Source organism: Melanotaenia boesemani, chromosome 4, assembly GCF_017639745.1.
Source record: "Melanotaenia boesemani isolate fMelBoe1 chromosome 4, fMelBoe1.pri, whole genome shotgun sequence".
NCBI lineage: Eukaryota > Metazoa > Chordata > Actinopteri > Atheriniformes > Melanotaeniidae > Melanotaenia > Melanotaenia boesemani.
This window is the reverse complement of record NC_055685.1, coordinates 13297139-13369227: the sequence shown is the minus strand read 5'-3', so window position 1 is coordinate 13369227 and position 72089 is coordinate 13297139. Positions and strand designations below refer to the sequence as shown.

Below are 72089 nucleotides of genomic sequence, written 5' to 3'. Positions count from 1 at the left end.
ATAAAACAAAGTGCAATGACACATGCATTGATAAAGAGTCACACTCAGTTTGTGTGTGTCTGTGTTGGTGTGGACGAGTAAATGGTGACTTTATGCCTAGACAGGGAATAGGCTGAGAGGTTGTTAATCTGCAAGTGAGACTATAAAAACCACCACATACCTCATTATTATTCTAAACACATCCTTACTGCAACATACATATTCCACCTTCTGCATACATAAACTTTAAAAACTAATTGAAAAGTTTTGGTATCACCTGATGTTCTGATTTTACTGGAATCGGGGGGGGGGGGGTTAGCTCCCTTAAAATGAGATCTGAACAGAGCTGCTGGGCACATGTCCAGGGGTCTGTTGTCCAGAGGAGTCTTGCTTCATTTCTTGCTTGCTTCATTTCTTTAGAAATTAAGCATACAATTCCCATTTTCATGTTTTTTTTTTTTTTTTTTTTTACTTTAAACTTAACCAAACAGTTAGTGAAACCAAAAGTAAGGACTCAGTAAAAGCATGAAATTTAAAACCTAAATTAGTAAGTTTGTCTCACATCTGGTCAAGCTTAGATTTTGAATGAAGTTGCAAAAGAGAAAAATCTTGATCACCATCAATGGGATTCTTTCTACCAATGATAATGAACTCCTCCATGTTTTGCAGTGCAGTGACTTGTTGCCGTTGGCGATGGTGATGCTGTTTGACTTCCAGGACAGAAAGTTTCTGCCTCTAAAACAGTCCCTGCAGGAAGGACAAGAGACTATCCAGGAAGTCAGAGACCTGGACAGGAGTCTCCAGAAGTGAGCGTGGTTGTCAAGTGTGAACATTCAAAGCTATAATTTTTGTGATGAAGGTGGGTGTGATGAGGTGTGTTTCTGTTACAGGTGGAAGATCAAGCTGGCAGCATCCCTGGCTCGGTACAGAGTAAAACAGAATCTGTGGAGCGTCTCCTGTTATCTGTCTGATTCTGTCAGGACCAAACAGCACAGGGCAAAATGCCTGCCACTTTATGCATGGATCAACACTCTCAAGACCAGGTTCCGGCTTCTGTTTCAGAAATTTTGCTGGCATAGATCAGGAGCCGCCCAAGGCTTGTTATTAAGGGCCTGTATTTAAACTTTTTTCCTCTTTGTGGTCAACCCAAAACTAGAAATATTTCATAGTTTCTGGGAGCATATCCTGTCATCATAAATAAAATTTTAAAGTTTACCCAGCACGTGGAACTGGACAATGCAGCATTTACATAACTTGAAGCTAAAATTTTAATTTAAAAATGCTGTAAAGCAGATAACAAGAAAACAGTGATGTACATGTACTACATCACACAAACAAAAACAAGCGACATATTTTCTTTTCTGTCTGTAGCGTTAAAGAAGTGTGTGAGGCATTAAAAAGTGATGGCTTGGGCGAGGCAGAGAATATGACCAACCTGAGGGACTCAACTTTCACCAGAGACCCTCTCTGTCCAGACACGCTCGTCTTCTCCCAGCATCTGCACACGGTGCTCCAGTTCAGTCAACTCACCAACACACATGTGCTGAACATACAGGTAGGAATCTGCTTGGGCACTGAAATGTGAATAAGATAAGCTAAGATGAGCATGAGACACCTGTGAGCCTTGGTGGAGAGAGTGCAGAAAGGAGGAGAAAACACTCTTAATTTTGTGATTTATTTGTTTGTTTGTTTGTTTGTTTGTTTTTTGTGCATAAATTTAAGTATTTTTCTTAATCTGACCATCTTTTCTTTTAATTTGATCAAAGTTAAAGATAGAATTCAATAGAAATATAAGAAAGGAATGATATCTGAGACAATTTAGTTCAGATTAAATTACACTAATAAAGCAAATCCACATTTCTCTTTTACAGAACTTGAGCAGAATCACAGCAGTCTATAACAATTTAACAATTCCCTCCATGCCCATGTGAAAAACTTGCTAAAATGTGTGTCTGTTTGTATGCACCTCTTTGTAGGACAGGAGTGTGTGTGTGGCAGTGAGCGTATTAAAGCCCCTGCTGTTTGATAAAGGAGACGTTTTGGTAGCGGGCTTCTTCTCGGCTGTGACCCTGGCTCATATAGCCGTCGTGGCTACTGCCCGCTCCGGCCGAGTGTTGGTGTGCGGCTCAGATCACACACCTTCACAAGTAGAGGACATGCAAGAGATGCTCAGACAAATGGAAATAAAAAGTGAGTGACTCAAAGACCTTGAAGAAATCTGATGATTTCATGAGAATATGTGCACTCTTTTATTAAAACACTTTTAACCGATCGTGTAGTTTATTCAGTTTTATCACTTGGGAAATGCACTTCAGTTTGTTTGGAATTTTTTGACCACCTTCCAAAACATTATCTTCAACAATGCAATATCTAGATATCTAAAGGCCCATTTTTCCACATCTGCTGCATCCCTGCTACATACCATGAGGTTGTCTGTGTGAAGCTATGTGTTATGTGTGAAGCTTTTTGTTGAGCTTCATTTCTGTTGCATCACAGTTGGTTGATTTCCTCCTGGTGTTTTTGAACCCTCACTCTGGTCAGGTGGTAAGCATGAAGATTTTATGTGCCTGCCGTTCAGAGAGCCCACTTTGTTTAAATCCTCTTAGAACTTTGCTGCTGTTATTGTGAAAATTTATAGATTTTTCTTTAGATGGAAGTTTCAGAAACTGGTCTGCACCTTTAAAGGTTAAGATGAGTTGCAATGATCACATGATAAACACAGAAGAGGAGGTGGGAATGATGGTGGGGAACTTGAGTTCATCTGACAGTTACCTTCCTCTGTGCGTACATCAGATACAAAGCTGGTGTAGCCTACAGCTTAATGTGTCGCAGGGATAATGAAGTCTGTAGCTTTACTTGCACTTGATACCTGCATATCACGTTGCCAAGTTCCCTTCTATTATTAGTCTGAAAGTTTCACAACACCCCACCCTCAAAAACTGAAAACACGATTCAGGTGTTCAGCATCATAAACACTCGAACTGCATAAAAGGTTCAATGCTGACAAAATTAAAATAGAATTGTATTATTATACACCTCTATTTTTTTATTTTTATTTTTTGTCTTTCTTTATAAGAGGAGGTAACATAGCCTGAATCACAGCAGCTAAAAACTGTACAGCTGAATGCCGTTGCATCAGATTTCTTTTTTTAATTTCTTCACATTTTATTGTAGATGTTCGAGTCCTGTCAGAGGCATTCTGCAGCCTGGATGAGTGGAACGCCGCTGTTCAAAGGTTAAAGGTCATCATAGTGTTGCCTCAGTGTTCCTCCTCTGCCCTCAATGATCCAGTGGCCACCATGCTCAGTGAACATGGAGGTATGGAGGAAAGATATGTGAGAAAAGGTTCATATTTGTTATACATGATGTGTGATATTGTGTCTGAAAATCTAAAGAATTTGTGGATTTTTGAAAAGCACAAAAATGGCAAAAAGTCAAGTGAGAACTGACTTTAACCAGAAGATAAATAGAAGTGAATGAAGGAAAAGAAGGGATGAAAGAGTTACCACAACAAAGTGAAAGCCCAAAAAAGATTTTTTTTTCTTTTTTTTTTTTTTTGGAAGAAATATGAGATGAACCATTTTCAATAAATAAACTGGAAGTGTAAAACTTTGTTGACAGACTGGGAGCTACTGCCAGACTTGTCTCATGGTTCTGTTTCCAAGAGCAAAATATATTCCCTCACAACCCAGCAGGCCCGACTGCTAGCACACGCTCTCGCCTGTGAGTACATATTGAAAACAAATACACACTAAGATTTTTTTTAGCTAAATGCACTACAGATTCTCAACATACAACTTGTCTTGATGTAATTTTGCTGTAACACCAGCACTAAAATGAGAACTATGAATTCTTCCCTCTGCTTTTTTCAGTCCCAAAAGTCCAGACAGTGGTCTACTGCACGCGCTCAGTGTATCCCGAAGAAAATGAACAGCTAGTGGGAAGAGTGCTAGAGAAAACACACACTCACACCAAACTGCTTCCTTTCAGGTGCAGCACACACACACACACACACACACACTTTCTCTGTCTATTAAGTATTCAGTTATTCATACATTCATGCATTTTGCTGTAACTCGATGATTAAAATAGTTTTGATTGGATCATTTGAGCTACTTCAGGACTGCATTTAGTCAACATATCTTTCTGTGTCAAACCCAAATAACAATGTAACCTCCTGCATACTGTTTGTATAAGTGTGTGTGTGTTTGAAAGGGGACAGTGGGAGGTTAGTGTCACCAGACCGATGACAGCCAAAGGATCAGCTGCTGTTGCCGTGGGGACAGGAGCTAATCCGACTGTCAGGGTCAATGTGCTGGAGAAGATTTCTGTTTCATGCCCACTGCTCCACAAAAATCATTTTCTACTATTTGTCCTCCCCAAGAAATCTAAACGTTTTTACTTCACATTCGTGTTAAAGACATTAGCAGTTTGATTTTTTGGGGGGGTTGAATTATTTTTTTATTTATGGTTATTATCATTATTATATTGTTTTAATGAAAGATTAGTCCATAAAACTAAACAACTATAACAAGTACCAACTCATATGTTTTGTCACCTGCTCTGCGATTGCAGGAAAAATACAGGTCGACTGTATACAGAGTATAGACTGCTCTCTCATACCCCAGGACAGAGCACTTGATCAGGAGGCTTAAAATCCAGCAACAAAGCATGAAATAGATCTATAAATGAAAAGATGAAAAGATCAATAGGGCAACACAAGTTGCTTGTTACCTTAAAAAATTAAACATTTTCCAAAAATAATTTGTGCATTAAGAATTTTATTGTAGGTTTAATCATCATCCTTTTACCTAATGCTGTCTTGTGATTCACCCATTCATCATAACTGATCCTCTTTAGCTCACTGCTTGATTTTCCTGTTTTTTTATTATAGTGATGTTTGTGTCAGACTTTTCTGTTTGTTAATACATTTTCCTTCAGCCGTGTTTTTCCTTGTTTGATCACAATCACGACTCCTCTTTCTGCCAATCTGTTTTTCATTTCTTCAGCTCAGCATTTTCTATTTCCACATGTATTACTTGACTTTTCTGTTCTGATGCTTTTATGTCTTCCTTAATCTACCTGTTTTGTTTTGGGTTTTTTTTTTTTTTGTTGTTTTTTTTTACAACCTTCCCATCTGGTCTTGAATTACCTACTTCAGGGATCTGCGACTTTAAATAATAAAAGAGCCATTTTTACCACCTGTTCCACCACATTTAGAGTAATGAAACCTATTTGACTCTTAAAAATTACTTACAATGCCCATTTTTCTCTAGAGCCATTGCAGAAGGGTTAAAGAGCCACATGTGGTTCAAGAGCCGCAGGTTGCAGACCTCTGGATGATAAAACTAAAACAAGTAAAACCTACTTCAATTAGTTTTATCAAAATTTCCACTGGTTCAGAAGACAGCTATCTTGTGGGAGTCAGTCACCCAGGTGCAACAGCTTTTCAAGCTCTGCAAGTAGGGGAGACAGGGGACAGTTGTAACAGTTTTGACATTTCTATCTCTAACTTTGAGCTCTTTTAACCCAATGTGTTCAAACGGCTATGCAAACTAGCAAAGTGTCTGTTAATAAATGGCATGGAAATTTCCTGTGCAGCACAAACAGAAAATGTATGGCTTGATCTCAAACACAAGGAATGAAATGTTACAACTGACCACATTGTCAGGCTCAGTTGTAACATGCCTTGGGGTGAAATGTAATATTATTTTTAAACAAAAATGCTCCAGCCGTCGTTGTCCAGCAGCGCCCCGAGGCTGAGAAATCACACTATACAACTTTTTCATCCGTGACATTGCATGTTTCGCTTCACACGCTAGCAAACTGATATAAACACACCGGCTGTTTTTAAACGTGCACAGTGGCTGATTCAGCAAAGAAACGCAAGAAGATGTTATTGGAGGAAGAGAGGAAAAGAAAGAGAGAAAGGGACAAACCAGGCATAACATATGGGTGTTTTCTGTTTCCATGTTTTAATACAGTAATAATAAATATAGAATACAATATGCAATAGGCTTTTGCTGGCTGAAGAGAGCTCACATATAGGATATAAGATGGATGCTGGATTAGCCACTGATGGGGAGGTGCGTCACTAGGAACATTGCAAAAGTTCTGTCGTAACTCTTTAAACTACACTAACATCTTAATCGCTAACATTAGTTTGTTCAGCTTGAGTAAAATGCAAAAAGCAAATTAAACCAAAATTGTGAAGATTTTCTGATTTCCCCACCCCACAAACAAAGTCCCCTGACTATCCTGGTGCAAATGCGTCCTAAAACAAAATGTTGTCATTCAAATCACATTTTCTAAATCGTTACAACCTACCCCATGAAAGTGTGTTACAACTGCCCCAAGTGCATTATCCATGAGCTAGCCAGCTCATTGTTAGCTTGTTAGCTAACAGCTAACAACTAAAACATTACCACCAATAACCTGCTTGAGGAACAGCTAAATACACACGTAATCAGCATGATATATGTTTGATGAATTCAACTACAAAGCAAGCTATATAGTCACAGAAATCATTTGGGCAAAAAATATTATTTTCTTACCTCAAAATCATATTTTCCCCATAAGTTTAGCTGTGTTTGCCTCAGTGTAAGACCTTTTCACATGCAGACTGAACTGAACATGTGCAGAGTGAATTAGATTATTCCTAACCTCTCTCTGATTGGAGCAATTGCAAGTATTACAACTGACCCCGGTTTCCCCTAACCTGTTTTAACGGCTGAATAATTTGCATGATGATATGTGTATGTGTCTAAATGGGTGGATGGATACTGCAATTTTTTTTACAAACTTAGAAGCAAAATGCCACAGAAGCTGAACTCAAAGAGGTGTGTAAAAAACTAATGGTATCTCTGTTTCATTTTCTGAAACTGCCATTTTTGTTGCATGTGGTAGGCCTACTCCCAGGCGATGACACCTCTCTGAACCAATGTCGCAGTGATGAATCAGTGTTTGCCAACATCTGCATGAGCTGTTTTGTGCTCCTCTCTCAGGGTGAACGGTCCAATTTTCCCAGCTGAAGCCCCGTCAGGGGACACAGCAGACTCCAAATTCTTCTGGCTCAAACCATCTCATCTCACCAACGGCTGCTTCATCGCCAGACTGTCGCGGCAGGTGAGAAAGGCTGAGAGAGAGAGACTTGTGAAATGTGGCGAGTGAAAGGGCGAAGAGAGAAAAATGTAGAGGACAAGGTTATGTTGGAGATTGAAGGGGAACAGAGATTTTGTGATGTGCTTGCGACTTTTTGGCGGTGAAAGTAAGTACGAGCGTTTGCGTCTGATTACTTTGCAACAAGGCCTTTCAGGAGTGCTGAGGCGGCACTCTTTTACTGTCTGTTGGGAGGTCAGTCAGCTTGTCAGCACACACATACACAAATGCAGCATATTGCGCCTCGAAAACACGGCAGTGTTATTCAAATACTCAATAAAAACATGACAAGTTAGAGATGAAATATGCCCGAACCACCGATACATTCCAGTGCTTCAGAACAAAGATGAAGGATAATTTCCTGTCATTCGTCTAGTCCCTCCTCCATTCTTATTGCATCATTTACTTTCTCTCTTTACTCATAAAAAAATTGATGCGCTTTTAAAAGCTTTAAAATATGCTGTAAAAAGCTGAAAGTGCAAACTGGGGGAAACAGTTTTGTTTCCAGTCAGGCTTTCTTGTTATCTGATAAAGTGGTCTTCAGCAACAGTTGTCCAGGGTTTCTAAAAGTATTTCTTTAGACATTTGTTGTTGTTTATTCTTGAAATTCCTCTGCTCGTCCAGTCTTTCAGCCTGACAATTTTCAGAGGAATGTTTTCTTTTAGTTGCATCCAAAAAATCGAGGCACAAGAAACCAAAGTTTGATGAAATGGAAATAGTAGTTTTTGTGATAAGACTGACATCTTGGCAGGGTGTGAAGTGTCTTTAAAATAAACCAAAATTAGAAAAGGGGATCATCTTTTATATCTTTTTTACTTAATAGACGGGGCTCATTATTATGAGGCGAGTCAGTTCCAGTGGTCAGGATTACTATACTCGTGTGGAAATGTACATGTATGTACATTTAAAATAACTTCAAGATCTTGAAAGTTACTCTGCTCATCATGTGAAATACTGGATTTTTCAGTTCCAGATATATGTGATTAAATGTTTTGTGATTAGATCAATTGTGATTTGTAAGTTATTGAATGTGTAAATATGTCAAATAAATAAAATACGTAAATAAAAAAATAAATAGAAGTAAAACAATATCTCTCATTTTATATTGTATGTGAAAAAGTCTTGATATATTTATTTGAAAAGCTTGACATTTTGCCCAGCCCTAATATGAAGTTAATAAAATTTATTTGAAAATATATATAAACCTGACTCCAAAAGAGAGGCAGTAAAAACTTATGAGGAAAGAGGAAAATTATATCAAGTCAAATATTATGTGTTTACAAATGCTTTTGTGTTTATATTTTCAGTAACTTCTGTCCACATCATTTGTGATTTGATTTGTTTTCATTGTAACTGTATCTTTTCAGCAGACATGGATACACAGCAACAGATCTTGCTCCACTACTCATCCACCAGAGTAGAGTCATTCAAAATCCAATAATCACTTCTAACTGCATCAACATTCACTTTGGTGCTGAGCTAAAATCACATCAGAGCTGCGGCTGCAGATTTTATTACACTGATACTTCTGTAGTGGTTCACCTGCTGCCCACACACACACAACTGGTTAAAAAATGACGCTGCAGGGCATATGCTGACAGCACAGTCTCTGAAAGAGAGGGTTTTTAAATCTGCTTTGTAAGAAATCAAAGAGTGGCAACAGAAAATATCCGCTGGATGATGCAGCACATTGAGCCATATACTAACAAGATAATATAATAAAAAATAAATAAATAAAGGGTAGAGGGGAAAGTTAGAAGATTTGCAAGTTTCATCCACAGTGCTGGAAAAACAAATACATCTGACCAATTTCAGGTAATGCTGTGTTGATCAAGATAGTCATTTCACTGAAACACCTCATGGTTATGCAACAAAGTGAGAGGAGACAGGAGGGCTTTCATCCTGAAACCATGATTAGTGGACAAATTTCATGGTAATCGACCAGTGAAATTTATCATTCTGCATTGGTCTGATTGACCTTATCAAGCTCAAGTTTTTAAGTAGATGTTTTCATTAGATTAATGATCCATCTGTCCACAAGACACAAAAGAACTTGAGCATCTAATCTATTAATTACATCTAACAGGCTGTCAAACTTTCATTATGACAGCATAATTAAAGTTAAAAATGACTTAAAGCATTTCAAACTATCCAAAGAAAAGTAAATGTGAAGACAACCTTAACCGAAAAAATTGCATTTTTAATATTTAGTGAAGTGCTGAACAGCTTTTGCTATACATGACGAAAATCAGTACTAATTAAATTAGGCATAGTGGGATGGACCAGGAAGGTCCAGTAAACTTAACTGGCTCCTGTACATCAACCTAGAATAGAATTTTAAATACTGTATCCAAAAGGTCCAAAACGTGGGTCCAAAAAGTGAGGAATGATCTGTTGTCTATGCTAGTCTGCCTCTTCTGAAACCAGTAGTTAACCTTCATAACCTTGTGTAGCTAACAGTAAATAGTTTCAGTGCTCATCCAGCAGACGTACACACCCCTTGCCTGCAGTTTGGCCATGAATAGTTGGTACTGATTCCTCTTTCTGGAAGTGGCTAAGGATAGTAAAACATGGCACCACTGATAGAATAATCTAACAGCCAGAAATGGTTAGAATTAATATGTCTCAAAATGTTCTTTCTTATTCAGGCGGATCCAACTAAGGTAGAAACCGTTCAGGATGTGCTTGCAAGAGCAGTAGCAAAGGGCCTCTTGGGTGACATTAATCCTGACCCATCAAAAACCAGTAAAAAGGGGAAAAGCAAGAAGAATCGAGCTGCTTCAGCTACCAGTCAGCCTTCATCCCCCTCCAGCCAAGAGAGGCTGGCAGAAGCAGAGCTTGAAAATGGACAACGTCCAGATGATTCTTCAACAAATGAAGAGGACAAAGAGGAGGAAGTCCTCCAGGATAAGGAGGAAAAGGTTGGGGAAATGGATGACGATAAGGGTGGTAAAAAGAAAAGGCGTAAACGGATGGCAAAAAGACACCCAAAACAAACCAAAAATGCTGCCACAGCCCAAAAGCATCAAAGTAAAAGTCACAAGATGAAACCAACAAAGAAAAAAGAGAATCAATCCCAAAACAAGAGGCAGCAGATGAGAAGTAAACCAAGAAGAATACCACGTCTTACGCTGGCATTAATCTCCTCAGCAAAACCCTCCAGCCAGTTGTCTCCTATCACAGCTCTCGCACACAAGATCAGTGGCAATCAAGTGATTAAGTCACAGCAGACAGACTTTATGTCACCTTCACTCGTTGGCAAACATCTCTCAACTGCTCGTCCTGTCCCACCTGCTTCCCTCGCAGCCTCCAAGAAACAAAACACTCAACCTAAAGGAGCAGAGAGGACACTGAAAGACATCACTAAACCTCTGAGACAGATGGCCAGACCAGGAAATGTAGTGGGAACACAGGAAGAGGTGAAGGCTGCAGATTTTGTCCTACCACCAATTCCCCCTCGGCCCACTAGCACTCCACACAGCAACAGTGGTGTTTCTGTCCCCCAGGCCCTGTCTCAGACCTCCAGTTGTCAATTAGCCAACATGTCAGCATCGTCATCCTCAATCTTCCTGCCTGGATAATAAAAAAAAAGAAAAAGAAGAAAGAAAACTAGGAAGCACAGCCACATTGTAATCATTTAATGATGCTGCAGTCAAGGTAATTATAAAAGACAGAAACGTTTTCTTCTTTTTTTTTTTTTTTACATTTAACATTAAGCAGATTGTTTTATCTAACTTACAAAGTATACAGTTTATGAATTAAAACTTTGAAATGGGATTTTTTGTAATTAACCTGGCTGGATCTAAATATTTGCTGCTGGATAATAAAGTCTAATTCATTTCAATTGAATCATATATGATTATTTTCTCCTGGCTGTGTGTTATGATGTGGTCTATATTAAGTGAGACTAATTAACTTTTGGTTTTATCTAAATAAAAGGTTTAAACGGTTAAATTGTACAAACCTCCCAATTTCCTTTCAAAACAAGTAAGTCGCCTAAACTCAAATCATATTTGACATTTAATTATTGTTGTGATTATTGTGAAAATCAGCATATAGAAACACGTAAATACAAGACTTCCTCAAACTAACTCATCTAAAGTATACATCTGAAGTGAGTACACCCCTTGTGCAAATCACTTAAATGTAAAATAATTCAATGTTGTATGTCCTATTAATAATCAGAGTATTTATTTATTAGCATTCAAAACTGAATGCACCAGAAAATCTTATGTGAAAATATTTTAGAGTAGAAACTGGATGCAAATACATTACAAATTACTGACAGAAAAACCTGTGAAAACTCGAGTACATCATTTTGCCCCACTGCATTAAAATGATTATAAAATGACCAGCAAATATCAGAACTGTCTCCATGTTGGATGTACAGAATGGACTCTATCTGCCAGGGCCAGACTGGGACACAAAGTCAGGCCGCTCCTACTCGTACTGCATGCATTTGCACATACTCACACAAATATACGTACACACACATATGAGCTAAGTAATCATCAACAATTACAATAACAATGCTACATATGGTCCAAATGCTGATGACCCCTCCTTTTTTCACTCCTTCTTCACCTCACTCTATGGCCTCTCATAACACACTAATCACAGGAGGTTATAACATTATACTGGACAAACACAGTCCCACAGGAAGTCATTGAGTTTGGAAATCCTCAGAAACTGTTAAACAGTACATTAAGGATTCTGGTCTTTGTGAAGCTTGGCGCTCTCACCATCCTACACTAAGAGAATACACCTTCTTCTCTTCAGTTCACCATTCCTATTTTAGATTAGATTATTTCCTAACCAGCAGCTCGCTGATAAATGACATGTCAGAAATCAAAATCCATCCCATTACCATCAGCGATCACTCACCAGTATCATTCACTCTGAGAAATAAGAACAATAAACCAGCAACTAGAAACTGGAGATTTAATACATCATTACTTAAAGATCCTGAGTTTATCAGCTACTTTAAAAGAGAATGGTCCTTATATCCAGAAAACAACTTGCCAGAAACTTCAGTGTGTGTTCTTTGGGAAGCAGGAAAAGCAGTAATGAGAGGGAAAATAATTTCCTTTTCTTCTCATAAGAAAAAAAAGGAAACTTTGAGAATTTCAGAGTTGGAACTCAGAATTAAATCCTTAGAGGACGCTTACCATGTCTCTCCAGAAGAACACACACTAAATGCTATAAGGAAAGCTAAACTTGAACTTAATGAAATAATAGAAAAGAACCATTCTTGGTGCAAAGACTTCTCTTGGAAAACTTTGAACATGGAAATAAATCTGGAAGGTTCCTGGCTAATCAGTTAAAAAAAAAAAAGAAAAGAAAACAAGGAGAAAACAACCATCTCCTCTGTCAAAGATCCAGATGATAATTTAAACCATGAGCCTGACAAGCTAAATAACACTTTTAGAGATTTCTATAAAACTTTATATAATCACAACTAAAAACAAAAGATGAGAATATTGACCAATTTCTTAGTAACATCAATCTTCCAAAATTAAACATGAAAATAAAATAATCTTGGATTCCCCTCTTTCAGATTAACTCCAAGAAGCTCTCCAGCATATGCCCAACAATAAAGCTCCAGGTCCAGATGGTTACCCAGCAGAATTCTACAAAGAATTCTGGACAATGCTGGCACCCACCTTCTACAATATGATATTAGAAATAAAGGAAAAACAAAAAATACCTTAAAATATGAACCTAGCCAATATTACTCTACTATTAAAACCAGGAAAAGACCCGACACTTCCATCCATTTACCATTCAATTTCATCAATAAATGTAGACCTTAAAATAATCAGCAAAGCTTTGGCCAGAAGAATAGAAAAAATAACCCCTCTAATAATACATCCTGACCAAACAGGCTTTATTAAAGGTAGACATTCCTCTACTAACATGCATAGATTAATTAACATCATAGATTATTCTACTCTACGTAATCTGGAATCCACAGTCATTTCCTTAGATGCAGAAAAAGCGTTTGGCGGAGTAAACTGGACATTTTTATTTGCAATGTTAAACAAATTTGGGTTTGGGTCATTTTTCATAGATTGGATAAAAATATTATATAACAACCCAAATGCATGTGTGAAGACCAATGATCAAACTTCTCCAAGCTTCTGTTTGCAGAGAGGAACCAGACAGGGCTGCCCGCTTTCTCCATCACTCTTTGCTATTTTTATTGAACCCCTAGCTGCTGCCATAAGACAAAATAAAGAGATTAAAGGAATCCATGCCAAAAATATAGAACACAAGATAAGTCTTTATGCTGATGATGTATTACTTTTCCTCCAGAACCCACCAGTATCTCTCCCTCAGACAATCACGCTTATTAACAAATTCTCATCAATATCTGACCATTCTATTTACTGGTCTAAGACTATAGTCATGCCCATTAACTGTGACCTACAAAACACACCCAATACTACAATACAGTCTGGAAACATTAGATATTTTGGCTTGAATATTTTTCCCAGATTATCAGAACTAACAAAGCTAAATTATGTCCCTCTCTTAAGAAAAATAGAGGATGATCTCTCACAGTGGAGGCGCTTACCCATATCACTCATGGGGAGGGTTGCCACCATTAAAATGATGGTTCTATCTAAAGTAAACTACCTGTTTTCACTGATACCTACTAGCTATCACGTATTAGTCTGAAAAACTTTACAACAGACTAAAGACAGAGGTGGATTGGAGCTACCCAACTTTAATCACTATTTCTTAGCTAACAAGCTACAGTATATCTCTAAATGGCTTAAACCTAGCGGTCTAGCTGGACCATGGTTAGATATAGAGCAAGCATTGTGTGAGGATCTTGTTGTCTCTGACCTAGTATTCATCAGCTCAACCATCAAACCATATAAGTGTTTTAAAAGCATTAACATTAGTTCCTCTTTAGTGGCTTGGTGGGAATTTCTTAAGATAACCAAGTCTTCACTTTTTCCATGTAAGTTTACACCCATCTGGAAAAACCCTGACATCCTGCAAAACAAAAAGCTGATTAATTTCCCTCAATGGAAAAATAAAGGAATAAAACAGTTAGAACATATAATAGAAAATGGAAAATTCTTCTCATTTAATGTTCTCACTTCACAATATGGAATCAGCAGCAAAGATTTTTTAGAATATCACCAGCTTAAATTTATTATGTGTAAAATATATATTATTAATCAATTAAACTCACAGCTACCTATTATAGGGTGGCAGAATTCATGAATCTTGATGCCCCAAAGTGATTATTAAAAAACATGTAGACTATTATCTAAACTTGAAGAATCAGTCTGTCTTCCAACTTCAAAATAGGAGGCTGATGTATCCAGTAACTTTAATGAAGATAAGTGGTCACAAATATGTTTAAACACCTTTAAAATAACTAAGAATTCAATTATGCAACTAATACAATTCAAAATTCTGCATAGAACTCATTATACAGGACAAAGGATGTTCAGGATGGGTCTGCCACAATCAAATATCTGCTCACACTGCACTGAAAACACAACTGACAACTATCTCCATGCCTTGTGGTCCTGCACACCTGTCTGCAGGTTCTGGCTTCAGGTATGTGTGGACATGTCAACATGGTTTAAATGTAATATTCCTGCAAACCCCACGCTCTGTCTACTAGGTGACTTGGGGAACATTAACTTTGCAAGTTACTCTGAACACATGATCCTCATGGTCTTATGCATCACAAAGAAAACTATCCTTGTGAACTGGAAAACTCAAAATAATCTGTGTATTCAGCAGTTCAGGAATCTCTTACTAGATCACATCATTACTGAGATAATGTCTGCCTCCAAGAACCAGCTAGCTGAATTTCACTCCCTCTGGTTCTCTGTGATTGGCTCTATCACTTAGTGTAGGTGTCTTCTGGCTGTGGGTCCTTGGTGGTTTCCCGTGGAGGGGATCTGGGCTCCACAGTGCTCTCTGTCCGGCCCTGTTGGGGGCTGTGGGGGGTCTGCGGTTGGGGTCACTTCGAGGCAGTGGAGTGTAGACACTGGTGGGGCCTGGGTCAGTGAGTGTTGGCCCTGGGCCAGGTGGCTGGGCTATTCCGGCTGGGCAACAGTCATGAGTGGGGAAGGTGAGGGCAATGGGGACCTCTCACACCTCTGTTTCCTAGGCGTCACAAGGGTGGGCAGGGGGAGGTGGTTGCCCAAGGGGCCGGGATCCTCGGGGTCCTGGGGCCTTTCTCTCTAGCCGCCCTGGATGGCGGCTGCTGATTTTGGCCCACCAGGGCCTTCCTCTGACACACTGTGGGTGGGTCCGGGGTAGTCTTCATGATGGGGTAGCTTGGGTTCGTGCCTTGGGATTGCTGCTGATCGCCCGGGTCTCTGGGCTGCCATAGTCTGCCTCTAGCCTCCGTAGACGTGGTCGCATTTGCATGATCACACTCATCTCTGATCACTCCTCATTCCCCACACTCTGCGTGCCGACAGTCACTGAGTTGTCTAGTGGGTTTATACACTAAGAACTACTTTCGTTTTGGTTTTTTTGTGTGTGTTTCTGGTACTTTGGTTGTTGTTGTGATACATGTTGTTGTTGTCTTGTTTTTTTTGTTTGTTTGTTTTATGAACTCCTAAAAGCTGTAAGAAATTCTCTGTTGTGTTTCTGTACAGGTGTAGCAGTTGGTTGTCTGAGGTTGGATTGAAGGGTCGTTGCTTCTGTCTACTGTCCTTGTCTCTTCCTTTTTTGTACTTTCCTTTCTACTTCTTTTCATTAGTCTCCTTTGTTCTCTGTCCCCTCCGTCCAGGTCCAGCAAGAAAACAAATTCCAAAATAAAAAAAAAAAAAAAAAAAAAAGATTTAAAAAAAAAAAAAAAAATCTATCAAGAGGAACCTTATACCCATAAAGCTCCCCTTTGCAAAGAAAATTTGTTCAGCACAACACAGCAACCAGACCATCATTCAGCTGTTGAAATAATAATAGTAATAATAATAATAATAATAATAATAATACTGCTGTTACAGGCCAATTATTCTTGTTGATAAATGAAAAATTTTTCTCTGCATTTGTGTTACTGTTAGGTGAATATTTCAATTTAAGACATCTCAAACCAAAAACCTCTGGCAACTAAAAGTTAGTAGTTGCAACCTTGAACACAGACATACAGAAGCCAGGTGTTATATTTTATAATGCTGTTTATTCTCACAATTGGTTACATTGATAAAGTGTACAAATCAGTGAGCAGCAAATGGAAGCCAACACACCCATCTGTAGTAAATGGAGTGTGTGTGTTTGTTGTTTAAATGTGAGCTTAACTGGAACACTGGGAGTCTCCTGCTGCTTCCATCTTCCTCTTCCTCCTCCACACCTCATCTGTTGACTGCTCAGAGCAGCAGTGGACTCTCAGCTCTGTGTGAATACTGTACAAGGTGAAGACATAAATTTTCTGCTTTTTTCTTTTCTTTTTCTGCAAAGCTGAGCTAATTGTTGAGAGTCAACCAGGAACTGAGAAGATGACAGCCTTGAGAGACTTGACTTGCCCCAACTAATAAAATCAGTATATACCTTTATAAAATAGAATAAATAAAATAAAAAATATTTCTGTTTAATACATACAGTCTTTCTTTTAACCATCAAAGGGCATGCAAGGCTTTTTTCATGACTTTCCTTTTTCTCTGGATCAAAGAATGCATAGATAATTGCACAGTTAAATTCATTATCAACTTAATTGACAACTGCGAAAATTTCCAACTGCCTCAGCCGTTTTCATTATATGCTCTCGTATTCTTATCTACAACAAAGTATAGAAGTATTTTACACTTTGGCCATTTGTTAAGTTTTCAAAAAAGGCATTTCATAACGAGAAAACAGGAGACAATCAAAAATGAAAAGATAGCTTATAACAAACGATTAATGCCAAACATTACATTAAATGGATACTATGTACACACACATTTTCATCGCATTCACATTTCAACATCCTCGTGAAAAAGAAGGTGATGTGACTTGAACTTTCTCATCATAATCTCTGTTACAAAACTAGTTCCTTTAAACTATGCACTTCCACTTTGGATCTAGGTGTGAGAAAACAGGCAAGACGCACAAAGATGTCACAAGCACGTACACCTCATGGATATCGGGGGTTTGTTTCAGTATTTTTGAACAACCAAGCATTCCTTCTTCTTTAAAATAGTCACACACACACTTTTCCATGTGGCTGCAGATAAGCAACTGGACTGTTTGCTAAACCACTACACCTTAAATTACTGTTCCAACATCTGTATGCAGATTTAAGTGGCTGAAATATTACTTAAAATAACTGTCCAGCACAAATTTAAACAATCTTTAGCTATATTGAAAAGACCAAAAAAAAAGAAGAAAGACATACGAATCTGACTACTTGTCACCAGCTGATTTAAAGACAACAAACCAAACTGTGTTGTTCTGTTAAAGGTGGAGGCTGCACTGCTAGTCACTGGGAATCAGCAGAAGTAGTTGCTCTACCCAGAAACAAACCCTGAGGGGGGGGGGGGGGGAAACTGTAGTAGGCATCCACAGTCTGGAAGTAGAGAGTCCTGCTCTTCAGGAATTTATTTAATTTCTGGGAATATTTTTGATGCTAGTTGGTTAGGTAAGTTTCCTGTTTTCCAGCTGAGGCTACAAACACATGGTGAATCACATCACTGTAAACTAATGACATGCCAGGTGAGCTGCAGTTTGCAAATTTTCCCAGTCATTTTTGAAACAGGCAAAACCTCCATAAGACAACATATAAACAAATTTTTTTCTTTTACATTGAAAGTCCATCAGTGGAGTTTTTCTTCAATTCCTAAAATTTCTCTTTACGTATAAATTTAGTAAAATTTTAAACCAGGAATAACACTCATGACCTGAAGATTTCAGCAACATCATTCCCAGCAGGCTGCGAGGGGTCTAGCAAACAGTCAGCTACAGAAGATCCGAATTCATCTGCTGCCCGACACCCCATCAACAGTACTGGGGAGTGGATTTGCACAAACGTTTGTAATTACCAAACTTTCCAGATATGTGATAATACACAGTAGCTGTCTGGAACTGAGATTTGTATGAGAAAAACAAAACACAAAACAAACCAAAAGCAGGTGACCTTGCGGCACTGATGAAAACAAAGACGTGAAGGAAAGATACAGAGAAAGCTCATTCAAGCGAGGATAACCCCAGAGACAGAAAAGTCCTGCAAGATTCAGTCATTGCAACTCTTCGTTTACTTTTCTCTCCGACAACCAAGGCAGACGTTGAACTCGTTTCCTCTCCTTCCAAACTTTAGACAATAAACAACCAAACCCAGGTAGAAAAACACATTCCTCAAGTCTTCTTTGTCCTCCAGGCAATCCACTTTTATTAGTGGACATGAAGACTGATACCAATGTGGGATTTAAAGGAATAATCTTTCAAATTTCCTCCAGCATGTGTTTCTAAGAGCAGCAGCAGCATGCTGATGTCTCCAGTGTTTGGAGCAGCAGTCTAGCAATGGTTACCAGAAAAGAGGGGAGGAAAGTACAAAGGAGAGACATACTGTCAACACTGTCCATCCCTGTCTCTTCCTCTATTATGGCTATCATCTGCTGTTTTCCACAGGATAACAAAAAAAAAAAAAAAAAAGACATTAAAAGGAAAGATATAAAGGATGCTTCGGGTGAAAGGCCACCGCTCGTTTTGACCATCCAGGGCTGATTCTGGAAAAAAAACAAAACAAAAACAAGGAACTAAGAAGACAGGAGAAACAGTCGGTGTGCCTTCTGATTTTTCCCCCCTCCAGTCTCTGAAAGCAGCAGCGGTGAATTGATATTGTTTAGAGCGGTTCACATTTAGACAAAAAGTTCATGCAGGACCAGTTGAACAAGGTAAGAGGGGAGTTCGACTGACACAGCTCTCAAATCTGTAGCAGCTTCTTGTTTTGATCCACTTATTGTTAAAGCAAAAACAAGACAGAATGGCTTTTGTTACTCCTTCTTTTCATCATTTTAAAGATACAGTCTGCTAAGGATAACAAGAAGGAGGGTCACAGGGAGGAACAGCCACTACAGACTAAGAGGACATCCAGGTAAATGACAGCAAGTGTGGCCTGCTGTGGAAGGTCATGCTGGCAGCACAGACACAATACATCAGGAGCATGGAGAGATCAACAGTTTGAGAAGCAATGAACACACTCATCAGACCTGCGTTCCTACATCTTCAGCTTTTGCTCTCTTCTTACTCTGTGCTGAGAGGAATGAGTTACTTTTATGTACACTATCACCTTTAGTTGTTCCTCGTGGCTGCTTTCTTCTTGATGTGGCAATGGAGTCTTAATTTATGAGCAAACAGGCTTGAATTGCTGCTCAAGAGCTGATGAACTCTTAAGGTGACATTTCCCACAAAAAACAAGGGAACAAAACAAATCTAACAGGTTTCCCAAAGCCTGGGGCTCCGCTGTGTTTCCATGGATGCTGGGGTCTGTGGTGGTGAAGGATTTTGGCAGCGATGTGATGAGTTACCATGGTGACTAGGGACTATGGTGGAGAAGCTGGTGCTGTTTCCTTGGTGTTACTGCGGTAACTCTGTAACAGGTCTCTTCTGTTTAAGAGTGTCAATGAGAGACAGGACGCCTCTCTTCACGCTAGTTGAGACCCGACGGGAAACGGAGTCACCGGGAGGCGATGAGCCGCAGGCCTTCTGGGAGGGCGGTCGAGCCACCAAACACTTCTGATACCGCAGCTGAGAGACATGAGGGAGCGGGAGAGAGACATACTGTAAATAACAAAGAATTACAGCTGCTGAGTATACGACTGTGGAGGGGTGTGTGAGAGAAAGAGAGAAGGAAGGTGGGCTTGTGCAGGATGCTGGCTGTGATCAATTATAATGACTGATGATGCCTTTCATCGTCAATCAGTTTGAGCGTGTGTGTGTGTGTGTATTTGTGATCATATATCTAAAGTTCAGATGTGTGATCAATAGTCTGTTCTGCAGTCAACTAGTCTGAACAGAGGACCGTACGGAGCCTCCAGTGATGAGCTGCATCAGAGCAGAAACACCACAGATGGCTTTGTGGATCCTAATTACTGCCAATATAATAACAACAAAAAAAGACAATTATACACGTGTAACAGATTTAACAAAGGTTACCTTCACAGTGCACTTCTGCAATAAGATTTTATTAGAGTGGTAAATAATGCTGCATGACATAAAGAGGAAGTCCACACTAGATAATACTAAAGGACGCTTGTTTCGGAGATGCATACAAACTGTATGTTAACAAAAGTTGGATTAATGGGCTTCAACCCATTAATCTTTGGCACAGGGTTCCACTACAACACTACGCGGTCAGGATGGAAACCTTAAGGCCAAACTACAAGAGAAAACACAGTTCTGGTTTTAAATGTGATCAACTATTTGTTATCGTGAGTTTTTCTAAAAACTTCTGGAGAAGCGTTTGCAATTAAAGAAAGAGGCATTTTTAAAATTGCGTTTAAGATAACATTTTTTGTGTAATAATACCTTTAAAGTTTTAGTTGTCCAGTTGTACAGTAGGTGCACATGTGGCGTACCATCGGAAAGTTGATTTGGAAAGTGATTGAAATGAAAGAAAACTCTGTTAAACCTCCTGATAATCCACTGATTAAGAAATGACGGCTATTAACGTAAAGGGAACGTCTTAAATACCAGAGGTGACGCAGTGATGACCTCATCTTGTAGTACAAACAGTTATTTAAAGACGAGAACTGCAAGGAACATGTTTGATGAAGTTTTTGATAATTTAACAAAATTATGGCCTTTATGTGAAATCAATAAAAACTGCTTCACTTCCGGTATTTAAGACATTCCCTTTCCGTTAATAGCCATCCTTTGTTTATTTATTTCGGGATTTGTATTTGACACGTGTAGATTTGTCTCGACACCTTGTACAAGTGTTTAATATTTTGTAAATTTGCTTGGTAAAATGTAAATTTGTTCTCAAATTTGTGAATATGTTTTATTAAATATAAATATTTTTTAAATGTAAATGGGTTTTCTGAATGTAATTTTGTTTCTTAATGAGTTTTTTTTTTTTTTTTTTTAATGTAGATGTGTTTTTTCCTTCTCAGCTACCGTAGTTAAATGCCATGTTGCAACTCACCATACAAGCAGCCTGCACGGCTTCAGACACGCTCCCAGCGTTGGGCTCACACCAAAAGATGTGACAGTCGAAACGATGGCTGCCAGCATCCATGATAAAAGCAAATGTGTGCACGTCACGACCAACACCCATGAAAGACAGGAAACGGACACGACACTCTACCAGCACTTCCTCTTCGTCCTAGTCACAAACATTAACATTTGGATTATTAAAAGAATATATATGTTAAATGTGTTTAAGCAGTTATACATCATAAAAACATCCTTGCTGAAGGAAAATACAATCATCAAACTTTTGTTTTCTTTTACAGTGGAGCTGCCCAGTAAGTCTGTTAGTTGTCCCAGTGCCACAGTGGAGCAGCTGGATTTAAAGTGCAGAATCTACAACTTAACTTGCATGAAAAAAAAAGAAAGAAATTAATGTCATCTGAACAATCTGACACGGTAAAGTCAAGTCTTTACTGTGCCTGCAGATTTAACATAAGTCCAGCTGTTGTCTCATTCCTCAGATCAGCAGCTGGCAGCATTACAGTAGAGCGTCTGTAAAAGGTTCAGTCGACTGCATCGACAGGGAATGTTTCTTTGCATTTTAAGCTTTTGAGTTAATTAATGGAAACACACTGCAGGCTTGCTGCACTCTTCTGCACAAGATAAGGAAACATCTGAGGACAACGGCACCAAACAGGCAGACACAAATCACTCAGTTACGGTCCTTCAGTGTGTATAATCCGGTTTTGTTCACAATATCTGGCAACGCAGTATAAGCTTTCTAACATAACCTTAACAAGCCCCCAGATGCTCTGCCATTTTTAGTTATTATAACAAGACTGTGTAGAGGATTATATCAGATGTAAGAAAAATACTTTTTAGGCTGTTAATGCATTTTACCTCGCTGTAGATTTTCTGTAAGAAGCTGAAAAGAGGAGAAATAAGACAGCCAAGGGAGGTTGGAGGTGGTCGTTTGGCTGCAGCAGAGCTTTTTCTTACCTCATCTTTGCTGATGGTGACTGTAGCATCTGCCACATTAAGAGCCACTGGAGTCCAGTCCTCTTTGCTGGAAGAACCAATGAGACTGTCTATGGCTCCATTTAGGATATCCATGCCTGGAACAGAGGGCATTAAAAACAGACAGTGATTAAGCTTCCACATCAAGATCCACTTCAACAATAATCATGTACTTTCATTACTTAGATGCTGCATTAGTGTGTGTGAGTGTGTGTGTGTGTGTGTGTGTACCAACCTATTGGTCTGGCCACTGGCATCATCCCAAGGTAGAGCACCTGAAATTTCTGAACCAGCTCTGTCTTTGGTGTGGGAAACTCTGCTGAGAAAAATTCAAGAAAAAACTTAACAGATGCTTGTAACAGCATGCAATTTTAGTATTAACCTTATTTTACAGTTAACCTCAATTATATTTTAGTGTCAACTTAATTAACTTATATTTTCATTAGGAAAAATGCTAGCAAGGCTAGTGATGAACATGATAGGTTTTTCTCATCCTGATGTGTTTATTTTTTTATTTAAAAGCAGCAAAGTGCATCATTCTCTCAAAAACCCAATATTTATTCTCCCTATAGATAAAAGCAGCCGTCCATGCACTACACAGAGCTGATCATCACAAATAATTAACTTTTGAGACAGAATATCAGGACATAGATCTTTATTTTAGAATAGAATAGAAATGCTTTATTAATCCCTTTGGAGAAATTTATATAACTATAATATAATATATATAACTTTACATTGTAGAACGGTGCTTTAGGAGAGCTTGGTACAGTAACACACAATAACAGGTTATCATGTAGCACCTTCTGTGTCTCATGTTTGATAAGTTTGTTAGTTTTATTAATTTCAGCAGACGTGGACTGCAGCTGTTTGGTTTGACAAGCAATAAGCCCATCTGTTGGTGCATCTTCCAGTCATTGTGTGCATATAAATGAGCGATTTCTGCACAGCCAGTAATCTTTTAGTGACAGTGACTGCCAACAAGAAGGAAAATACTGAGTAACGACAGGACATGCTTCCACATCTTCTCTGCAAAAAAAAATGAGATGTTTTGCACCAGTATATTTGATTTATTTATGTTTGTTTGCACTGGAGAAAAGCTAATAAACCTGCAAATTAAACAATAGTTAATGGTCATTTGTGGAGATTTTGAGCATTACTGGTTTTGCAAACTTTGCAACTGAGTGAAAGCTCAAAGGTTTCAGTGGAAATGAGCCAAGGAGGAGGAAGACAGTGGTGAGTCTGTTTTTTTGTTTGTTTGTTTTTTTAGATGATCTCAAGCCCATTTGCCAAACATGATGAGTAAACAATGTTTTTTCAATGTTTAGCGTTGACTGTAAACAGCTTTGCTTCAGTGACAGGTCCAGAGTGTGCCTTTAAGAACTAACCTTATGACTCAATTGCATCTGTTACATGAGGTTTTTTAATTCGGAATTGATTACTTAGAATTAAATAATTCAGAATTAAAGCATTCTCTTTCAAGTTTACATGAAAATAGTAATTCCAGACTGAGGTTTACATGGAAAACATGTTTAATTGCTTTTATTCTATTCCACTTAAGATCTTAAGAAAAATGTGCCAGGCTCCAAACTGGCTTCTACATCAAACCAGCCACAAGCTCCTGTTGTCTGATTTGGTATAACTGTGAAGCATAAACAAAAAAATTTTGTTTTTATCATTATAACTTATCTTACAAATAACTAGTCTGAATTAAGACAGCCAAACAATTAAAATGTTTAATCTGATTAATCACAGGGTAGCTGTGGATTACCCAGTTAATCCTGATTAATCACATTTCATAATGTAAACAACTAGTTTGTGGTCTACTGAAAGCTACTGTATGTATTGAATCTGAAATTGCAGCCCCAACAGATGCTTTACGTTGAGAAAGAGCTGCTTTGTTGAAACAAAAAATCTTTCTGCTCTGTCTGCAAATGACAGCATTTTTATTGATTGTTCCATCTTTAACTTAACTCTAACTTCCTGCCTAAAGGGTCTAAAGGTTTTTGGATTGTTTCATCCTGCTCTGGTCGCAATTTAAGGTGGGAAATACTTGCTATGAACACAAGCATACACATCAAAGTTCTGCTACGTTTACATGGACAGCAAGTATATCCCGGCCCTTAGACATTACAGTCGTGTCCCAATTCAGGGTCTACACACTGAATTGTGCAGACTACGTAGCCTACGGAGTGTCCTACGTAGTCTGCACACTTCGAAGTCTGCTTACCATTCGTGAAATGGGACAGCTTACCTAGCCGATGAGTATTTCCCATAGCTGCAACGTAGGAGGTTGAATCACTCAAACCTCTGAAATTACTAAGTGTGCATTAGTGAAATTAGCCCATCACGATCAACAAGCTGCAGCTATAAGCAAAACAACCCAACAACCCACGTCTTCCTTCACTTTCTTCACGTGAGTCGCACCGTCTCGGAGGCTTACAGCATTTTAGCTAGCGGACTTTTCTAGAATGATCCTTCACAGATAGAGTGACTGGCTAGAATGATGAGCCCATCTCCTCAGTTTTCACCTTGTCTGCAGCACTATCTTATTTTCCCTTCTTAGCCAAGCAACATTTTACCATGAAAACTTGGGCTGTACACATATTTTAAGTTGTTTGTCTTGCTTTTTTATATTTCCAGACTAAAATATATCTAAATTAGTGATATGCTTAAGTAGCAAAGGCATCTCATTCCCCATTAGAGTAAAAGAAACTAAATCATATTTAATTGTTTACATATACGAGTTCTAATGGAAATATTTCATGAACTGATTCTGTATCAACATATTTTGATTGGCTTAAACCTGCAAAACCCAATTTGGAGCCCAACTCTGATACTGGATTGGGTTTATCCCAACTCAAATTTTTAATATGGCACCAGTGATAACTTTATTATTTGTTGGTGTCTTTACTTTCTCTTGCACAAATCCACAGTGGGTTATTACATGCGCCTGTATGAAGCCTACCTTGTAAAGGGAGATCAAGTCCTGCCTGCATTCTGTCCTGTAGAGAACCTCCTGCCATGGCTTTGGCATTCTTTCGCTCTGTCATTATCTGGAGAAAAAGAAAGAGAGAGAAAAGCCAAAGAAGATGCAGAATAAGAGGAAATGGAGTGTAAAAACGTAGCAAGATCAGTGTGCCATGACGGAGTGATGGGAGGAAAGCAAAGAAGCAAAGATAGAAATATGTAAAAGTGCAAAAGGACAGGAGAGAGAGGTGGATGAAAATTATTATACAAAAGAGACCTGGGAAACAGCGAGCATCTTCACCCTCGATAGCTTCATGCTGTTAACCCATTACATCTGGTAAACGAACACAAACACTGTCTAGGTCCCCCTCAATAAACCATGTGGTGACCAATTCTGAACTTTTTAACATTTTATGCTTTTGTATGACACATCTGAATTAGTCCGACCTTATCCTCTATAAGTTCGGCTGATTGTGCCGTGGTTCTTCCCTCTAAAACACATTTCCTTCTTTTTAGCTGTACTTTAAATTTGAATTTAGCACCAAAGTTTGAGTCCATTAAAATCATAAAACCATTTAAATCCCTGAATCAAAGTTCTAGCATTGTAAAACTGTGTTTTATTGGGACAAAAGGAAAGTCTATTAATTCTTTATTTACAGCAGAAACAATAAAAATTTGAAGACTGGTCTACCAGCACTGTTTAATATTCATCTGTATTCATACATGCAGAGCGGAAAAAGCCTTCAGATAACCGTGTTTGGGAGAAAAACAATGAGGACTGCAGATGCTCTTTAAAAAGATTAAAATGGATGCCCAGACTGTGGGATGGTAAATATAATAAAGCAAAGAAATCCACAAGCTGGTAGTTTCAACATCTTAAGTAGATGTAATTTTTCAGGCATTGCTGCTACAGAATGAAGGTTTTGTTGAATATGGTAAAAAGGGATTACATGAGCTTGTGTGGAAACACACTTGTGATGAAGACCATCAGCTCATTTTTTGAACATGTTGGAGCCTTTTTGCTAAAACACAAGCTGGCCATGGGTCTGGAACATCCTTAGGCTTGAACAACTCACCCGGGAGCAGATCTCGTGCAGGCTGGTGGCAATGGCTTTGGCTGGTGTGTCACAGCGGAACACATGACATTTCAGGATCCTGGTGTTTTTATCCCGCGCCACATAGGCAAAGTCCCTGAGTGAACAGATAGACAGAATATTTTAAGACAACAGGATATATTTCATCTGGCTAGTTTATGTGTTATTTGAAGACAGGGAAGATAAATTATTAAATAACTATGGATATTAATGAGGAGAGCAAGACCACTTCTGAAACTGAGGAGTATTGAGAACAGATGAAAGATGAAGTGACCTTTATTAGACTGATAAATACACACACACACACACACACACACACACACACAAGTCAATGAACCCCAGAGATCAATAGAGCAGCATGGTGCAAGACGGAGTTGAACAGAGTGACAGCGGGACAGAACTTCCCCTGAACCCACTGGAGCTGAAAACAATTTAACTCTGCAGAACAGAAAGAGTGAAGAATGAAAAGAAGGGAAGGAGACAAGCTCAGAAAGGAATGAAGATAGAGAATATTTTGCAGAGAATATATTCCTGCATTAGATTAAACTAAGGCAGCAAACAGATGTGATTTTAGTTGCTCTGAAATGATCATAAACCAATTTGAATAGCTTCCTTCAGGCAGTGCGCTTCAATATGCTACACAATAGAAAACGCAGACCTATGGGTTGACAAGACATTTAAGCCAAGTCAGAAAAACACTCAAAACATTCCTATTTTCCTTTGTGTGCATGCATGCTTAGAAAAAAGCTTGTAGACAGTTAAGGACAGGAGAGGTCACCTTCATTTCCTACATTTCTATAAGTGATACAGTACTTTATAAGCCTCTTTGAGGATGAGAAGAATGAGACAGAGGAAATGAAACAATAACAAATGGCAGAGAGACTCTGTGGGAGGGTTGATGAGTGGAAGGAATGCGTTTACCTCTCTCTGTATCCAAGGAAGCATAGAAGGAAAGAAGGACAGTTAGTAGAGGACAGGAAAAAAGTGAATCATACTACTGCTGCTCTGCAGTGGGACAGGAAGTAGAGGTGAAAAAAAAAATTCCCCACACACAATATATAATTAAACTTGAGTGCCAAATTCACTTCTTATCTTGTCTCCTTGGCAACAACTGAACCATCTTACAGTGGAGGTGTTCAATAGCAGTTTCATAACCTTCATGTACAGGTTGAAAAATTTATTTCAAATTTTAAAAAGAGAACTAAAACATGAGTGGGTGCTACTGCCTGCAAGTGGCGGCTCAAGGTTTTGAGTTTCCTGAAATTTAAAGACTGAGTTTCTAAAAACCACAATTGACAAAGTGAGAGTGACAAGAGTGAGCAATACTATTAAAATTAATATCAAAGAGATTAATTGGGAGAGGAAAATTTATGTGAAAAGTAAATCAAGATGAAAGAAGTGGAAAAGAAAGTCAAATCAAAGAGAGGAGTATAATTGCAGGTTTCATATAGAATCTTATTCTCATGCCAATGCTCCTCAAAGTGTCGTGGTTGCTGTGGGAATCTGTAATCTCTGTGGCGATAATGAGTTTCGTAGCACATGACGAGAGGGGGAGGCACTGGGGTACCGCTGGTTTGCTGACACAATCACTTGAGTTTTTCACAAGGGCATAAAAGTGTGTAAGTGTGAGTGACAGTGAGTGAGCAATAGAGGGGAAAATCACTGCACCAGACAGACTTCCATACCATCTCTATCTTACTGCATCCAACGTCCTGTAGATAAATCAAAAAAGTGTGTATTGTGGAGCTTAATAATGACGTGTACAGCAAGTTATCGTATTACATTCTTATAAATTAAATCTGTAGAAGGAATTCTGGTTGGATATTTTATCACATGCAAAAAAAAGATATGAAAACTATTTCCCTTTTTTCCCACACAAACACTTGCGTTGAACATTAACACAATCGGCAAGAAGCAAAGCAACACATCCACCCGAGTTCCAGTAACATCATGTCATGCACACGTCAAATACGCTGTTAAAAAGAGATAAATCTCCTCTACAGGCCTCTTTTCTGCTTCTACTTATTGATAAAAACAAAACAGAACTGTTCCAAATATACTCACAGTGGTCTGTTTTCCTATCTTCTGTGTGTAATCCTGTGGATGGGAGCGTCGTTAAGACACTCACACCATCAGTTCCTTTTGACACGGCATGTTTGCACACTCTCCTTAACCTGTCTGATCCACACCCAGTGAGAACTAACCATACCTCCCCCTCTAGCAGCTTGCTCCCCATCTCCTCCCCTCCCTCTGACCATCTCTTTGCCTCCTCCCTCCACTGCAGCTATGGGATTCTCACTGCTCAGGCACTCCTGCTATCTGTAGATGTTGACAGAATAACAAGTTAAGTGCAGAAAACATGCTTTCATTTCACCTGACAGGCCGATCTTAGATTTTTAAGATGCTTCCACATTCAAGCCTGTGTGCTTGTATGTGTGTAAAGAAAAGTAGGGAGTGATTTCTGAGACATACCTCATGAGTTTAAGCATATTCCAAGAGCTTTAAGCCTCATCTCCTCTCTTCAAGCTTTGTGCTTGTGCGCATGCACATGAATGTTCAGATTGTACAGCTGTTACAAACCCTTCTTATCCACATCACCCCGCTGTGCTTGATAACCTAAATTTCGATTTTTTGCAGCAGTGCACAGCTCCCTCTGATGGTCACCAAGACAGACCACCACACTGTTTATCTGGAGTTTCATCCTACCCTTCAAAGACTACTACAGTCACTCAAGTTTGGATATTCTTTCTCTCCCTGATGCTCTCCTTTGATTAATTAATCTTGCATTAGCATGCTTTCATCATTAATCTTCCAGCTCTTTCTTCTCTCTGTCACATTATCATCCATCTGCTTGCCCTCATTTGTTAACATGACCTTTAACAAAGCATTGATGAGAGAATCACAATCGTCTTATCAATCATTTTAAGAAATGCAAAAACATACATCTAAAGGAACAAAAAAAAAAACAACAGATTTTAGTATTACAGAAAACTGAAAGGTGATTTCGGGCACAGTATGCATTGTCACAAGTTTAATCATGAAGACAGGAGGGGTGGAGGAGGGCAATGTGTGGTTGTCACTGAAACTAACCTGCCATTATCCCGGCCAACGCCCCAGACCCGGATACTTGCAATTGGCTGAGAATGAAGCACACTGCGGTCCATTGGGTCAACCAAGTTCAGCATATTATTCTCCAGCACCAGGTACATGTCCTTCCCCTAGGCCCAAACACACACACACACAAATCTTTGAGAGGTCATCACAAAAATATGCAGTCCTTATTTCCTGGGGCTTAAGATGCAGAGAAAAAGTGGTCAGGTCAGAAACTTTCTGTACTTACCTATTAAGTATTAAGCCTACTGCATGTGTGTGCACATGGTGCTTTAGGGTGTGTGTCTGTGTATGTCTGTGTGTGTGTGGATGTGTGTGTCTCCGTGTGTTTTCTCTGGCTTAGAAGGGCTCTAAATAAATTATCAAACCCTAAAACGAGGGGGAGGAAGATGAAAGGTTACTGAAAGAGTGATGAAGCTCTCCTCCTCTGTGTTCTGTCACTTCGCATTAGATAAAACCCCAGCAGAGAGGGAAAGACTTTCTTACGTAGCTCTACCTCCTTTGTCCACATCTTGACATAGATTTCAGGGGACTGCTTATGAATTGTGCTGGTCTTACTTCTCCCCTCACTAATCTTTTTCAAAATTACATTCCTGTTTTCTTGCAAACCAAACACAAAAATACACATGACATAACCCTACTCCATCATCCTCCTCACCTCTCCCCAGATGCCAACAGTGTCTCGAATGTCATTCTTGCAGTAGGACAGCTGTCGGATGCAGTTGTTGACAGCAACACTGCTCTTTCCAGGAGCCAAGTCTTCCTCGGCCATCTCCACCCAACCCAAAGAGCGCACTGCAAAACACTGGAAGCCATACAAACACACACACACACACAAGTTTTTCCTCAATTTATTTAAAATAGTTAAATATTAATTCAAAGTTTTGGATTAGCAACATTTAGAGGATGACACCATAAGGGCAATTAATTTTCACTTCACAAAGAAGAGATGCATCTTGCTGACAAAGTAGAGAAAGTCATGCAGCTGCCCGCATCACGAATTTATTTGCTTTTAGCAGCATATTCAGAAAGTAGCCTGCAATCTATGTCTGTCATACAGAGGCAAACAAGTGACAAACTGTGAATAAGGAGCAGCCTCTGGGCCAAAAAACAACAGACAGTTTAACAGCTTAACATTCTGACTTTGTAGACATACCCCTAAAAGACAGTTGAAATCAACTAAATTAAGACTGAAATTTTCATTGTATCTGTAAATATGCAAATTCGTGCCTGAAGAGCTTTGCTATCATATCTGGCTGATTGACAGGAAATATGGCACTCAAAAAAGAGCTGCTGGTTAATCATAAAAAAAGACTGAACTTAAACAACCCATCATCACTAACATCTAAAACAGCATAAAGCAAGAATGCAGTGGGCTGGAGGGAAGTGGTAATGGACTGTGGAAGACTGGATGAAAGTGATGAATCGTAGATCTGCACTTGATAAAGAGATAAATCTGGAATATTAGTTTGGTGCTGGTCCAGCACAACATGTAAAGAGGACAATCTGAAGAAAAAAAAATCCCCAAAACACTAATTATATACGGTTTATGTGAAATTAAAGGGCCAGAGTAGAAGGCAGTTGCTATCTCTACCATAAATGTTCAGGTGGACATGGAAACACACATTTAAGTGAAGTTTAATTTTTCAGGATGATAACGTGTTTTGCTCCAGAAAAAGAGCATTCAAACTTTTCTTAACTCAATGATTTGGCAGCAAAAAGGTCAAAATCTTAATCAGAATGAAAATTTATGGTGAAAATGGAAAAATGATCCATATTAAGGCTATACTCTAAAAAAGGCCAAAGGAGCTACAACACAGTACTTTTTTTTTTCTTGTGCTTGACTAAAGCTTGTTACATACTTTGCAAGAAGTGATGAGTTTGTTCATGTTCTCGAGGCTGCAAGAACATGAAAAGTTCGTATTGGTCCGGTCATTTCATACTCCACGAGGTATAAATATTCTTTCCGTAACAAACCGTCTAATTCTTTTATATTTTAAGGTTGAGGAGGAAGTATGTCCCCCCTCAGTTGCCATAAAGAGGAAGACTGTTGCACAGGCTGGAGGGATTTGTTGTTCCAGCTTAATAAAGGACCATGATGAAGAGATGCTTGATGTCCTGTCTCCATCTATTATTTTGTTATAAACTATTTAGTGAGGCAAACCCCACAAAGCTCGATTACATTCCCTCTCCACACCGCTGTCTCGTCAACAGCTGCCATCGTGTGTGAAGCGTGCGTGTGGCTGACACGACAGCGGTGTGAACAGAGAGGACAGAGAGGGGCCAAATTGCAGTAAAACCGCAAAAGCATTTTAGCAAACCACGCTTTCTTCCACACGAAGCCAGGGATTAGCCTCCATGAAAGCGATCATGTCTGAAACCAGGTTCGAAACCTCTACTGTCTGTGTGCCGTCAGGACAGCGTAACCACACCGCTGGAGGATATGACATCCCTGTGACAAACACATGGCGTTGGTGACCAGCTGTGTTGTGGTGCTGCTCCAGACAGTCCTGGCTTGTGTACAGATTTTAATGAAGAAAATCAGCTTCTTCATCAGTCCAAACAAATCTTCCAAAAATCTTGCACTGAATCCTCATTCATCTTCTCTTCTTCCAATGTGAACTTCCTACAACACGCAGTGAGTCTAGCTTTACTCTTTATTCATTATAGCACCCCCACAGCCTTGTAGTATGTACTACAGCGGTTTCGTGGGGATGGTGAAGCCTTTCTCCTAGTTTTCGCCTCCTTTTTCACACCTGAACCGGCTTCAGTGCTGTGTGGACATAGCCTAGGTGAGGTGATTAAAGCTATGTCCACATGGCACCGAAGCCAGTTCAGGTGTGAAAAGGGTGGCAAAAACTAGTAGAAAGGCTTCAACATCCCCATGACACCGCTGTAGTACATACTGCAGGCTGTGGGGGGTGCTAAAGAGTAACACTCCAAAGCTAGAGCAAAACAGTGCAAGAGCAGGTAAAGGCTCACTGCGTGTTGCAGGAAGTACACACTGGAAGCAGAGAAGAAAGGATAACTGAGGATTCACTGCGAGGCAAAAGAGAAACATTTCTTTGTACTAATGAAGAAGCTGAGTTTCTTCTTCAAAAATGCTTGATTACAAAGCATAAAAAAAACTTTAGGAAGTGTGGATTGGGAATCGGCGCGTGTTCGTCACAATGAGGTCATATCCTCGAGTTGTGCGGCTTTGCTGTCCACACAGTACCGCAGAGGGTAGAGGACTCAAACATATCCACTTTGGTACCTGGCTTCAGACATGGTCGGTTTCATGGAGGCTAATCCTTGGCTTCGTGGGGATGAAAGGGTGGTTAGCTAAAATACTTTTGCGGTTTTGCGGCAATCCGGCATCGTGGGGATGGCCCCGAAGTGTGGCAGAGGGAAGGGGAACTGCAGGGGAAACTGAAAATCCTGGGACTGTTAAATACTTATTATTATTATTATTATTATTATTATTTTTTGCCAGGTGTAAAATAGTCCCACTAACAGCCGAATCTCAGTGAGATGTGGGCAGATTTATTCATGTGAAGTCTGTTTTCTTGACTTGTTTGAAGTCAACTCCCTCCTGCAGTACAAAGGGACCATTCCAATCTTGATAATGCAATGGGTTATTTCCTGCTATGTGTGTGTCAGTGTGCCGCCAGCTCACAGGCCCTGGCTGTAGGAATGTATTCGTGTCTGCTATTCATCACACTGTCGCTTTGGCTGTAAATTTCAGGACACCACTTTAAGCAACATGTCATCAAGCTTTGTACTCTAATCTGCTCAGCGATCAGTGCAACATCATATATATCCTCAGTAAAATCTGCTGCAGGGTGAGACAGAATGTGATAAAAAGTCTGCAGGCAAACTGCCATGGCATTTCGCTCTATTTGTTTGTTTTAATTAGTCTGATCCCTTAAAAGCTTGAATGCCTCCTTTCTTGGCTTTGGAGGTTTTCAAGGCCACAGTATGAAGCGCAACAAGAATATTTAATGCTATATTGCATCACTTGGGGGCAGTATTGCTCAGCTGTCTCTGACCCTTAGATTAGAGTACAGATAACCACCACATCAACAAAACACCACATGTACCCAAACAGGCTCAGAACAGAACATACACCCCATAATATGCTTAGAATAATCTTAAGAAAAGATCAGAGAAGACATGAAAACGTATCTGGAGAAAGTCACTACTCTCTTCCAGTTAGCATAAAAATAAATACAAAAAAATGTGAACAAATAAATCTCCCTGTTAAATGATGAACATGTGAAATTAAGTCCTTAAAGAGAAGTTGTGATCAGTAAAGGCCCCTTACTTTTGCTTCTGGGTCACTGTTAACAGCGCTGGACTCGTTTTCTTCCACAGCTGGATGGTTCCTGGGGGGGGTGGGGAACAAAAAGGTTTAAAAAAATTTTATACAGGATGTACCAATCTCTGCAGGTTCCCAGAAACTGCCATTATTCACACCTATGACAGACGCTAGTCATTAAACGAATCATCCACACAGGCATACAGACAGCTAAATACTTGCATGCAAATATGTCTTGGCAGCTGGCAGCTTGATTGCAGCTCACTCTCAGCCCTGCTGTGTTGGTTTGACATCTGTAGTCCAGTCAAAAATAATAAACTAGCTAAAATCTAACTGAACTCAATTATATCAGACATTCTGGTAAATACTCTGCTACTGGCAATAGGAAAGGATTTAGTTTGCTTGCAAGAAAAATTGTTGACACAAGTAGGGTCTTAACACCTAGTTTTCATATGTAAAAGCACAAAATCTGCATTTTATTTCAAGATGAAGGTTTCTAAAAATCTGTTATCTAGTAAACGTTCATATTTTTAGAAAAAGCTTAAGAACCTTTAATCTGGTGCATAAACAGGAGTGTTCTGTTTTTTTATATTTAGAAGAAAGAAATGTTTCATTTGCACTGACAGGCAGCGAAGGTGCTGCAACTGGCTGCAGTTTTAGAGAAAACAAGGTATTTGTAATTGATGCTTTATCATGGACAATCCAATTTTCAGGAAAAACTCATTTCATAAACTACTGAATGTTGTTAATAATAGTCGTTTGAAAGAAAATTGGTATAGGCACGTCGTTAAAAAAACATTACATTCAGGCAAGGAAATTGCAATTGGTGGATCATCGACACTAACAGACAACATGGAGCCATCTTCTGGGTAAAACACCTTAATGTGCTCTGCCTGACCTCATTAAATGAATGAACTAATTAAATAGTAGAACAGAAAAAAAACTATCAAGAGAGAAAGAACAAATAAATTGGCAGAAACAAAAAGAAATTAAATGAAAACATAATAGTACAAAAAATTGCCCAAGAACAGTCTCAAGCTAGGAGTTTAATGTTTGCCTGGTTTAATGAGTGCTTGTGTTTATTTTACCTCAGTTTAAGAGATGCATAGCGGAGCGTGGCACCCTCAAACTCCTTCAGACTGGGATCAGGGTTCACTGTAGCTGCCTGGAGGTCCTGACACACAGGATGCAACAAGTGGACACCGTGAGCTTTGGCAACAGAAGTCTAATCTTACATCCTTTTTCACATCTGCAACTTGGAGTGTGAGGATTGTGCTGGTTTACCCGTAACTTTTCTCACACACAGACAAGTGCTCAATATTTAAATGACAAAAAGGTGTATTTTTATACAAACTGTATCCTGTATACATTGTTTTTTTTACCTGATATAAAAAAAATATGGCATCCCATTTTTTAATTATTCCCACATTATTCCTCTATGTAAGCTTTCAATCTTCACATTCTAATCATTGGAAAACATGTCCCCATTCCCACCCCTAACATAAATAAGTAAATAGACATGCTTTTCACATAAATCTTGATGTTGATGCTTGCACTTTTGTTCCAGCAAGAACCAGTGGCAGATGTTCAGAAACACCAACACTTGACTGTTATAAAACCCATGAGTTACAGGCCTTACAGGAAAATGGCTTAAAAAAAAAAAGAAAAAAAAAAGCCTTGCAAAACCCAGATGTAAATATTTTGATGCCAGCATGCATCCAAGTGTGGGCGCAGTAAAACTTCCTGGATGACGAAATGGTGGTGGTGCATTATGTGGAACGGGGCATGCTACTTCAAGAAAAGAAAGTTAACACGCCTTAGGTGTACACACACGCATGTGTGTGCAAACACATTCACATCTGTGCCATTAGGATGAAAAGATTGGATTATTTTACTCAGAAAAGAAAAAGACACCTGTTAAATATCCCAGTTAGCAGACATGTTTGGGCTGAATTGGGGCAACCTTTGGCACTTACTGTCAGGTTTTGTGTGAGCCAGAAGAGTCAGTCGCCAGCCTGGCATGGATTATGGCAAGGCTCTTGTGGGCTACATATGGTCCAGATGTAAGTTGTTGACCTGGATCTGGATTATGGCAAGAATTTTCTGGGCCAGTAGTGGTTCTAATATGGCAAGCCTGCCTGGACATAGATTATAGCAACTTCCTTCCTTGAGTTTTGGCAGCCACACTCACATTTAGTCAACCCCGTAAGTCAAGGCCAAATTTGGGCCAAACATTTTTTGCTTTCTGGGATGTTGTTGCAGCCAAATAATGAGACATATTCTTATGTTTCAGGCTTCGTAAAATGCCAAAGATGATGCAGGAATGTTTATGGTGAAGCATCAGCCACACATGCTTCTGCTCAGGCAGTGAGTTTCAGCAAATGCTCAAAGGGTGGGTGAGGTTAGACCAAGAACGAGACTGGCTGTCACAGAGTGCATAATACTTGCCTTCCACACTTCACTATCAATTTTTCCGCCAAAATCACTCCACACCTGTTTCTACACACAGCGTTACAAAACAAACACATAGTGGAGGGTCGAGAATTGGGAGTCAAAAGTGGGAGGGGGAGCAAGGGGGGGGGACAGACAAAACAGGGTTGTTAACTGACCAGCTAATTTCACACATGGGGTGTTGCAATAAGAAGCAAACCAGCAAAACATGTCTTGCACTGAAAAAGTATGAAACTGAAATGTTTTCTGTGATTGCTTTGCTCTTATTGAACGTTCACCTTCCCACTGAGAATCAACTGATTCTTCATTAGTAGAAACTTCAACAGCAAGGACATAAAGTAGAGGTTTTAATAGTTTAGACAGTGACAGAATTACTGTTTTTGATATTTACTGCAGCACAAAAATTCTGATTGAGTGATGCCAATGTTCATTTTCAAGTTTGATAACAAACTGCTGTACTTTTAATAAGAGGTAAAAGGTAAAATTCCCAGTGTGCATGACCAATTTTGCATCAAAGCCATCATACTGATTAATGTCACAGTCCAAATTCTTCCTAATTTCACTGTATATGACATAACTGGTCATGTGCAGGATTACAGTGCAACCACAAACACTTGCAAACGGTATACATTTTCTGACCTTCTCCACACGCATACTTTTAAATGAATCTGAAGTAGGAAGGGAACAATATGGGGAATGTTTAAAAATCCTACCTTGTTTTCCTCTTCATGATGCTGGGAACGACTGTCTTGATCCGGTATCCCCTGCAGAGAGGTGGAACGGGGCTAACGAGAATAGGAAAAGAGAAGGAATTAAATGGATTATATCTACCATCCAATCTCCAAACTGAGAATTCAGAAATCATACATTACTACTAATCTGTCTGCCATCTTGCCTTTGGTGTCACTGGCTGATAATCTAGCAGTCTGGAGGTCAGGTGCTACAGATAGATTTGCTACAATCTCACTGCAGCAACTCCATCTGTCAACATCAGTCCATTCTCACTGGATCAATATTTTATCTACACAGTGCTGCTCTCTATCAATCTTCTTTCCTCATTCCACTTTAATCCATCATTATACACGATTGACTGAATGACTGGTTCACTGTTCTTGCATTGTGTTCCTCTGCAGCTGGACTAAAGAATTGATGGTTTTCTCTCTTTTATTGGCTTTGAACAACTCTCTTGATGCATCTTCCTACCAAATCTCTGCAAAACTTAATCAGGAATCCAGAAATACATAAAATAAAACAATTTTGCTATATTTTTAAAATAGCACATGTGCAAGCAGACAATGAAGCCCAATGAAACAGAAAATGCATTTAGTAAGAAACTTACAAAGTAGCAGCTGTTGACAAATCCACATGTGGGGAGTATGGGTTCATGAGAGGAGAGAGGCTCCACCGAACTATCGGAAGTGGTGCTGCCTGAACGAGTCGACCCCCTAAAGAAGATCTCTGCCTGACAAGACTACATGTACACACATACACACACATCCAGAAATAAAGTAGTTATCAAAATGTTGGACTACCACCACTTATTGGCTGGTTTGTTCTTTGGCTGACTCAGCAGGCATCAATGGTTACTCGTGGATTAAAGAAAGGACTCATTTCCCAAGCTGAGACTAATACTTGGCTTTTGGATTTGATAGCAATATCAAAAGTAGCTCAGGGAACATTGTACCAGCTACTTACCAGGTGATAAAAATCTGATTTTACGCCCCAGTGTATAATTAACTGTTCTGGAAAAACTAACTTTTGTGACTAGGTTTAAATGCAATGTCCCTGTACAATAATTAAATAAATTCAAATCTCCAGCTGGGCTAGTCATACTCCAAACATTGCAAACATGACCTAAGCTAAACAATCATTACTACAAAAACAAAATGCCAAATTTGCAAATAAAAAAGGAGTTTCTGTTTCTCTGCCTCTCACCTCGTGGTCAGGAGTGGGCGAGGGGCTGAGGGAACCCAAGGAGTGTTTCCGTGGTGTTGTAGTCGTGTGATCTCCAAGGGCCAGAGACTCGGTCTGTCCAGGGGGAGGAGGATGGGTGGCAGGACGCTCCCATTGGGTGGTGCCAGTAGGAATGTGCCAGTAGTAGATACCAGCCATGTCTGTGATCTTCTTCCATCCTGGAGGCAGGTCTGGGTCAGTCTGGAATGACTGTTCACTCCAGATATCTGATGGAGTGTTGAACAAAAAGGTTTATTCATAAATTGGGAAAAGAGGAACTCATTAAACTAACATACACAATTATACTCGAAATTGAAAGTGTAATTATGTGCAGTAGCCCAGTGTTAAGAGCAAAAGTCTGCACCTCCCTAATCTGCATCAGCTGCACCTGCATAAAAAAGATTATTTTGCCTAAAAATAAAAATGAATGTATAAACACACTTCTGACTGCATAGCATATTGACTACTTAATATAATCCATTGCTCTTTGTTAAATGAAACTTGATCCACAATGAGTGAAACCAGCAGCTTCCAAGGATTATAAGCATCTGCTGCAGCTGTCTCTTTAACAGACCATGTCTCTGTCTACAGACAACGGCTGAGAAAAATATGCTGCTGCATTTATGCAACACACCCACACACAACCACACAGCTTTAACAGTCTTAAATTAAAGTTATCATATAGGGATACAACATGGTACAGAAAAGCATGTAGCACACAAGCACTTCTCTCAGACACAGATCAGCTACATAGCCCCAATGAGCAAGCCCAGGCAGAATATAAGAATATCAATATTCATGCAACATGACACAAGTGAAGACTCATTATTTCTCCCTGGGTGCTGTGATTGCATTAACTTCTTCTTGGAACCTTGTTTCAGACAAATCTGCTGTTTTGTTTCAATAGATGTGTGGTTTATTGTGGGGTCTATAATTTATTGTTCTGTTTTATTTTCTCTCTATTGTTTTCTGTCTTTTAAATCAGCTCAGTCAAAAGTTTATTCCAACCCGATGACTTAAAATTTGGAAATGGATGGATAGCTAACTGTTCGTAATGATGCAACAAACAAGAAAGTCTCAACTCTTCATAGCTGATTTGATATAAGCATAAATGCTGACAAATCAAGATGTTCTCATGTTAGGAATCCAACACATCACTCCATCGTAGCATTTATTCTTTAAAAGGGTATTTCAGAAGGGGTGCTTAAAAGTTTTAAAGGCAAAAATCATCAAGAAAATAATCTGAAATGACAATAAAATTCAGCGAAAAGCTGCCATTACCTAGATTTATGGGTAACATTTAATAGTCTGAAAAAATGGGGTGTTATTTCAAAGCCCCCTAATGACAACAAATTCAGCATCCATCTTGCATCCTGTCTCTTCTCTAAGCTCTCTCCAGCCAGTAAAAGTCTGATGATGACTCTTGTTTTATCCGCTGTTCTGGCCTTCTCTCTCTTTCATTTCCTCTGACAATATCCTTTTGGCTTTCTTTTCCAAGCCAAAGTGCACATTCAAGTTGCTGGCGTGTGACATGATGGGTAAAGTGAAATGTTGCTGTAAAGTGAATCCTATTTTTTTTTTAATTATGTCTAATCATTTTTCATTTTGCCTCCTGTGGTATCAAAATTGGTATCAAAGCATAGTTTTTTCCTGCCCAACCCACCCCACCCCCCGACCCTTGAAATTCTAGTATTGGAAGAGCAATAGTATGTATATACAGTATTTGAGTCAAATGTAAACTTCCCTCCCCTCACAAAATACAACACATACTTACAGAGCTTTACTGTTATCATAATATATTTGACACTAATACAGTTACAGGAACCACAGCTGTGTTGTTGCAGTGAAAACACACACAAACATAGATCTTGTGCAGAGATGGAATCAGAGAATTTATATCTTCACTCACTCATGCACAAAATGTCATCTCATCTGAACACTGCAGTTTCCTGGCAGTCAGTCCTGCTCAAGCACACACACTCAGAGAACTATTGATGGGATCTTTGTGTGCATGAAGCTGATGTCGTGGCAGAGGTAGTAAAGAAGGTCCCTAACTACATCAAGGGTTGTAGCAAAACTCATAAAAGTGATATAAGCTCTGAGGTACCGATCAGCAGGTGATGTGCGTATGTGGTTCTGAGCTCTTCATTGCAAAGAGTTCTTGAACTACTGACCGTGCTGATGAAAGATGTACCTGTTGCCATGACAGCAGGCCATATGTCATCATGACGACTAGGGCTGATCTAAAGTAAGATGGAATTGCAAAAACATAAACACACACATGCACACACACACACACAAATGAGTTATTAGGACTTCAGTTTACTCTATCTAAGAGACCTGAAATAACAGAAAACTTGGCAAAATATGTACATACAACTCATGGAGATATCAGAGACCCCAACACTGCTTCTGAATAAGAAGTTGTGAAGCAGTACCTTATGTGAGTTGTAGTCTTTTATGAGCAAAATGAAAAATAGGTCAAAGCAAATAAATTTAGAAAAGAGAGAATCTGAATGCCCCTATTGTAAGCAAGGGGAAAGATGGTGACTCAGAATGGATGCCTGCAGGAGGTGAGTACAAGCAATAGATTTAAGCACGTGCATACATAAATAAGGAGACACAGAGAGAAAAAGAGAGGAGAGATGTAGCTGTTTTGATGTGCTGTCTGGCAAGGTTTGGTGGTTATACCATGAGGCGACAACAGCAGCATTACTCTCTCCAAGCAATCTAGCAAGTAAGGAACTGTCATTAAAAAAACTTAGCATGCTCGCGCTGATGTCGACTGCAGTTAAAGTGCACCTATGCAGCTGATAAATATGTGCCACACTGGAGCTATGTAGCAGTTAGCTTGTGACAGTCTCAGTTAGCATGCAGCTCCATGCCAGAATACAGTTTAGCGGAGGGGGAGGGGAGGGCTCCGAGATTCTGGAGCAAAACACACACATGCACACGATCCTTCTGAAAACACACATACACACTATCATACCCATACAAATGCATGCATGCCCTCAAAACAAGCAGACAGACAGCATGCACAAAAGATGATACTGTTTCAAAGATAAAACTTAATGCCTGTGTTGGAAGAGACAAACACACATGAATTTGATTTTGCACAATCACACTTGCAGACACACACTCACACAGTGCTCAAACTCAGACCCCACAGTAAAGTCTCAAGACGACCTCGACAGATGCACCTACCCTCGTAATTGACAATCACAATGGCCAGCATATAATCTTTCCCCAGCATCATAGTTAGCTAGCTGCCTCTCATACAGCAAAACCTGCTGCTGTAATCAAACTGAGAACCCCAGACAGATAGAAAGAGAGGGAGATGGAGCAGAGTGGGGAAAGAGGAAGGGAGTGGGTTGGTGGGGGGGGGGGGGGTGCACCGCAAGAAAGGGGTGTAGAGATAGCAAGGAGAGTGCAAGAAAGAAGAGGGGGAATTTCAGACATGTTTAGGTAGAGAATCTGAGAAAGCGTGATGTGAGAAGAAAAGCCGAAAAGATGAGGAGAAACAGTACTTGAGAGAAGTGAAGGTAAGATGTGAAGAACAGGGAGAGAAAAACGGAGGGACAGATGTGGAGAAAGGGAGAGAGACTTGTGCAAGCCATTTTCTCTATCTGGAGCATTAACAGCCCAAATGAAGCCTGCCCTCCTTCTCCTGCCTAAATATGTGCGTCTCTTGGTAAGAGACTGATAATTTGGCCCAGGAATGTTTATCAAATGCTTGTTTATCAATCATATTCCTGCTTTCCACATCTGGTTTAGCCCCTCTTTAATGTCATGACAACAAGCTAATTTTTCATTCAGTATCATTTCAAGGGGAAGGAGAATAAAGAGGAGAGGATGGGAAATGTGCAAAAAGGTAGCCAGAAAGTGAAACAAGGAAGAGGACAGAGATGTACTGTGGACTAAATTAACATTAAGAATGTAGTTAGCAGTAAGAAAGATAAACTGATTTACATCTGACTGACAAACACCACAAAGACAGCTCCTGTGAGCTTAGGAATGATCTTATTTAATAAAAAAATGGTTAATACTTCTTTGGTATCCAATTATTTCCCAGAGTTTGTACATATTATTGTTCATCTGCTGCAAAACAAACCTACTCTTTTTAAGCAACTATCCAATCTCCAAACTTTGCGTTTTATCTAAGGTTATGAAGAAAGTTATGTCTGTAAACTTGATATTATATATAAAAGTTTTATAAAGTATATATAAAAGTTTTATATAAAGTTTTTACCAGCTTCCAGCCTGGTTTCAAAGTAGCACAGTGACAACACTTGTCATAGCAACTATGGACCTACTGGTGATTGCAGACAGAACATCCTTTAAGTCTTGGCTTAAAACTAAGGGCCAGACTCTTTAATTAAGCTTATGATTTTCCATCACTCTGAATGTCTTAATCACCACAACGGCTCAGCTGAGTTGTGCTACACCAAATGGGTCAGTCCTTGGTCCCCTCTTCTCTATATTGCATAGTTTTTGTGACATGTGACATGTTTATCAGGATTTTATTTAATTTTTTTTTTACTGTAGTTTTCTGAAAATGGACCTGACCTAAATCACCTCATGTCATTTTCTAAAGAACTTTGTAACATTGTTAAATAAAGTTTTATACAAATAGTGCCTTATTATTAACATTAAATATAATTACATGTTGCTGATTTGCACTTGTTTGTACTAAACTTCATCTTAAATGTCTATCTGTGAGAACACAAAAGACCTTGTTAAATGTCATTCTTTACTTCTACATGAGGCTATTTGTCTGTTTCTATCTGGATGTGGGCGTAAGTGTGCAAGTTTTAGCTTCCCTGTGTGAAAGCAGTGTCATATTGACCCTCTAACCCACAACATCCACACAGGAATCTAACACACACCTGAGAAAACAACACAGCTCTGTCAGTGTGGAAGAGGAACAGGAGTGTTTTACCCTCCACAACCTCTGTAAGCACATGAGGCTCTGCTGAGGTATGCTTGATGTAAATGTTGTCATCACAGAGTGTGTGTGAGGCTACTGAGTAATTGTTCTGAACACACAGCGTTTCACTGCCTTGATTCTATGTGTACAAGCAGATCGTATCTCTTTCTGTGGATACTGACCAAGAGGAATGATGTCCTTCATGTGAACACCATAACAGGAGCAACTACTCTAATGTGCTCCTTATGGTAGCACCTCAACAACTGATTGTAAACAGGACCAAGGTCAGACAGACGAGGGCAGTAATATGGACAACTATGTGCGGGATATACACTTATTCAACATGAATTACACCAGTGTGATGTCATTAACTCTTCAATTAATGCTTTGATCTGAATCAGAAACCACAGTTCTTATAATATATACTTTTTTTGTTCTCCAAAAGGGATCATAAGTAAACGTACTGAGATTTTACATTTTTAAAATGACACTGTGGACAAACCACAGAGTACATTTTAAAGTTTAAGAGGAAATAAAGGCTAAAACTATCCTTAAAACATGTATTCATTGAGTGTGGACAGCAGAACAGTGAAACAGATGAACATTTAGAAACTACAGCTACCAACTAACTGCGATGAAAACATGTAGAGATGAAACATGCAGATGTTCAACAGGGCAGTGAGTCATCAGGGAGCTAGAGCAGCAGAAAAAAACAGCACCAATGCTCAACAACGAAGAGCATCACATCTGCAAGAGAGAGATTGGTTTATAGCTGAGAATGTGTCAGAGGTCAAGGCTGCTGCTCTGCAGAAGATGGAAGCATTTCATATGTCCAAACACCAAAGCACAAGGCAGAGAGTTTAACTGCCCAATTAATCTTTAGGCTCTGAGTTTAACATGATGCTGACAAGGAAACACAATGACTTTATCAGATTGTGTGCCGACATACGCAACAAATGTGTTTAGGAAGGCACAGGCTGCCACCACAGCTGAGGTTTCAGGAATCAGAAATTAAAGATGAAATATCCAGAGAACTGCGTTGTAAAGAGATCCTTTCAGTTACAGATTTTGTATTTACTCATGATTTGCTAGCAAGGCCTGTTCACATACACAGACATGCACATGACAGAGTGAATATGACTTGCTAACCACCCATGAGATTACAAGACCACTTCCTGACCAGGGGGAGCATCTGGGAGATTTACTGAAAGCTGTGAGCATTTGTTATTTTGCTCCAGCAGTGCCTGAGATCTAAGTTCTGTAAATACACACACACACAGGCAGAGTTGCCCAAAATGGAAACATGTCATCAGCTGAGAGGATGGAGAAACCGCTATATTACACACATAAAAGTAGAGTAGGTGACATAAGCTCACATTAAGGCCAAGCCAAACACCAGTAAATGGCAGACAAGTTTACTGCAAAAAAACAAAACCAGTATGGATTTGTGTGCACATGTGTACCTGTCTCCTCAGGTGAGTTGCTTTCCTGGGAGAGGGTGGTCCAGCTCAACTCTTCATCGCTGGGGTTCAAAATCTGGATGCGGTTCAAAGCACAGTCTGTCTTTGCACCAGTTCTTCTGTCCTTCTTTGTCTCAGGAGAGGAGGAGGAAGAGGAGGGGCAGGAGGCCACAGACAGCAGGGGAGTATCCTCTGGGCTGCCTTGCCTTTGTGAGGAAGGAGGAGGAGGCACCCCAGAGTTCTTGCTTGATTGGAGGAGCTTGAGGCTGGAGTGGAGGTCAGAGATGAGCTCGCAGCTTGGAGAAACTTTATGACTCTTCACCTGGGATTCACTTTGCATCAGCAAAGGTTTCTTCTCCTCATCTTCGTGCTCCTCCACCACCACATCCTCCTCAATTTTCATCTTAGACATGATTTCCTTCTCAGACAGAATGCTGATGTCATCAGTCTCCTCTGTCTCAACATTAAAGTCAAAGTCCAAATCGGCTGTGCTGCTATTCAGTTTGAGCTCCACAGTGGTGTTAATGTTACAATCTATGTCTGATTCAGTTTCCTGCTCACACTCTGCATCACTACCAGGATGCGGCTGCAGGTCCCGGTCGTCTCGGTCATTGTTAGTGAGAGAGTAACTGTTGTGTTCTTCTATGGTGTTTACATTTAGGTCATCTGCTATAGCTTCTGTATTACACTCAAGGTCCATTGGGTCAGGGCCACTTGTGTTTTTGTTGTGGTCCTGACCAGCTTTACGGAGCTGGTTAACTCCATTCTTGGCTAGTTTGGGATTGTTAGGGGTCGCAGACTGTGATGGGGACAATGATGGTGATGATGAAGGTGACACTGCTTCTCCAAGGCCCATGGCAGCCTGGATACTGGTAAGTGCATACTTCTTGCGACACTTGGGAGGTGTGGCGGAGCCCTGTTTGATGACATCACTGCTGAGGAGCTGATTGTGTGAGGAACGAAGGCTGAGTGAGGTGGGAGGCGTGGCAGCAGGGCCATTACGATTGGTCACATCCACTGACATCATTGTAGCAGAAGACAGTATATCTACAACAGGAAATAAATGGAAGATTAGTTCATTTGAATCGACACGTTTACATGCAGAAGAAACTATGTTGAGTTACGCTGCACAGAATTAGGATCACTTCTCAAAAATCAGACACACGTGAGACTAAAAATTAAGCTGAAATTCTTTCTGTCCTCCTAAGGGCACCAAAAATCACCTTAGAGAAAAAGTAAAAACAGCTAAACAAATCTGTAGGAGGGCACAACAATAAATAAATTAGCAAGACAATCTTATGTCACCCAGTTGATTCATAATAAGTCTAATTCCACCTTTATATTGTCCTCTAACAAAAAAAATAATGTTTTGTTTGCAAATTTGTACATGTAGCTACAGTGCTTGCCCCATATTTAGCGCTTTGAGGGGACAGGTCTGGGAGAAGGTGACGCAGACACAACAATGGCAGAGAGATAATTAAGGAGAACCCCCCTCCTTGTGCTGCAGTACAGTCAGTACAATTTTTTCTTTATCATAATTTTTCTGTTTTTACACATTAGTCTGGGTTTAATACATGTAACTTATATAGGCTTAATACAGGGGATGGAAATTCTGGCAAACTTCATTACTGCTAAATTGTGTATCCACCAAGATCTCTAGCTGTAACAGGTAGCCGGGTCTCTGTCATTGTATATTGATTTATATATTCTGCATTGTTACACTGTTTGCATTTACACTTGCTGCTACAACCTGAAAGAATAAGGGGAGGTTCATTTTGGCACCAACAGGTCATTTGTCAACGCATATTTGCCTATGTGTGTATTTCATACCTGGCAGGGAGTCAGTCGCTGGCACTGGTCACAGTTCAGAGTTCAGTAGACTGAGCTGCAGATCTGAGTGCCACAGAGGAAAAAAAATTAAGTGAGTAAAAGGATGATTAGAGGAAGAATGAAAAGAATCTCAGCTACTTCTCGACTGGTCCTTAGAGACCACATTCATCCAAGTGAAACCCAAATACAGCCGGTTTCTATGGAAGCATCAAAACACTGTCAGGCAGTGAGGGTATGCCAAACACCACAAAAAATACAATTATAACAACAGATTATAAACTAAAAACAATGGCAGGATCATCTTGAGTGAGTAAGTGTGCGTGAGCAGACTTACTTAACAAGTAACTAAAAGTCCAATAAAACATGAGAAGATTCTGAAGTTATTTTACAGGCTGGCAACAGATAGGGTCGATTTAAAAAGTCCTTCTGAACTGCTGAACAAAACAAGCACTGATATAAGAGATGCAAGAGTTCTTTACTTCTTTAATGTTTTATCACAGGACTATGGCACACAGAAAGGTGTTGCTCACCTGCACTTAATATCGTGTGAGTGCAGCAAATTAAAAGTTAACATATACACTAAAGCTTCAATTTAGCTCATATGGACAAAAAAGAAGATAAATTAATTTATAAAAATGAAAAGAAACTCATTATAGCTTTTTCTTTCAGTTTTGTCCATCAAGGTTAGCTCCATTTCTAGTCATGGATAACACCAAATGCATTTTTATGAAGAATGACAGCATAACATTAGTTCCATTTTGACTCATAACAAGAAAAAAAAGCTATTTCTAAAAGCCTGTTTACAAGAGTCTATTTTTATGTTAAAGACATACTAACTTGAAAGAAACTCTTTCACAGATGCTACTCACCAGAGAACTAAGGACTGTGGGCAACACCAGGATGCAGTAGGTCCATACTGGTCATCAGCGTTTCTTCATCCAATCACAAGGACCTCACTGAAGCAGCAGCGTCCTTAAGGGAGAGACAAACATAAAACAGAATTAATGGCAGAGAATGACGGAGGGCTGAGCAGAGGGAGAGAAAGAGGTATGCAAGATATCAGAGGGACAAATTAAAGCATTAATTATTCACAACCTCAGTCAAACATTAATACTCAGCCTGGGTGTGTGTTTGTACATATACCTTAAGAATGAGGGAGCATAAAGTTCATTTTGTTTAGAGCTCATATTTCTTTCTTTCGTGAAGTCTTGCCAACCATATGCTGACTGGAACAATCATAAACTTAATACCACAGGAGACTTGTAAACTTCCCCTTACTCTGCTTTCAAACAACCCAACACACACATACATGCACACAATTATACACATAATATATAATGCATTTAGGAGTCATGGACAGTTCTCACCAACACAACAATATAGTCAGACTGAACCATAAAATCTCACTTATGCCTGAAAGGAGCTGGAAGAATACTTGAATTGACTTTAAAGCATAAACTTGTGAAAACATTAAAAACTGAACCCATCACATGGATTTTCGTAACAGTTGACAGTGACCCTTTTGAAGAGAAAAGTACAAATGAATCCACCATTATTTAGAATGCTATTAATCACATTATTAACACAATGTAGGTGTGAAATATGGAAAACACTGTGCACGTGCAAGTGATATAAATGAATACAGCAGTGCAAACCTATCAAGAGAGAGTATTCCTTAGCAAGCCCTTATATATGCACAGATATAATTTCATGAGCACCACCAATTTGGACCTGCTAGTCCAAGTGGTTAAACAGTAGCAACAGAACCATTCCTACACAACAGTTAGGGTAAAACACACGTTTTTGTATTAAGGCCCATTTATGCTCCCTTATGTATGCAAATAGGGACGCCCGTTTCAAGAGTTGTCATACGTCGCCGTCCCTATACTTCCAGGCATCTTTCATGTTGCCATGGTTGTTAATTCTATTTCTCCACTAGTGGGCAATACTAAGCTCAGAGTTCACTCCCACAAGCCAACGTCAGTTGCAGATGGTTGGCGGCGGTAATTCACCGCAATAAACTGTTTCCAAATTTCCCAACACGCCCTAAACACTCCCATAGCCTTTCTTCAAAAAAATCATACAATTTCGACAAGTTGTCCTCATCTTCATTACTCTTCTGTTTTGTTTTTTTTTTCTTTTTTTATTCTCCCTCCTGTTCCTCTTCTTCTCTGGTTTGTTTCTTTCGCTGGTCGCATGACAGCTATTCTGCTCAGCACTGCCCCCGCGATTTCCGGTGGTATTGCTCCATTTTCTGTGTCAAGAGACACATAGTTAAGCTACTATTTCAGACTGCACAGAGTTCACCTCTTTGATCCACACCAGTTTATTTGTTCATCGACACCTCCCCAAATGTATCAGACTTTCCAAGCAAATTAAGCCACCTGTAGAAGCCGGAGTACTTTCACACACTAGAATAGAATCTAATGTCTTTATTGTCATTGTTACAAGTACAATAACATTTAAAAGTGCCATCCAACCAGATACTTCATATATAAAATTCGTATAAAATGTAAAAATAGAAGCAATTAAAAAAAACAAAAACCAAGCACAAGCAGAGACCCATCACTCATACACAGTCGTATTTTCTGTTATTGCAGTCATCCTTTAATGCAGTGGTTCCCAACCTGGGGTCCAAAAAGCACAAGGGGTCCATGAGGCTTTGAACATTCAGAGCCATTGTAATTAATGTCCACACATTGTCCCTATTTTAACAAAGAAAATTAAGGCTATATCTTGTTAATTTAACTTTGGCTTAATCAAAGGACAGGACTCAGACAATATATTATTAATGGTAAGAATCTTACTTTTGAAAGCATAAAACCAAGCATGGTTTCAGCACAGGGTGCCTTTTTAGTATTTACATGAAGGGGGTCCCCGAGGAAAACAGGCTGGGAACCACTGCCTTAAATGTATATATTGCACATTATATGTGTTTTGTAGTTTTGACTGTAATGATTGCAGTTGGATAAAAACTGTGTTTGAATCTGTTTGTCCTGGTTTTTATTGTTCTGTAACATCTGCCTGATGGCAACAGTTCTAACAGAGAGTGTCCAGAGTGTGAATTGTTCTTAATGATAGTCTGTGCTTTTTTTAAGGCTATGGGAATTGTGTAGTTCTTCTAGTGTTTGGAGAGGGCAGCTGATGATCTTTTGAGCTGTTCTGATGACCCTTTTGAGCGCTTTCCTATGAGTTACCGTGCAATCGCTGTTCCACGTGCAAATGCAATACATTAAGATATTCTCAGTGGAGCACCGATAGAAGGATACCAGCTGTCTCTGTGAAATTTTGTTCTTCTTTAATACCCAGAGGAAGTGCAGTCTCTGCTGTGCCTTTTTCAGTAGCTAAGAGGTGTTCACGCTACAGGTCAGGTCCTCCTCAATGTAGACCCCCAGCAAGCGGAAGTCCACCACCATCTCTACACAGTCCGCATCGAAGCTCAGTGCATTATGTCCTCTCGTTTCCTCCGGAAGTCAATAATGACTTTCTTGGTTTTGAAGGTGTTGAGCAGCAGATTGTTGTTCCCACACCACACAGTCAGTCTTGTAGGTGGTCTCATCCCCCCTCAAGATGAGTCCCACCACCGTGGTATCATCCACAAATTTGATGATGGTGTTACTGTGGTGAGTGGGAGTGCAGTCACGGGTGTAGAGGGAGTAGAGCAGGGGGATCGTCGCACAGCCCTTTGGGGAGCCAGTGCTGAGGCTGAGGATGTGTGTGGGCCCACTCTCCCCCTCTGACTTTGACCAGAAAGGAAGCTCCTGATCCACATGCAGGTAGCATGTGGGAGACCCAAATCACCAGTCTGTGTTAAACGCAGAGATATAATCCACAAACGAATGTCACCTTCAGCAGCACAGAGGTTTGTCCTGTAGTTGGTGAGTTGCTGGACTCCCTGCCACACCTGCCTGCTGTTGTTGCTGTCCAGACGGTCCTCAATTCTTCCTTCCTGATGCCTCTCTTCAGGCTGGCTTGGGCCATGCTGTAGAGATCCCCATCCCCAGACCTAAAGGTAGTGTTTCTTTCCTTTAGCAGCTGCTTGGCTCCTAATTCATCCAGGGCTTCTGGTTATACTGCATTGACACTGTCACGTGAAAAACGCCAGGATACATGCTCTGCTGTCTGCTAACACTGTCATAAAAAAATCCGGTAGTCGAGTAAGCATTGGCATCGTGTGGGAAGTAAATGGCAGTTTGTGCAAAGAAAACCATTAGCTAGCTTAGTGCTGTTTTGACCAGCTTCCCTAGCTGTATCAAAAATACTTTTATAAATAAATCAGGTCCTAACTTTATCTACAGTTGGCTTTTTACACAAGTCCTAGACAACAGGTTACTATCAAAGTTAGACATATGGAAACAATCCAGAATGGAAAATGGGGAAAGTGTTAACATATCAAGGATGACAAATATGGTTCAACCATTATTATGGATTGATATCAATGCTATTAAGTCTGTGGACATATCTGCATCCTAGACTAATAAATGAAAGGCAATTAAACAAGCAGGAAGAAGTATAAAGCAACAAATGTCATGAAACACACACTGAATAAAAATGTACGGAATTTACTAACATACAATGAATAAAAAGACCCCAAGCTTATATAACTTTACTTTTCCACAGGTTTATGTGACTGACTATAGTTAAGTGTTACTGACATAATAATAAGACAGCACTGTTCACTGACTTAACAACAAACATCTGGTTTGTCTGGCAACAGTCCATGTTACACCAACTGTAGTAAAAGAGTTAAATGTGTGAGGAGCAGCTGTATAATTTTAACCAGCTGTAATGTTACAGTAATGTTTTTCTTTTTTCTAATGCTTTAAGATATTGTAGGTAGGCTCAAGCCGGATCAGTGAGGCATAACTTGCCAGAAGTAAAAGTTTAGAAACCTGTGGTAGCAATGGATCTTGGTAATCACTGTTGTTAAACAGAACAGAAGCCAGAGACTGGTCTGCAACTTAATGCATATAAATCATCTGATATGAAACTTAAATTAATCATTCAAGCATCAACACAAAGACAGGGGCTAAAATGCTGCACTCCAGGATTAAAATGACAACATGTTTGGTTCCCGGAATCTTGCTCCAACAAGTCTGCATACCAAAGAATACGTTTAAATTTGTGTGAGAAAGTATTTGTTTAAAAGGGGTGTGCACACTAAAATGGATGAATCATTTCCTCTGAAATGTTGCTGTTGACTGGACTTAACACACTCAACATAGTGTTTCTCTTAAAAATGTGCAGCCCTACAAGAAACCACATAATTTTTCCTTATAGACATTCAGAAATCCAAATAAGCAACCAAAAGGGGCCTAAAATTCAGATCAGGAAGGAGGTCTAAGCTTATCTCTTTCTTATGATACAAATATGAAAACAGCCATTTCTGGCACCAGCCATGCATCACTTAAGAAAATCCAAGTGAAATGATCAAACTTCACACTATTCCCTCTAGAACCACAAAGCACTCTATACAATATTTCTCACATATGCAACAGTCCTCCCCTAGGCCTGTAAACACACTTTGATGTGTAAAAATCAGTGGAGTTCCCCCTCAGAGTTACCACTTTAACCTCACAGTGAATATTCCATTGCAAGCCCAATGTGCTTGAGCAGCCAACAAAACAAAAAAGTGTCACTGTCCAAATGTTAACTGTAGACTGCATTGAAGACACCATATCATTTTCTACCCCCAAAGACAGATATAAAACAAAAAGCTAAACAAAAAAATAAATAAAAAGAAAATAAAAAGAAATTTCTGAACTTGGTTGGAGCTATAAAGCTGAAGCAGCACAGCCAGTATTAACAAAAACTCTAACTTTTACTCCCAACTAGATCTGGATATGGCTTTAAATTGCATGGGATGAGAAACTATAGGGCTTCTTTCAAAGGCATCTCTGCAGGCTTCTGCTGCAGATGAGGACGTCTCGGTATAATTATAGAGCCCCTTTGGGGGCAGGGCAGCAATGGCAGCAACACACAGAGACAGACACTTACTCAAAATATAATACCACACATTAAACACAGTAAACATTAGGGTCAGCCTTCCTCATCGACTTGCTTGTAAACAGTTAAATGCCCTGGCAAAGAAAACACACTTGGTGCTTTTTGAGGGGGGGGGGGGGGATAAGATCTACATTGTGTCACACAATAATACAATGACCTTTGACATCTGACCCACTGGGCAGCCCACTAACTTTATAGCTATGTTGTTCATGTGTACCGTGACATACGTTTATGCCGTTTGTCTGGACCCAGGAAGAATGAAGGTAGCAGCTGCAAACACTCCACCCATGTCTCCGTTTCCCTTTACATGCTTTGTGTAACCATAGTTATTTACCTTCTTTTCTGGATTCTGGACCAAGAGAGGAAAAGAGGGATAAGCTTTACATTCACAAGCCAAGTGGAAGCCTGCCAACAGTGTGGTAGGCTTCTCATCCTTCCTTCTGCTAATCCCACTTGACTTTTACGTATTTCTATCACTTTTTAGCCCCATTTCTTCCCCCCTTCCAACCACCTCTACATTTGTCATCTCCCTCTCTTCTTTTGCCTCTCCTTTGTTTTGTAGAGAACTGCTGTCTTTTCTCATTAAAAGTAAAAAAGGTCTGTAAACTCATGAAACCTACCCCTTTCTCTTCACCACCCTGTTTTATAGCCCCCTCCCCATCCTGAGTTCTCCCCCCTCAGCTCAAGAAAAACTCCATCTGTTACAAAAATGATACACAAGAAAGCAAAACTTCAGCAGTTGGGAGGCCAGACAATCAAAAACAAAATGGATATCATGCAAAATAAGAAATGCATCTGGGTGTTTTTCTAACTTTTGGATTAGTACATGAAAGTGTAGGCCAGCTGCACGATAGCAGGCAATCTTCCCAGACCATTCTTGGCTTTGTTTCTTTTGGCTGTGGAAAACAGGAGGCTCTTTACAGTTAAAGGACAACTACTTCCACAACATGTTAGCAACGCTGGTGAAAGACATTCTGCCATAGCTGCACGGCTCTTTACACTTCAACCACAATGGCACTCTAAATCTCGGTCACCATATTCTGACTTTGTTATCTATAATAATGAACTGTTGCAAAAATTTCTGTTCACTCTACTGTTCTATTCCTGACCAAAGGCTGGAATAGAATGCAAATTTATCTGTACTACAGCAGCTCCCTGTATCGTTGAGAAATGATTTCAATTCCTTTTGTTTGTGTATAAAGCTGTAAAAGGTTTACAAAGGGCTGCGCTGCAGACTCGTTTAGGAGCCCTTCAGTTCATTTAAATCCACGACTGCAGATTTGTTGTGTGTATCTGTGTGTGTGCATGCATGTATAAAAACAAGGAAGAAACTGGGACAAACACAACCATCAAGAAACTGGTTCCAGAGTTTAAGGCGGAAGCTTTAGGGGCAGATGGGGGGAGGGGGGTATCCTTGTTTAGTCAAAAGCGGGAAATAACACGAGACAAAGTAACACTCAGAATGAGACTTCAGCCTAAACAAACAGTATTGTGTACAGACAAACACACATGCATACACTTAGGCAAGTAGCAGTGTACAGTGATGGAGAAGCAGAGCCAGAAATAGTGCCGCTATAATTCTGCTTGTGGAGTTGGGGTTTACAGTACAATTCAAGGCTCACTGCATGTCATGTGTGTGTGAATGAATGAATGCCTGAAAGTAATACACACATATAACTTATAATTTACTGCTGTTGTGGTTTCTATGGGTGGACATTTAGGGGGGAAAAATGACCACAAAAGAAAGGAAAGGAGTGAGGAATTTCAGGGTGTGCCAAAGAATCTCTGGCATGTCTGGGTGGGTGAGGGCGACTGGGGGCAACAACAAAGAGAAAAGGTGCAGACAAAACATACCTACATACACACATTAGAAATGAGTCAACAATTACCATTTAAGTGTATAAACACACTTGACCTAGTGACCCTGAGCAAACTATGACATGCAACAATGAAATGGTAAATAAAACACAAAGGGAAGTATCAGCTGTGACAGAAAACAAAGAGTTTTGAGTTACAATATCAACACTTTTTTTTTTTTTTACTGAAACCGAACTGAAGGCAGAGGAGTTATGGCTTCCACTCTAGTAAACAATCATTAATCTCTTAAACAGACAAAATATGCAGATTGTGGGTAAACGTGGTTACAGAGTTTTCTAACACACCTGGAAATCTTTGCCTATACAAAAAAAAGTTTTTTTTCTGTATGTCACACAATTTAAAGCCAAAAGATTTAAGGGAAAAAAAAATCCTGGATTTAGGAAACTTAAGACCATGTGTGCTATAACCCCTCCCCCTTCCCCTATATCTCATTCCATCCCCCTTCTGCTTTACCCAGCCTCTCTTTCCTGTGGCTGAGGAGAAGCCGAGGGAGGGGGAGAAAGAGTCCACCATAATCCACTAACTACAAGTGAAACATACTAAAATGAGGGAAGTCAATTTTAGCCTTAGATGCATGCCTCAGAGAAACACACGAGTCGGTTGTGCAGACTGAGCGACTTTGATCTAACAAAACTGCAGATCTTTCTCAGACTCATTGTTAAAAGTTAAAGCCCTTTTCACACATACACTGCCTCCATAACTCTGGTGGAAACTACATTTTGAGACAAAAATCTAATTAGGTTGGACCTAATAACACTGTCAACATGACAAGTGTAAACTGCTTCAGTCACATTAACGGAAAAACACACACAGCAGTGGTGGCTTATTGTGACATATGATCAGCTGTTCAGAGGAATCACAGGTTGCGTTACTAAACCAATAAATAGCAGCATTTATCCAAACTTTCCACCTCCTTTGTTTTACCTTCAGTGAAAGCTGCAGCACCTAGTGTCAATTTTCTCAACTTCAGAGCCAAAAGAACAAGGCTTTAGCTGAAGTTTCAGCTTTGAGAAAAATATTTTCAACAGCCCCAGGCCCTGATGTTTTGTTCAACACATTGCTGCAGGCTTGTTAGCTTGGTATGAATTCTTACAGCACAATGAGATGAGAAAAAGTTAACTTTAGAAGGACGTGACAGTGTTGTGTGATAATGCATCTTCTATTCTGACAAATGGCAGTGATGGTGCAGACAGGGCATCTTGAAGTAAACGTAACATTTTCCTCAAGTTGATTTCAATCCCCATACTATAAGATTTGACTGTTCAGTAAGTTTAAAACAGGTAAAATATAAATATATATAAAAAGGTTAGGGTTCCATTCACGGACACCGTGTTTTACACAACCACTGCCTGGCTTGTACACTGACATAAACTATCAGAGATATGACTCTAAAGAGTATTTTTTAACCACACTTCATATCCTGTCCAGTCTTGCACAAATGGCAAATATTGTGAGTGTTTTGTGGTTATTTGTGTCACTTTCAGAGACTAGATGAAGAGATCTGAATGCTTGAATGCTACAACATTAAAACATTAACAAAAGCATGTGAGATGGGCTTTAGACTAGTGGTTCCCAGCCTTTTTTTCCCGGAGGGTCAGGGTTGTATTTACACAAAGAATCTGCAAGCTCCTATATTTTTTTCTTTTTTTTAATATCCTTCAGCAAAAGAAGGGTTCTCAAAATAAAATGAATAGTGATTCTGAACTGCATGTCTCCCTGCTCCATTGAAAACACTGCCATGCATTTGTCTTTTCTTTTGCAGTAAACATACACAGGTCTTCTTCCACTTTCAGTGAAGACACACAAACAGGCAGACAGACATGCGCATGCAAAAATGGCCTGTCAGATCCAAGGCGAGGGAAGAGGCAGCAGAGACTGCAGCCTATATATAGCTGAGATGTGACAGGACATCCGAGAGGACAGGAAAGTATAGACAGAAACGGCACAGCACTTTAGACTGTGTGTGTGTGTCCATGACTTCAGCATGGTCTTGTTTTCTCTCATTTCATTGTAGAGCCTGTGGCATATTGCTCTATGATAATGTCACAAGATAATCTTAATTACACATCCCGGTTAAGCTGACTTCTTAGCTAAATACGACTGTATTTAATAGGGGAAACTAGTAAAAGGAGAGGAAACTCAGAAATTAAGCGACAAGAAGAAAAGGGTACTGCCATAGGAGCACAATATCAAGATAGTGGATTAGAGTGAATGACTCATGAGAAAAGGAATGTCCCATCTCTGCCAACAGAACCACAGACACCACTGCAATGATTCTTTCCAATACTTTAACCCCCCATTTTTTTCTTGCTCATGTTATGTCCTTCTTTTACACAGTGGCTCTCTCCTTTTCCCTCTGTGCTTCTCCCTACTTGTAACAGGAAGTTATTGTTGCTACCCTAATGTTAACAAAACATACTCCTTTCACTGGACACTGGTTTTGGGCAGGAATGATAAAGCTATCTAACCACTACTATGAGCCAACACTGCACCACCACTGTCTGGAACAAACACACACAGTGCCAAGACTCTGCCTACCCACCATTTCTTTTTTCCTCCCCCCAAATCAGTGCAAAGCCAAGAAGCAAATTCTAGTACAGTGCGGTTAAGAAAAAGTGACACTCTTCAATTCGTTTAAACTCTGGTCTGTAAAACCCTTATGACATGTTGATGCTGTTGTGGTTTTATGAATCGGCTGGCACAAATTCAAATTCTTACCAAAGATCTTAACTCTTTTTAATTCCCACCACAGGATATGATGCAAATGCAAGAAACTAATCTGGTCAGAATCCCAAGTCACCGCAAAGACTGCAAGTGATTCAACATTCCTTCCACCTGTCATCCTGTGTGTTCACCAAACAGGAATGTGTTTCATACAATTCCCAGACTTTCTGCATCAGGGTCAATTGTTACAACATAAGGAAAACCAGGAAGCAGCAAGCCTGTGTGAGGCTTGTTTCATGGTGTTTTATTGAGGAGGTGGGCCACCTTACCAGAAAGTAGAAACATCACCACTTCCAGTAACACAAATATCTAAATACAAAACTTTTTTCGGAAATGCACCAGCATGCCTTTTCACAGAGAATTGAAGTGTTACTGAAAAAGCTTTACACAAGATAAAACGAGTAAATGTTTGCATTAGCTCCAGCCTCTCTGACATACATCTGTCAACATGCCATTCAAACTCAAAACAAAGTGGTGGAAAGGTTAACTTCATCATAAAGCAAATCTATTACAGAGTTAACATGTTTTTGCAGTAAGCAAAGCCTTAATATATATTACTGGCAAGTCACTGATGAAGACTGGGCCATATGGCCAGCATCATAGATCTTCATGGGTGGATTTTCAGACCAAAGTACACAACGAATTAGCTAGTTTTTTTCTCCAAACATCTACATTTTGGGGGTACCTTTTATGGTTTTTTACTACATCCATCACAGGACTTTGCATTAAAATGATCTAAAACATACATTTAAATTCAATTCATGGCGATCTTAGTGAAAAGTTTTTTTAGTTGATCTAATGACAGGGGAAACGGTCAGCTACTCAGCACACTGAAATGAGACAACAACCAATCTGTCTGGCTATCAGGTCAAAATACACGCCATTTACTACAGACATTGCTATTCAAAATAGCAATGTCCTTTACTCTCTTCTACTTTACTGCAGAACTGCATGCAGTACATCTTCTCAGCCACTCTTTCTCCATCTTTGGGGAACAGCCCTCCCAAAGACTCCATAAACTCCTCCACTGAATCAATGTGCACAAAAGCTAAGCCTGCTGAGTGACGCTGTTGCTACCTCAGCAATTTTGTTACATTTAATCGTTTTCATATTCTTTTAAGGGAGGACCAACTAAAATATATTGCATCTTCAGTCTGAATGTTCCCACTGCAGGTGGTGGAAGAACTTCCTCTATTGTGCATGTGCCAATTTTACCAAGAGAGTTAACAGAGTGAAAACATCAGCTTTGCAGCACCCAAGAAAATGCGAAGACATTATGTTGCTTATGTCATGATGTGTAATGTAAAAACAACAGTAAATACATATAAATACAGCTTCAAAAAAAGTGCATAAATGTGCACAGACATATTAATGGTAATACAGAAAACAGCATTATATATTTTGCCATATTGAGCAGCCTTAATCTGCATAACTATCTAGTATCTAGTAACAGCAATATACAATATCAAAGTATGCACCACAAAAGCTGTAGTAGGAATGGCACATTAAATGTAGGCCGTGGCCACCACATCAAAGCCACGAATTAGCTCTTAAGTATTAACAGCATCGTGACCATTTTTAGACGGCTAAGGACCAGCAATAACAGATATCCACAGTGTGAGTTCAAAGAAAATTGTGAGGAAAAAGCCAAGAATGGCAACCCGTTAAGTGTTTAATGATGTAGTCCGATTTCTCAAATAATTCAAGGAACAATCAATGAATGTTTCAGGTCTATGATTACTGTACAGCAAATATTTTCTCTGCTGTATTATAATGATCCAATGATGCAGGAACACCTGCCCATCTTCTCAAGTGATCCTTGCAGTAAAGATGGAGGACCAGAGAAGTGTACAACACTCTCGGTCAACATCACAGAAGAAACACTTAGACTTAACACTTAAAAGAGGCTCCATTGCTTTAAAGCCTTTGTTCTTAATATGCTGCCTTTCACATCTACTGTATGTGCATGTGTTTGGAGGTCAGAGTGAAAGAAAGAGAGGAAGGTCAGATTAAGGGGCAGCTGAACTTGGAGACGTGGTACATGTGAAAGAGCAGTGATGTGGAAAAGAAAACACCAGAAACGGAAACATATAAACAAAGAGTGGGTGAGAAAGCATTAGCATGTGTGCATTGAGTGGGAATGAAAATCTGTGTGTGTTTGCCATTTCTTTAAAATCCTCACCTGCTTCCACAGGTAATTTGCAGGCAGACTAACTTACATACTTATGACCTATTTACATGTCAGACTTGACAAGTGAGAAGACAGACGATCCGAAGCGGACACATTGCATGACACAGACACACCAAAACAGCAAAGATGCAATGTAGAGCCTAGTAAAAAAAAATTATGCGGTGGGGAACGTGCACGTGTGTGCAAATCTGTCAAAAGAGGAAAAAGGCGAGACAGACCAACAGACAGAGGGACGAACTGAAAGAGAAAGTAGGGGCCCTATCATTCAGTTTCACAGCCTGCAGGATGAACAGGGCCTCTGTGCTCCTTCTCTGTTCAAACACACCTCACGGCTGTCTGCTCCCTGCAACAACAATGCATACACACACACACACAAACACACCAGCCTGGCTGACAGTGGGCACAATAACCCTATTGAAAGGCATTGATAGGGAGCTGAAAAAGAGAGTGGAGAGAATGAGATTGAGAAAGAGATTGACAACACACACGTATGGTTACCCAGACCACCACTATGACACATGAAATGACAAACAAAATTTAGTGTGGGTCATCTTGTCAATTTGACAGCCTGGAATGAATCTACTCTCTTTTGTCCTCAATTCATCATTCATCAGTCCAATCTGGTTGGACTCTACTTAGAGAAATATGTGTGCACACACACACAAACACATTTGTTTGGTCAAGGGTGGACCAGCAGTATTGTTTTACGGAGGAAGAAGGGCGGTGATAACGGATCTCCATGCTCTTTTTCTGATTACTCACAGAAACCCACGCAGAAACAAGCACGCACACACATGCAAACTGTTTTACCATCTTTTCTCATCAGCTGCTGTACACAACCTGGACCACACACAGACTAACATGTTACTGCTGCAAGGCAAGAAGTCCCAAACACCTAACATGCAACAACACACTTTTATAGCCTGGCCAGCAAAATTACATTTGATCTGAACAGATATCACAAGGAGTTTTAGAGAGTTTGTTGTGCTTTATCGTCTTTAAGTGGTGACAACTTGCAATTGTAATTCATGCAGATGTATGTACACATCTGTCTCTCTCCTTTATGTTGCTCATCAAAAGTAATAGAAATTGTTTATGCACAGGATGAGGATAGGGCTGGGCGATTAATCAATAAAATCGATAAATCGAATTTTCCATTTCTGGAGATTAATTTTTATGAAAATCAGGATTTTTTTCTATAGTTAGTTAGCAGCAGACTTAGCCTTCCCTCCACACCAGAACAGTGTTTGTCTGACAGATTTTCAGTGAAGTGACCCTTCACTCACGCCTGGGATTTAGCTGTGCGTATAACTGCAGTGAGAAATGTTGCTCTCTATGAGATGCAGAAGTCAACTTTACCCACAAACCCTAGTTAAGAGACAACCTTCATCAGGGGAATTATTTCTGCAGTGGATCCTGTATGATAAAGATCCAGATGGAAAGAGATCACGGATGCAATGTGTCGCATATTTCTATGTAAGATATGAAGTCGTTTATATGGTGGAAAAGCTATAACTTTATATGCTTTATTTTTGCTGCCATTCATCTATATAAACAAATGTTTTTAATAAGTTTATTTATGTTTTGTAAATGAAAAGAAAAAAAAAATCGACTAAAATCGGAAATCGGATTTGGTTATAAAAAATCGGAGATTTTATTTTTAGGCCATATCGCCCAGCCCTAGATGAGACATTATTAAAACTGAGGCAATTTCATAACACTGAGGCTAAACAAAGAGGCACACTGGAATAGTCTGCAGTGCTTGGCCCAAAACTCAGCCCATAAATGTCCAAGTCACTTTTTCCATACTCAGCAACTCCTGATGTTGTGCAGAAATGCTACACAGAGAGAGAAAGGGGGAGAGAGTAAATGGAGGAAAGAGGGATGAAGTGAGGAGAGGGGACAGAAAATAGGAAGAGGGACAGAATATAAACCAACTTAACAGTTCAAAAGCCTTGAGCAATTAGCAATGACATCATATTGATACACACACACTGTAGGCTGGGGGCAGGTCTGGATTAAGCACAAGAGGCAGGAGTAAGGAGGCTGAGGGATAGAAAGGAAAGCAAGGAGGAGGATGACAGTGCAGCATTTCTACAACGGTGGAGCTGCTAGTGATACATTTAAGTTTGTGGCTCATACTAATGAACTCACCAAACCAAGGCCACACCAAAAACCTTCAAAAATGAAAAGAAGTCACCACAGTCACGGGCTAAATTGGTAATTAAAAGCACATGTTAAATTGTTTAATAAAAAGTTGTCAGTCAATGCATCCAGCTTTCATGTATTGCTTTTTGACAATGCACAACCCTCGTGTACATCCATGATGGAAGCACATACATACATGCAAATGTGATGCAACAAACCCTCTGTGAAAGTGTAAACAGGAGAAAGAGACAAGAAAACAGGCATGACGAGACAGAAAGCCACTTCTTTAACAATTCATGTTATTGTCAACAACTTCAGTACTTCTTCTGTATCCACAGAAACTCAAATTTCGTCTCACATAAACTGTTACTCAAGAATTTACTCTCTTCCACACAATAACAACTCATGTAAAGGTTATTCAGCGATTTTTGAGAAAAGACAATAACTTGTACACAACATACCTCAACAATGTGTCATCTTCCTACCTCACAAAAATAATAACAGGAAAGTCACTCGCATTGCTTTCTACATGATCAAAATCCAAACATGAGCAATTAAGTGGTTCCATGTTTGCAGAAACAAACAGGCACATTATCTCAAACGCCTGACAGAAACTAGCAGACAAAAGCTGGAAATGATTATCTAGCCACATCCAACCAGCACCAAGCACCGATACAAGCCTTGACTTCACGCTCAGGGGCTTGCATGGCCTATACCCTCAGACTATTTCACGTCATATGCAGAAGTCAAGAGAATACACTCCTTTATGCTTGTTTATTTCACAATGAGTCTTTTTATTGCTTAAATTGTAGCCTTACACAGAGACCTACATGGGACTGAACAGTCATGTGTGGAGGACTGGAGATTCACTAGACAGGACAAGAAAATTATACGATCAGTCTACTGATTAGTTAGTTAAGTGCTGGACAGATTACTTTAAATGCATAATTGGTTTACAGTTTAATAGTTATCCTGTTAAGATGTGGCAACTTGAACTAATTTTAAGTAGCAAAGCACAATGCCCTTCTAACAGATGTTAAAAACAGGGCAGTCAAGCTGAACAATCCCCTACTGGCTGGGGATGTTTCTTCAGGTTTGATATGGTGCATCTCTACATTCATTGCAGGTCATAGCAGCAGAGAATAACTCAGTCAACATTCAAACCAATCAAAAGCGGCCACCAAACTTTGAGTGCAAACTGCAAAATGAATAGGACTCATTTACAAATAAAGAACCCTTTCTAAGTTACACATTGACAGTGTTTAGCTCAAATTTGTTGCTTTGCTAAAAAGTATTGTCCAGAAAACAAGAAGGCAAAACAAAAAGAAGCAACACAATGCATATTATACCAAGAAACTTTGGAAGCTATAGTCAGACCATCCAACTCCAACCAATCCAAGTTGTTTAGGTTGTTCATTTATAAATCATGCCCACTAACATGCAACCCTTACCAGTCTAAATGGATAAGGGCAGAGTTTGGTGTGGGTGCTGTTGAATTATCCCACTGGATTGCAGACCAGGCATACTTGACAGAAACACCAATAGTGTGATTAGTAAGTTAATATGTTAATCACGACTGCCTCATGTATTTTACATTTGTTTGAAATGTCATTTGTAACTAGTAAGGGTAATGTACTGACCGCTTTGACAGGATATAAGGTGGTAAAAGTGGCAGAAAATTGCAAAGACAAGACAAAAAAGCCACACTTGGTTTAAGAGCCTTATATTTTCTGATCTCAAATTTAACCAAATGCTAACCTTTTCTATTTTCACTATGGTTCTCGTTTTGTTTACTCCATACAAATTAGGCAACTCTATCCAGTGTGAGTTTTCTAATGTGGCCCCTAGTAGGTTCCTCAGGTAACAAGCATAGTAGACAAGCAAGTATGGGAACAGTTACGCTCACGTTGGAGTCCACTGACTCAGATGCATGAATATGTAGTGAAAAAGGAAGTATATTCTCATCCTAATTCTACCACCCTTTCTTTATTAATTCATTTTCTGTACCGCTAAGTCCAATTCAGGGTCACAGGAAGCTGGAGCCTATCTTCAGCAATTAGCAGGTGAGAGCAAGGGTACACCTGGACCGGTCACCAGTCACAGGGCCAATACAGAGAAAAAAACAACCACTCACCCTCACATTCACTCCTAGGGAGAATTTCAAGTGACCATTTAACCTAACATGTATGTCTTTGGACAGTGGGAGGAAGCCGGAGTACCCGGGGAGAACCCATGCATACACGGGGAGAACATGCAAACTCCTGTTCTAGTCCTAGTCCTAATTCTACCTATTTTTCTAACTACAGTTGTATGTTCACATACATTTTGCATTTGGAAAACAAAATTGTGTTACTAGTAACAGAGTTGTAGTTTTAAGTAACTACTGAAGCAAAAGCAGAGAAATATTAGCTGGTTTTCACTTTTCCAATTTCATGTAACATACATTTGACATGTCTAGCGTATCCTTGAAACAAAAAAAGTTCAATGTATCACATATACGTATTATACGTTTATAAACACTGGAAGTAGTATTAGTATTGTTTCTCTAAGGCAAACCTCAGAAAAACATACGTATTTTTCAAGGTTTTTGTAAGCATTACTAGACACCTTGACATCCTATGACATTTGCTAGTAATACTCAGTGAATGTCCACAGTATTTTAAAGTGTACAAGGACGCAGGGCATGAAGCAATTTTGTTTTGCTTAGTGTTTGGTAAAGCTTTGATAAATGGGTGACTGGTGAGCAGTCAGTCCCATTTCCCTGAGCACAGGCCCTTAAATGAACACTGAACACGTTACAAGAGTCGTGAGGCTTCAGAAATGTTCTTTTACACTTGTGTTTTATCCTTATTCTGACGTGTCCCTGACAAAGCGGTTGAGTTGAGGTAGCTAACGTTTAAACACAGGGGCGACCACCAACGGCTGTTCGCTCGCGACCACGCGGCTGTGTTTGTTAGGTTGCATTCTCTAACACGAGCTTGCTCAACGTTGCAGTGACACAACAAAATGCGTGTTCATTAACTCAACGCAGCCTAGACAGGGTCCTGGAAATATCCCCATCCGTCGCCGCAGCCTCCCATTCTCTTTCCTCTCCCCCACCTTCCCGACTTGTTTGCAACACAGCGGGGCCCCTCAGATGGCGGAGCAATGCGGCGTAATATGAAATAAAGTTACTCGCGTTTTTCATTTTCGGGCTAAAAGCGAAAGGTACTAACCACAACTTTCTGTGTATATGCAAACATTCTCAGCATACCACATCACTCACCTCCTGTCCAGCGGATCCACGTCCTCCTAAGTGGGCTTGCTGCTGTCTTTTTCTCCTCCCCTCCGTTTTCTCTCCTGGTTCTTTTTCTCCTCCCTCCCAGATGCCGCTGGTCTCCGACAGGGGGAACCGAGGGACGCTGCTCCGGAAGCGAACGCTCCTTTCTTTCTTTCTTTCTTTCTTTCTTTCTTTCTTTCTTTCTTTCTTTCTTTCTTTCTTTCTTTCTTTCTTTCTTTCTTTCTTTCTTTCCCACAAATTGGATTTAATCCCTGAAATCTTCACCTCTTTACAGAGCTTTATCTACTCATAATAACCACAATTAATAAACATTAATAAAACTAATATGAACAAATACAGTAGGCTACTACTATTGTAACGTGAAAACAATGAATAAATTCAGAGAACAAACAACTCTTAAATCTTCTTTGGCCTTCGGTAAGATTTGGTGATGCACCTGCAAAAAATGATGTTCAATTATATGCATCGTTCCTATCAAATAAACTAATAAATGAAATGAAAAATGTTTTGCTGAATAAATCTGCTTTGCCAAGCGGGAGTTATTTTGATATAAAGGAAATTAAGCCAAGCCCCCTTGATAGTTGAATATTATACTTCTTTTTGCTACTGCTACGACTGTGTGGAAACTTAACAGAAGACATGGACTTTGTAAGAAAACAAATCATCAGGAGGGATCAATGAGAAAAACAACCTGTGAGAAACACGAACAGCAAGCACAACTCCAGCATCAAGTAAATGAAAGCATGGCTGTAACACCTGGTAGTGAATGAGAGTGTGTGTGAGTTGTGTTTTTAATGATATGTTTTCACCTGGATCCAGCGATGACTACATAGAGAACTACTTCAAAATTGTCTTTTTCTATGCACCTTTGAAGTAATTGCTTATCCCATAATGGTGCTCTAACATCTTGGAGACTTCTTTTTCATCAGTAAGTCTGCTTTTTGACTAAAATCTTTGTGACCAGTTTAAGGAAAGCAATTTTTAATCTACACTACTTGCAGATGATTTTCTTTAAAGTGTAATAATTTATTTTAAATAATTAGACTCCGAGGCATCTACAAGCCCTTTTCATGGAAAATCCTGGTGCAGGATTCCATGCATTTACTAATTATTGATGGGTCCAGAATTATATACATGTTGTGCATGTAAAGGTGGTATAAAGTTTAGACTTTTTTAATAGCTGATTAAGTTTCTTTTTAAAACACAAAAGTCACTGAAAATCAGTTTTAAAACATGAAGATGTCTGCAAAATATCCATTATCCTTTATTATGTGGCATTGTTTCAATAATATAAAGAAATATAATTAAGTAACAAAGCATGTGGCCTAATGGAATTTCTGTGTGAATGATGGCAAAAAGCCAGATTATAGAGACATTGCAGAGAATGAATTTCCCACCAATAAAATTTCCTCTTGGAGAAAAACAAGTCACATCAGTCCTGTTCTTTCTCTGCTGAAGAATGGCGTTACATAAATGTCAGCGGGCCACTGTTCCAGAATGCTTTAATTATTAATAATAGTTTATTATTGGCCATTATGGAGTTGTCTTTAACCATTTCCACCCTGGACATTTTAGTAGCAGGAAAGAGGTCATAAACAACCAGATGTCATTCTTAAAGGTATTGTCACAACCAATGGGTATATCCATGTTGTATGATGTCTGATCAAATTTAGTAGTTGGAAATGTGAGAATAATTTAGTCTGACTTTTCTTACAAGTGTGTTTCTTACTACTTTCTGTGGGTGAAAGTATGGCTTTCATGATATAATGACAGGTTATTATTATGAAGACTGATTTTTGTGCAACTTTTAAAGTTTCTTATCTTCTAGTTTGAGCATAGATTTAAAGTTAGTATCATGATATCATGAAAGTAAAAAAAAAAGTAAAACTTTATTTTATGTCTTTGGTCTAAAAAATCCAAAGTTGTGTATTTTGGCCTTTTTATTGTGGGATGGGTTTAATGTTCTTTTTTTGGGGGGGGGGTCATACAATCTACCCTTTTCTGTCAGCTGGTCAGCTGTAACTGGCAACATTTTATTAATGATATTTAATCAACTTTTTAAAAGCACATCATAAGTAAAGGTAAACATACTTTAAGAAAGATTAATGAACAAACAGTGCGAAGAAAAGAAAATTCCTAAGGATTAAATTCATGGCTTCAGTCAATCTTTTGAGGAGAAGATATTGATGTTTACATTCATCCCTCACCGTAAACCTCACAATCAAGCACAATGTTTCCAAAGGCTTTTGAGTCAGCTGAAGAACGGCGTCAGGTCATTGTTCGGTCATCTTTAAGCCCTTTTAGCCAGGGAGCGGAGTAGATGGAGCGCATGATCTTAAAGAAAGCTAAAGACATCTGCACCACAATCTTCAAGAACATATCTTTCAGAATCTGGCAACAGGTCCAGGAATTTATTTTACCTCTTAAACCCAAAAAGGACTAACTAACCCCAAACTTTCCTCGATCATGCAGGTGTCTTATTCTTTTTTGCAGCTCTTTGTTGATGTGTTTCAGCCTCCTTTACTTTGGACATGTTTCTGAACACGTAACACTTTATACTTCTGGACACTGCTTAAAGGATGCAGTTCTGGACTATGGTGGCTCGGAGGACAGCGGGTTTCATTGTTTCCTGTGTATTTTCAGCTGTCGTTGCATTTTTCTCACATATTGTTGCTTGAATCGTTCACACCTGATTAAACATGATGTGGCTGGAGTATTACATCATAACTCTTGAAACTCTTAAAAAATTATGTAAAAATTAAAGGACAGTCAGTCACTTGCATTAAAATCTGAAGGTTTAACCTAAAATATAGGTTTTAAAAAATATTTTTATTTTTTCAGTTACAGAGAAATAACAGGCTTTTTAAATTTTCCTTTAAGGAAAAGAAAAAACTCAGGTTGTTTTTTTTTTTGTTTGTTTGTTTGTTTTTTTTTTATTTTTTTATTTATTTATTTTTTGTTTTGCTTTTGTTGTTGTTTTAACAAATACTTACTGTAGGTCCAAATGAAAGCAGAGAGATGAAGGCAATAAACAAATATGACACTGAAGAGCATGGGAATACAACAAAATGAAACAAACAAAAACTTCAAACATCGAGACAAACAGCAGGAAACAAAGAGACTACAAAGCCAACAGGGTGATGAGGAAGTTGGAGGTATAAATACACCAAAGGATGATGAGATATGGGATGATGAGCTATGGTGGACTCGTGCTTGTTTTTATTACAGTAAAACCAAAGTCCATGATGCTCTTTACAGAAATAATTATGCACACCCCAATTTAAAGGTTAACTGATCAGGGCTATGACAAAAAAATATATCACCTGTATTTTTGTTAATACACATTTATTCAATAAAAAAGGAAAGAAACTGGGATGAGGCACTTTATAGAGTGAAGTTTATATTTTTAAGTTTATTTCAAACAGGTGATGTTGACATTGAGTAAATGTAATTTGGTACAAAAGGAGCATCGTGACAGTAAAATCCTTTAACAGTTTGAAATCAATGACTGTAGAGGAAAAGAGCTTATTTTTACATCTATATATCATTTAATTGTTAAAGTAATCTGTGAATTTCAGTACACGGAGGCAAATTATGCAAAGACACTGATCAGAATTATCACTCATCAATAGCTGATATAAACACAGGAGCAAAGTATTACTATTACTATTCTGCACTTTCATTGCTTTTACAACTGCAGCTGCACAGTTGCACACATTTAAGCTGCATGTGTGCTTTTAATGTGAATATTGTTTGTAGTCTGTATACTGTTTATTACTTATAGTGTGTATATTTTGTATATTTATACATTCTCTTTGATACTAAGCATAACCAAATGTATTTCTCATTATGTGTATGCATGAAAATAAAGAATTCTCAATTCTGTGGGAAACATTCATAAATGCCAGTTTACACTTTGCTGTGCATCAATTGTTACAGAATTTTGTTTCTGGAACAAGTGGAGGCGCTATGCTCTGGACCAAATGTAATTTAGACCAGGGTAGTTTCTGTGATAGCACAGGCTTGTATCAGTGCCTCCAAAGATCATGTTATGGCAGTAATGATGTAAATGATGAAACACGTCAGCACTGAAGCTCTAGAGTAACACATACTGCTTTAAAAACATGTTTTTAGGGATATCTGGAAAATTTTTGAAACACGAAGGTACACATACTGGACCAACCTGCTTGCATAACCTGCTCCCAGAAGAGAATGTCAGAATACTCAAATAAATTAAACATCATCCCCATAGTGTTGCACACCATGAGAACTGTTTACAGTAAGAATGAGACTAAATAGAACCAGAAATGCTTGATCAAAGGGTATCAATGTCAGAGACCTTTTAGATGCTGTGACACAAGCTTTACAGCAAGCTTGAAAAGAAAGGGTACAAGCTTGTTATTATTATTATAGTATATTATATTTTTACTGAGATCCATTAAAGTCTGGTCTGTTTTTTAGTAAAAATTCAAACAACCAGAAAACATGTGACTTATATTTATTTATTTATTGTAACAAATACTACATTTCCTATTTGTTTCAGTATTTATTTAACACTCATAAATACAAAAGAACTGATTTTCAGTGACTTCCAACCAACTTAATTGTCCATCCATCCATTATCTGTACCGTTTTGTCCAATTAAGGGTTGCAGGGAAGCTGGAGCCTATCCCAGCATTTTTGCAGGTGAGAGGCAGGGTACACCCTGGACAGGTCACTAGTCCGTCGCAGAACAATTTAACTGTATTTAGAAAATAGAAACTAATTTAAACGTTATTTCCAGCCACAAAAAAAAAAAAAAAAAACATGCAATATGGGAGTAATTGAGTATTTCCAAGCAAGGGCTGGTGGGTCATCACTTTTTATCAACCTCAGAGGTCAGTGCTGAATACATACGGTGCAAGCTTGCAGCGATAAGAAGTTTGGTTATTAAACATCGACAGTTCATGAAATTGTGAAAACATTTAGGGATTTTGGGAATTCTCGGTGTGTTAAACCCAAAGATGGGAGCCACTTCTGGACTTATGAGACCTTCAAGGTCTCAGGCAGCACTACAGACAATGTAACACTACCATGATCGATGCAGCCAACTAAGCATAGAAAAACCTTTGAAAACTGTTGCAGAAATACTGCCACAGCCAAATGACTTGCATTTGTTCAGGTAAAATATATACAGAAGTGTATATTGGAATTTTTCAAAGATATGTGATACCATGAAGGTGAGACCTTTTCCTGATTTCTGAGGGCATTTCAGCAGAACAATGTCACGTCCTGTTCTGCATGACTATCAGCATGCTTGTATGGCCTGCATGCAGTCTAGATATGTCTCCTGCTGGAAATGTTTGACACATCAAGAAGAAAAGAACCAGACAACCAAAACTAACTAATAAACAGATGAAATCTTGTCATCAGAAAGAATGAACAAATTCCGATTAGTATCATCTGTAATGATGAACAATATAATTAAAGGAAAGAGTAATGTAACAAAAGAATCTATCCGTTTAAACGTTTGAACACAAAAACAAATGACAGATTTAAGCTTATGCTGCATTTTTAAACATTTCCCATATTGTCTGGAAATGGAGTTTGTAGTTTGTCTAATAAAAAAGAGATGAAATACAAAGGCACAGTGTCTTCTACCTGTTCCCATAATGTTTGTTGCTGTGATAAACATAAAAACACAAAAATCTTCACCATAATCAGTGTTGAATAAATGCTAATGCTCTGTGATGTGCAGCAGGAGAACTAGTCCTGTATAATGATGACATCTGGTGGTTAGAAGTGATTATTTTCTTCGTCACTACTCGGGTATACTCACAAACTGTACAATGTATATCTAAAGACAGAATTTATATTTCAGCATATAAAAGAATAAACTAAATCAGTTCTCAAAACCAGTTCAGTGTAGAAAGTAGTCTAAACATTGCATTACCCCTCTCTGAAATTTGTATCTTCCACTTTAATTTATTTAATTGACGAAGAAGAAGAAGAAGATGAAGCAGAAGAAGAAGAAGAAGAAGAAGAAGAAGATGATGATGATGAAGCAGAAGAAGAAGAAGAAGAAGAAGAAGCAGAAGAAGAAGAAGAAGAAGAATACCTTTATTCGTCCCTCAGTGGGCAAATTGCTTTGTTGAAAACGTGCAGGTGCAGTAAGCAGAAGCACACAGGTGATATCAAAAAGAAAACACCCACACACAAATAAAAAAATAATAATATGTACAGTATATGGTCTGACAGGTTGATTATGTACAATATATGAATATGTACATAAGCATGTTTATAAATATGTAATTTCGTGTGTTCATTGTAAAGTCTGACAGCAGCAGAGAAGAAAGGCCTGCTGCATCTCTGTTTCACACAGCAAGAGTGGATCTGTCTGTCACTGAAGCTGCTCTCCAGAGCACACAGGGAGTCCTGCAGGGGGTGGCACTCATGGTCCAGCATGGATGTCAGTTTTGCCAGGACCCTTTTGTCTCCTACATCCTGCACTGAGTTCAGAGACCGACCCAGGACAGAGTTGGACTACCTGATGACTTTGTCCAGCTTCTTCTTCTCCCTCTCTGTGATGCTCATACCATACAGGATGGCTGATACCACCACAGAATCATTGAAGGTCCTCAGGAGTGCCCCCTTCACTTGACCGCAGCCTCCTCAGAAGATAGACCCTTCTTGTACAGTGCATACATGATGTGAGTCCAGTCCAGTTTACTGTTTAGGTCAACACCCAGGTACTTGTAAGAGTCCCCTCTCTCAGTGTCCGTTCCCTAGATGTTAACCAGTTCACTGAACGTTCTGCACTATCTCATAAACTGGGGTCGATTTGTGAGATAGAATGTGCAGAATCCACTCTGCCAGATGAAGGTCAACCCCAGCCCGCTCCAGTTTGGTTCTTAGGATGACCAGCTAGATGGTGTTGAAGGCACTGGAGAAATAAAAAAAAAACATGTTTCTCAGAGTGCTGCCGGGCTTCTCCAGGTTAGCCAGAGTACAGTGGTAGCAGGAAGATAACTGCTTCTTCCACTCTGATGCCAGGCCAGTAGGTGGACTGAAGTTGATCCACGGAGTGTCCCATAATGGAGCGGAGCTGTCCCAGGATCAGTCTCTCCAGTGTCTTCATCAGATGGGACGTGAGAGCCACCAGCCTGTAGCTGCTGTGTGGTACCAGTGTCTTTGGCACTGGTATGGCTCAGTCCAAGGAGCTGTGGAGCACTTTGATAGAAGAATGAGCTAGAGGTATGAAAGGTTGTGTGAGGGTAGTTCAGGTGTTTGAATGCAGCCACACAGGGGGAGGAATGGGTGCTTGAAATTGAAATGTAGGTTTAGATTGTTGACCCATTCAGGTCGCCCTCAACCTGTGAGTGGAGACTTGAGAAGTCTGAGATAGGTTTCAGGCTTTTCCACAATCCACTAATGTTCTGCTGCTACAGCTGTGACAGAAACCAAATATTAGTTAAGTTACATTTAAGACATTTGGTAAACTACAGCTGAACTTTCTCTTATAAAAATATGCAGACATAAATGTAT

At 39.4% G+C, this 72089-nt stretch overlaps 2 protein-coding genes across 8 annotated transcripts in view; one reads left to right on the top strand and one right to left on the bottom strand.

Moving 5' to 3' along the window:
* Positions 1-10940, top strand: part of LOC121637714 (putative methyltransferase NSUN7) — a 13748-nt gene extending 2808 nt beyond the window's left edge. The window contains exons 4-12 of the mRNA XM_041981946.1: positions 649-785; positions 870-1022; positions 1351-1534; positions 1956-2169; positions 3154-3297; positions 3601-3702; positions 3852-3969; positions 6984-7104; positions 9786-10940. Of these exons, the coding sequence (XP_041837880.1) occupies positions 649-785; positions 870-1022; positions 1351-1534; positions 1956-2169; positions 3154-3297; positions 3601-3702; positions 3852-3969; positions 6984-7104; positions 9786-10718 (2106 nt within the window). The 3' untranslated portion in view covers positions 10719-10940. The remainder of the gene's footprint in view (positions 1-648; positions 786-869; positions 1023-1350; positions 1535-1955; positions 2170-3153; positions 3298-3600; positions 3703-3851; positions 3970-6983; positions 7105-9785) is intronic.
* Positions 10941-19505: 8565 nt separating this feature from the next.
* apbb2b (amyloid beta (A4) precursor protein-binding, family B, member 2b) lies at positions 19506-64635 on the bottom strand. 7 transcript variants are annotated; one of them, XM_041982966.1, is made up of 19 exons: positions 64551-64635; positions 47208-47310; positions 46339-46401; positions 44512-45555; positions 38104-38348; positions 37508-37639; positions 36882-36953; positions 36166-36216; positions 34806-34891; positions 33724-33784; positions 30076-30222; positions 29397-29524; positions 27228-27233; positions 26289-26403; positions 25211-25298; positions 22478-22561; positions 22225-22340; positions 21239-21418; positions 19506-19839 (listed from the first exon to the last, which is right to left on the bottom strand). In XM_041982966.1, the coding sequence occupies exons 4-19, from the start codon at positions 45533-45535 to the stop codon at positions 19669-19671; spliced, it is 2706 nt and encodes a 901-aa protein (XP_041838900.1). In that variant the 5' UTR covers positions 45536-45555; positions 46339-46401; positions 47208-47310; positions 64551-64635; the 3' UTR covers positions 19506-19668. The 7 variants fall into 7 exon arrangements, with proteins under 7 accessions (XP_041838900.1, XP_041838901.1, XP_041838902.1 ...); XM_041982967.1 differs by having other exon boundaries at positions 22478-22558; XM_041982968.1 differs by lacking the exon at positions 27228-27233.
* Between the last annotated feature and the right edge of the window lie 7454 nt (positions 64636-72089).

Coding starts and splice junctions, on each gene's coding strand:
- apbb2b (XM_041982966.1), bottom strand. CDS start 45,535: ATGATGTCAGTGGATGTGACCAATCGTAATGGCCCTGCTGCCACGCCT. Junction 37,640..38,103: donor CGCCCACTCCTGACCACGAG/GTGAGAGGCAGA, acceptor GTGTACATGTAG/TCTTGTCAGGCAGAGATCTT. Junction 36,217..36,881: donor ATCATGAAGAGGAAAACAAG/GTAGGATTTTTA, acceptor CGCTGTGTGTAG/AAACAGGTGTGGAGTGATTT.